This window comes from Glycine max, chromosome 15 (genome assembly GCF_000004515.6).
Source record: "Glycine max cultivar Williams 82 chromosome 15, Glycine_max_v4.0, whole genome shotgun sequence".
Classification (NCBI taxonomy): domain Eukaryota; kingdom Viridiplantae; phylum Streptophyta; class Magnoliopsida; order Fabales; family Fabaceae; genus Glycine; species Glycine max.
In genome coordinates, this window is record NC_038251.2 from 31603921 (window position 1) to 31676009 (window position 72089).

Consider the following 72089-nt stretch of genomic DNA (forward strand, 5'->3'; position numbering starts at 1 on the left):
CGTATATAATTACGTAAATGCCACCGCGTTGACTACTACGTCGGCTACTGAATGACCGACGTAGAATGTGCATCGTAAAATAGGATATTTTTAGTAGTGCTCGTAGGCCAAACCAAACTTTTATGTAACTCAAGCCGAGCCGAGCCTTTTAAAAAAAAGCCTATGACAGGTAATGAGTCAAACTCAAGCCTTACGTATTCAACTCAAGCCGAGCTCAAGCCCTAGTAAAGTTTGGCTTAGCTCGGCTCATTTTCACCCCCTATGGGAACCAAGATTGCATGATTAGATAAAATAAGAGGACAAAATTCGTCAATAATTTTAAAGGGAGACCAAAATCAAAATTGGAAACAAATTGGGGAACCAAATTTATAATTTTACTTATTTTGAATTGGTAATTAATATATAGTGGTGCATGTTTTTAGGTGTCATAAATTAATTTTTATATTTTAGCCACTTGAATTTATATTTTAAAACTATCATAAAGTGTAAAATAAATCATTATAAAGTGTTAAAAATTATCGTGAAGTGTTGGACTAAAAAAACAATGTCAAAATTCAAGAACTAAAAAATATTTTTAAATTTGAGGAATTAAAAAAGAACATGTCTTTCAAATTCAGTAACTAAAACAATATTTAAGTTTTTCTTTTATTATGAACAACTGAAACATTTTTTTTTATTATGGACAACTGGAGCATATTGTAAAGCCCTATTATTTTTGGGAAAAGATCTAGAATTCCTTGTTTCGGTAGGAATTAAGATATATCACTTATTGAAAGAAATGTTTTAAGAAATGAATTGATCATTGACTTCATCATTGGTCGAATTAATGGATTAGTAATTGAACTACAAAAATTTATAAAATAACACAAAATTTAAGAAAACCTATTATGTGTCATAAGTTTATAATAATTAATTATGATAGTCTAATGGTGGTAAGTTGATTCACTAAACAATTTTAAGATGGGTCAAACTAGTAGTTCTTGGTTCAATGGTACAATTTGTCGACCATAATGGATTTGAACTCTAGATTATCAGTCTTTAAAATGTTGAGTTTGAGTTCATTTCTAAATTATTTTCTGCAACATTCTTTTTTTTATATTTTTTGGAAACTTTCACGCATTATTTGATTAATTTAATGGAATTTTTTTATTATCTAATAGTAATATAATTGAAAATTAACTTTTATAATAATCATATTATAAATTAAAGCAATTTTTTTTCAGAATTTAAAGTGATTTTTTTAAAAAATTATATAATTGAATCTCCCAGAGTGTCAACAACATGAGAACTTGTAGCAACATTTGAACTTACAACAATGTTAAGAATCTTTATGACGAAAAAAATGAGCATTAGAAACCTATTAGAAGACAACTGGAGCCTATGTAACAAAGAAACAATATAATATGTATTATATGAACTAAGGAAAGTACAAGTAGCAATGGTTAGCATAAACTATTTTGGGATATTGAGGCAAAATAAAAATATGGGAACTGGAACTCTGAAGCAATGTCACTGACAGCTCACTCGAATCAACCTGGTTCAAGGATAAAAAAAATAATCAAAATTTTAGGAGGGGTCAGAGAAAGGAGATGAGCTCAGGAAAAGATGGGTGCATATGAGAGAGAGAGAGAGAGAGAGAGAAAATCATACCAACAACACACCCTTCCTCAATGAGCATAACCTCTTAAATGCACATTCTCCCTGTGGGCCCTTGTGCTCCTTCTTGTGGCCATGTTTTGCGGATCACCTTCCACGTGTCCATCATTCATAACAAAATTTCCAGCATAATTGTCACCCACGAAATTACTCGCTACAATACCCTTCCCTTTGAAATCAACCTTGTCCTCAAGGTTGAATCGAGGATAAGATTGTTTCATAGCTACCAAATCCTCCCATGAAGCCTCACTAGCATCAAATGACTCCCATTGAATCAAGACCTGCTGAATTTCAATACTATTCCTCTTAATAATTTTTGTATCCAAAACATGATCAGGTTGAATGATTAGGCCAAATTCTATTGTTGTAAGTGGCATTGGTAAGTACTACTGTGACTGACTTTCTTTAAACTTCTTAAGTAATGAAATGTGAAAAACTGGATGTATGTTTGCAACCTCAGGTAATTTTAACTTATAAGCAACCTGTCCTTCTCGTTCCACCACTTCAAAGGGTCCAAAAAAATGCATTCCCAGCTTCTGATTCTTTCTAAGAGCAATAGAGTGTTGCATATATGGTTGTAATTTCACCAAAGCCAAATCTCCCACCTCAAATTGAAAGTCTCGTCTCTTGTGCTTGCATTTTCATGTAATTCTATGCTCTAGCCAAGTTCCCCTTGAGCTTCTGTAAAAGTTTGTCTCTATTAACAAGAGTTTCCTGCAGAGATACATGATCCTTAGGATGGACTTGATATGGAACAACTGCAGGTGGTTCTCTGCCAAATACAACTTTAAATGGACTCATACCCAAATTGTGATGATAAGAAGAGTTGTTCCAATATTTTGCCAAAGCTAGCATAGGGTACCACAACTTAGGTTTATCAAACACAAAGCACCTTAAGTACATTTCAAGAGTCTTATTAAGGATCTCCATCTGGCCATCACTTTGAGGATAGTAAGATGAACTCATAGCCAAAGTGGTTCCTTGAGCTTTAAACAGTTGCTGCCAAAATGAATTGATGGAGACTCTATCACGATCAAACACAATAGACAAAGGAAATCCATGTATCTTTGTCACATTATTGATAAATGCATCAGCCTCCAACTTGCTATTAAACTCAACTTTTAAAGCTATAAAATGGCCAAATTTAGAAAGCCTGTCAACTATGACCATGATAGTCGAATGGCCATGAGAAGATGGTAAATTAGTGATGAAGTACAGAGCAATGTCCTCCCAGATTTGTTGTGGAATAGGTAATGGCTGCAGCAATCCTGCAGGTACTGCTTGATCCACCTTAGCCTATTGACAGATACTGCAACATCTGATATAGGACTTAATATCTTCTTGCATTTTAGGCCAATAAAATTGACTGCAAATTCTAGCAATGGTTTTAGTCCTTCCAGCATGGCCCCCCAATTTAGTGTCATGAAATTCTTGTAAAATCTGGTTTCTCAAAGATGAATTTTCAAGAATCATCAATTTCCCTTTTCTAAATATTAGTCTATCCTTTACATCATACTTAGGATCAATGGTTCCCCTATGAGCATAGCGACTGATTAGTTCACTAAATAACTTATCCTCCTTAGTAACTACTACAACTTTTGCTAACCAATGATTAGTAGGCTTTGACCAAGCTATGAACAAGCTTTTAGACAATGCATCAGCAGGGATATTTTCCTTACCTGGTTTATACTTTATGTTGAAATCATAACCAAGAAATTTTGGTAACCATTGTTGTTGTTTCGGAGTCTACAATGTTTTCTCCAACAAGTCCTTAAGGCTTTTGTGATCAGTTATAATAATGAACTTATGGCGTAACAAATAATGCCTGAATTTGGCCATGGCTTAAGCGATAGTGTCACACCCTTATTTTGTCCGGGGACCATTGTTTGATGGCCTGCAACCTTTGCTTGACCGCTTCGAGGTACTTAACACCCATTGTTAGGTAATTCGTGAAGTTCCGCGGCATGCCAGAAGTCGAAAGGGAGCATTTTCGCGCAATCCATAAAGTTCCGCAACATTCTAGAGGTCAAAAAAGGGATTATTGCGCAATCCATAAGGTTTCGCGACATTCTGGAAAGAAAATAAGTGTCGTTACATAATCCGTAAAGTTCCGTAACGTTACGAAAAAGGAATCAGCAAAAAAGAAAAAGGGGTGTATTTAGTAAAAAAGGAGGTGCAAATAGCAACCAGACCCACTTGGGCCTTCCAGGGGGTTCCAACAAAAGGTGGTGCCTTCTGGTGGAAGCAACCCAGCTCACCTGGGCGAGCTGGGCGGCAACCACCTCCTTCTTTTTCCCTATAAATAGGGGAAAGAGGGCAGAGTAATTTCGTTCAGCCCTTCTGGTATTTAGGATTCTCTTGAAATTAGTGAGAAAAATTGTTTCCGTGAAGAAAATCCACGCCGAAGCGCTTCCGTAACGCTTCTGAGACGTTTTCGTGAGTGATTTCGTGAAGATTCTTCACCGTTCTTCATCGTTCTTCATTCGTTCTTCATCGTTCTTCGGTCTTCAACCGGTAAGGTCCCGAAAATCGAATCTTTCAATTCATTCTATGTACCCTTAGTGGTCCCCACTTGTTTCGCGAGCTTTTATTTTCATTTCGTTTGTTTTCCGTACCCCCCTTTTGACATGCTTTAACCATTTATTTAAGTTGTTTTCTCGCCTAATCAATAATCAGATGAATTTCCACCGATCATTTGAGTTGTAATATCGTTTAATCACTGTTAAAACAAAATCTAACCGATCGTTCATGCCGTAACCACGTTTAAAACCAAAAGAGGCAAAATAATAATAAAATAATCAAAATATCTTTGAATAAAATAATCCAAAAAAATCAATCGGACGCTTTTCTTTGGGATTTTTCTTAATTGAATTGACTAATAACCAAAGTGAAACTAAGGCTAAAATCAACTCACAAATCAAGCTTTATCCATAACAATCACCTAAAACCCGTTTTAAGGTCCAACGTCTTAAATGGTCCTCTTTGCTTTTATTGGTTAACGTGGACTTTCGAAAGCCTAAAGTCAACATGTAACTTTGTCTCTACTTTCAAAAACCAAGAGATCATTAATGGTCCAATGCCTTAAAATGTTTCTCTCCTTTCAAAAGAATCAAAAGATCGTTTAAATGGTCCAACGTCTTAAACAACTTTTTGTTTGGTCACAATATATCTTGCAAAAAAGGATAAAAACAACTTAACCAACGTTCAGTTCTCAAAGAACTACGTAGGTCTGATTTCCTTATCACAATTGAGGAATACGTAGGAGCAAGGGAAGCACCCTTGTCAACCACAAAAAGATAAAAAATACAAAAGGCATAAAAAGGCATAAAAGCATAAAAGGAAAAATAAAACAAATTGAAGTCATATTTGCACACTTGATTAAAGGCTTCCGTCCCTTGTGACGGACGCGTGTGGTGCTAATACCTTCCTCGTGCGTAAATACAACTCCCGACCCTTTCACACTTAAAGTTCGTAGACCACACCTTTTCCGATTTTTCTGATGTTTTCCTCGAATAAACGTTGGTGGCGACTCCGCGCATTTTCCTTTCTTGGAAGACGCACCCGCGAGCCCCGCGTCGCCCTCCCGCCGAAGGGTAGGTTGCGACAGTTGGCGACTCCACTGGGGACTGTTTTTAGAGAGTTAGGCCTTCTAATCTCGTGCAATATCATGACTTCCTCTTTTGTCGGTTTTCTTTTATTTCTCTTACGTTCTTGTATATAACTCTTTGATGCTTTTAGTGTGTTTTTTGAAATGTATGCATGAGATAGATATTTATTCATTTGATGCACATAAACACCAACACTATTTGTACAGATGGTGAGTTGAAAAGGGGCCCTATACCCAGGTCCATGGGAACATAAGAAGTGGAGGTGAATCTGTGGTCATGTTGGGTCTCCGACTTGCTTGATAACAGTGAACCCTCATCTAGAGTTTTTATCTTTGATAACATATTATTGCTGGTAGTCCCCACTGCCGCAATATGTTTGTCGAAGGGGGTGATACCTCTAGAAACCATCAAGAGAGATATGACCACCTTGGGAATTATCACTAAAAGCCTTTTAGTTCCTCCCGTTTAGGTCCCTACAGTAGGGGCACGAAGCAAACATGCTGCGTTCCTTTTTAAACACTGCCATGCGTATAACCTAAATGTCATGGATGCCTTTGCTGTATGATTATTTGAGGATATTTCCATCTTGTGTACATCCCCGTGTTATGCTTTTGTGCGTCTGCATCATGTCATCACACACGCGTTGTATGTTGGTCTTGTCTTTTGTCATGGGAAGCCGAAAGATCCATATCACCTTCTTAACTGCACACATGGGGCACTGCACCCCCAAATGTGCAAGTAAGAAGAGATGATTTTTCGGTCTCTCATGTCCGTAAATGCATTCATATCATGCATCACATAAGCATCTCTTCATGGCATCATAATGAACATATCATTCCTGCATTTGTCCATTATCATATTCTCGCATCACATTTTGCATGAGTCATTGCATCATCATGCATATGCGTTCAACATACTTTTTGTTCTACAAACTGCATACCTTTTGTTTTCATGTTTACTCATGCATGATCCTTGCATTTTCCTCTGTAAAACAAAAACAAAAAAGGAAGTATGAAAATTCACCCTGCATTCTTAGTTGCATATGTTCAGTACCATGAGCCAACCATGTTGGGATCATAAACCATTTCACTTAAAAACAAAATGGTTGAACATGGTACCTAATGCATGGTTAACTAAGAAAAGATGTTTATTCGGGCATCTCAATTTCATAATTACATTTGCCATGCATAGCTTAAGTATGCTCGAGTCATTCATCTCTGTGAAATGTTGTCAAATTATTGCCAATTGAAATTGTCATTCCTTGGGTTATGGGGTTGAACCAAGCTCATGCTTTTACGAAAAGGTTCATCAAGTCAAGTTGAAGCATGGAAGTAACCATCTTGCAAAAATTGGGGCAAAAGATGAATCGAGTTACATTGCTGCTTCGTCTACTGCCAAACACATTCAGAATACGTTTTACGACGTCCTTACTAAACCCGTGCTAGAGCTAGAGTACTGGGTGAAGTAGAGGAGGTGCAAAAGTAGATGAAGGTCGACATGGAGGCCATGAAAGAGCAAATAACCACAATGATGGAGGCCATGATGAGCATGAAGAAGATAATGGAAGCCAATGCGATTGCAATTGCCGCTACCAACGTTGTTGCTAAGGTGAGCCCGATGCCCCCATCTGGCCTCAACCAAATGAATCATCCAACCTCAGTATGGTAGGCAAAGATCTGGGAAGTACGGGCGGCCCCCATTATATGCAAATTCAAAACAAGCATGCCTTCCCGCCATATGAAGTCCCAACTATACACCACCCAATGTGGCGTACACTCCCAGTGAGAATGTTAATAACTCCACTCCCATACTCATTGAGAGCCGACAACCCCAAACTGATCATGCACATGTCTCTCAAATCGTGGGGGAGACACATGAAATTCCCCACCACAATCTAGCCGACTTCAAGCCTTGCCTCGGATATGCCATTAAAGGGCAAGCAGTTGGTGGTATACCCCTACAAAACACTTTGGAGGGCCGTCAGTATCACCCATAACCACACCCCTTGCATTCCACAGCGGGTAAAAACCCTCGTGCCATGGCATAAATGGGAAAGTTGGATCATCTAGAGGAAAGGCTCAGGGCCATTGAAGCAGGCGAAGATTATGCCTCTGCTAACCTAGAAGAGTTGTTCCTAGTACCCAATATCATCACCCCTCCCAAGTTCAAGGTGCCGAACTTTGACAAGTACAAAGGGAATACTTGCCCCAAGAACCATCTAAAGATGTATTGTCGGAAGATGGGGGCATACGCAAAAGATGAGGAACTACTAATACATTTCTTCCAAGAAAGTCTTACTGGGGTAGCTGTTACTTGGTACGCTAACTTAGAACCTTCCCGAGTCCATTCTTGGAAGGACCTAATGGTTGCCTTCGTTAGGCAGTGTCAGTACAATTCTGATATGGCTCCGGATAGGATGCAACTACAAAACATGTGCAAAAAGGGGCATGAATCTTTCAAAGAATACGCCCAAAGGTGGAGAGACCTGGCAGCCCAGGTGGCACCCCCAATGATGAAAAGGGAGATGATAACTGTGATAGTAGACACATTACCAGTGTTCTATTATGAAAAATGGTGGGTTACACACCTTCAAGCTTTGCGGATTTGGTCTTCGCTGGCGAAATGATCGAAGTGGGTCTGAAAAAGAGGCAAATGAAGAGGGTGAGAATGAGGGAGAAACCCATGTTGTGATTGTCATTCCTATACAGCCAAGTTTCCTACCAACCCAACAATGTCATTACTCAGCCAATAACAACCCTTCTCCTTACCCACCACCCAGTTATCCACAAAGGTCATCCCTAAATCAACCACAAAATCCACCTTCCATACAACCAATGCTAAACACCAACTATAGCGCAAACCAAAAAGGAATTTTGCAGCAAAAAACCTGTAGGATTTACCCCAAATTCCGGTTCCATATGCTAACTTGCTCCCATATCTACTTGATAATGCAATGGTAGCCATAACCCCTGCCAGGGTTCCTCAACCTCCATTTTTCTGAGGATACGACTCAAACGCAACGTGTGCTTGTCAAGGAGAAGCCCCAGAGCATTCCATTGAGCACTGTATGACCTCGAAGCGTAAGATGCAAAGTCTAATTGATGCAGACTGGTTGAAATTTGAGGAGAATCGCTTGTGAATCCTAACATTGACAAGTGACACCACACATGGGGCAATTTTGAAAGCTGTTGTTAGATGTCTCTAATGACTCATCAGGATTTTCAAGTTTATGCCATTATTGTAAACCATAGTTACAATGCTAAATAAGATGAATAAATTTGACATCTTTGTCCCTCATCCTCTCGTAATTACATCTTTGCTTCCACTGGAATGTGGGTGCAAGCCTTTGGTTTGATTGTTCAAGCGACCTATGTTCCTGAGTTTTTGACTTCCAAGACCGTTCAATAAGAAATTACTTGTGCTACACATTTGGTGAGGGTGCCGTAAAGCGACAAGTAAAGCAAAAAAGTTCAAAAAGAAAAGGAAAAAGCATTTGATTGACTGTGTTTTCAAGTAAAATATAGACATTCATGTGACCTCATTTTATCATTCTGGAAAGTTTGTCCTTTTTAGAGAGAAGTGAGTTATCAAGAATAGGAGTCATTTGACTTAATCCGTCAACTGAAAAAAATCCTTCAACTATTTCTCATCCTTGGAAAATTCATTTTGCAAGAGTCAACTGCTTCTTTCATTCTTCTTTGCTACGAGGTTGTGAAAACAAAACAACGATGGTTACCTCAGAGCCCTACACTGGGGCAATAAAAGGCACCATGCATAAACCTCAAGCAAACCTAGGGGCAAATTAGAAGTTCTCGCCCAATAGGTTCCATGCTACAAGGTCATGACGAAAGACAACGATTGGTACCTCAAAGCCTTACATTGGGGCAATGAGGGGCATCGTGCATGAGCCTCAAGTGAACATAGGGGCAGATAAAAAGTTCTCACTCGTCGATGTTTTTAAACAAAAAAAAGGGGGGACAAAACCTTGGGATTTCAATGGATTAAACATTAAACGACACCATTGTCGTCACTCCAAAATGGTCAAGGGACTAAATCAAACAGAACATACGCTCTGAGGGAGTTCCCAGAGAGATTTGCAAAAGATAGGATAAGGTTGCATGAATTATCACCTCTTTCAAAAGGACAGTCAATCTGTGTTTTCCAAAAAAATTAAATCAAAATCAAAATCAAAAAATAGGGAAAGAATGTCATGAACATTGTACAACTTTCCATTACATTGCATTGTTTCATATGAAGTCCACATTTACCAAATTTCACGACAAAGGTTGCATGCATCTACATCCCTAAAAATCATGTTAACTGCATAGATTTCCTACATCTAATCTTTTGAATTTGGGATGATCGGCCCTCTCAATGAGTCAATCTCTTGCTTTCTCATAAGGGTGGACCCTTGGGTACTAGTACCCTCACCTTCAGAGGGCTACACGCCCTCGCCTTCAGAGGGCTACACGCTCTCTCCCTCAGAGGACTACACGTCCTCGCCTTTAGAGGGCTACATGTCCTCCCCATCAAAGGGCTACACGCCCTCGCCTTCAAAGGGCTACACGCCCTCCCCTTCAGAGGACTACACGTCCTCACCTTCAGAGGGCTACATGCCCTCCCCTTCAGAGGACTACACGTCCTCGCCTTCAGAGGGCTACATGCCCTCGCCTTCAGAGGACTACACGCCCTCGCCTTCAGAGGGCTACAGGCCCTCGCCTTTAGAGGACTACACGTCCTCGCCATCAGAGGGTTGCACGCCCTCACCTTTAGAGGACTACACGCCCTCTCCATCGGAGGACTACACATCCTCTACTTCAGAGGGCTACATGCCCTCACCTTCAGGGGGTTGCACGCCTTCTCCTTTAGAGGACTACATGTCCTCGCCTTTAAAGGGATAAGCGTCCTCTCCTTCAAAGGGCTACACGCCCTCGCCTTTAGAGGACTACACGTCCTCGCCTTCAGAGGGCTACACGCCCTCCCCTTCAGAGGACTACACATCCTCGCCTTCAGAGGCTACATGCCCTCCCCTTGAAGGGACGAAACGTCCTCTCCTTCAGAGGGCTACATGCCCTCGCCTTTGAAGGACTGCACGTCCTCGCCTTCAGAGGGCTACAAACCCTCCCCTTCAGAGGACTACATGTCCTTGCCTTCAGAGGGCTACACGCCCTCCCCTTCAGAGGACTACACGTCCTCGCCTTCAGAGGGCTACATGCCCTCGCCTTCAGAGGACTGCATGTCCTCGCCTTCAGTGGACTACATGTCCTCGCCTTTAGTGGACTACATGTCCTCACCTTCAAAGGACTGCACGTTCTCACCTTTAGAGGACTACACGTCCTCACCTTCAAAGGGCGAAATGTCCTCGCTTTCAGAGGGCTCCACATCTGCGCCTTAAGAGAATTTAAGGTCTTCTGCCCTTAATGCTTAACCGAGACTTGCGCTGCCAGTTAAGGGGCCAGTAGTTTCCTTTTACCAGTTCCTGGGCCACCCCCTGATCCTGGAAGAGGGCCAACTGTGCGAGCACAACTAGAGGAGGAGGCTATCATGCAGCTACTATGCATACCGGGGCAAGATTTCACTCGTGCCTCTACAAAGAGACGAGTTCGGATCATGCGCACCAACATGACCACTCTTACACATATATGGATGACATTGCTACTTAGCAACATTCTGCCGAGCGACCACAATGCCGATCAGTTGGTCTGTGCCGCATGGCATAGGTAAGTATGCACGTGGCTCAACTGATTTCTGATGTCATCCACTATTTGCAGGGATCGCGCCCACAAGACACCCAGTGGACCCAGAGGAGTCCAAGAGGGCCCTGGGGTTTCCAGTTCTGGTTACGGGCCTCTGTCAGTCCTACCGGGTGCCCGTCCCCCCAGCAAGGTCACGCCATCATGACATAGGTAAGTATGCATGTGGCTAAACTGATTTCTGATGTCATCTATTATTTGCAGGGATCGCACCCACAAGACACCCAGTGGACCCGGAGAAGTCCAACAGGGCCCTGGGGTTTCCAGCTCTAGTTACGGGCCTTTGTCAGTCCTACTGGGTGCCCGTCCCTCCTAGCAAGGTCATGCCATCGTGACATAGGTAAGTATGCACATCGCTCAACTGATTTCTGATGTCATCTATTGTTTGCAGGGATCGCGCCCACAAGATACCCAGTGGACCCGAAGAAGTCCAACAAGGTCCTGGGGTTTCCAGCTCTAATTACAAGCCTTTGTCAGTTCTACGGAGTGCTCGTCACCCCCAGCAAGGTCATCAGGCCCCCTATTAACCGGACTTTCATCGAGAAGTACTGCGCCCCAGGCAGGCGCAGGGTGAGGCATCACGGCAGCGGGCAAGAGACGCACCGCCGCCACCTCCAGAGCCCCTCAGCTCATCTACAAAGGCTGGAGCGTTTCCTACGACCCGTGGTCGACCAGCAGGCGACCAAGTTCAAAGCCAAAGGTAAGAAAAAGTACTAGGTCCGTGACTGACAAGTCATCACGCGTCCAGCTCAAGACGTTAAAGAAGCGCTACTAGGAGGCAACCTAGTAACTTTTAAATCTTTGCTTGTTATTTGATCACCTTTGTTTCTCAAGTCATAGTAGGACACACCTAGTTGCTCATGATCCTAGGAATTTAAATAAAACAAGCACAAGCTCAAAAGGTAGCCATACCTAACAAAATATATGTATGTGGTTTAGGTAGCGAAAATACCTTAGATATGCATGTATGTAATTTAGGTAGCAAACAAATACCTCACAATATATATATATATATATATATATATATATATATATATATATATATATATATATATATATATATATATATATATGTTTAGATAGCAAGATACCTTGGATATGCATGTATATAGCAAAAATACCTCACAAAACATATGTTTAGGTAGCAAAATACCTCATAAAAAAAACAAACAAGAACAAAAAATATATCTTTCGGCTGAAAAAGCCAGCACGCTTTTGAAAAGAATTAACTTCCAGCTTTTCTTTGAAAAAAAATTCACTGATCATAACCAGTTTTTGAAAAAATGTGTATGCACCTGAAGGGTGAATGTTGTGAAAATTTTCCCAAACGCCCAAAATGGACTCGAATGAATGCATGAATTGATAAAATAACATGTTTTGGAAAACACTCGGTTGACTTAAATAGGGAAAATGAATCCTGAGCCCTAGTGTCACATGACCATAAAAACTTGATGCTTGAGTGTCCACATGGGTGCATGCATGACCAGTTTTGCATAAAATTTCCTAATCATTATTGTTGCACGTGTGTCATGGAAATAATGTGGGACATCCCCTTTTATCCCTGAACCGCTGGCCAAACCAACACTCTGACATATATCGTGTCCAGCCATTCTACCAGCCTTGAGACAAAATCCCAACTCACCATAAACCTTGACCCAGGGTGAGAATGCCCATCCTCGCCTTCAGAAGAAAACAAAACAAAAAAGGGAAAGTTCCCGATCAAAGATCGGAAGAAAGCAAAAGAAGAAAATTCCCAATCAAAGATTGAGAGAAAGCAAAAGAAGAAAATTCCCAATCAAAGATTGAGAGAAAGCAAAAAAAGAAAGAAAATTCCCGATCAAACATCGGAAGAAAACAAAAGAAATATGCAGAAAGGTCTTTGGACCAGACAATATCTGAACGATGCAGAATTGTCACCACCAAATAAGGAAAGAAAAGAAACCACGACCTGAAGTGGTCCTCTCCCTTTGATGGCCAACCAAAATCCTGTGCACTAGCAACTTTCTCGCCCTGCACTAAACAAAATCAGAAAAGGAAAAGGCCAAAATACTCAAAGCCAAATTTCCCACCAAAAAAAGCTCATTCCCAAGAAGAAGTCCTATTGATCCATGATCACACATGTAATCTTTGATTTGATAGGAAATTATTTGCAAAATCAAGTCATGACATATCCATGATACACTTTGAGTGATTTTCTTCTATTTTTGTTGGACCCAGTGTTTCCTCTAGATGATCGTTTAAAAACGAAACGCTACCATCCGAAATCTCACTTATGGTTATGAGAAAATTTCATCAGCATACTCTCCTTCCCCAATAGACGCATTGTTTTCCATCAAAAATTATATGTTGCTCTGATCATTTGGGAGTTTTGTTTCTTTACTAAAGCATGTTCATATTTTAGTTAAAGAACATCGAGACTATTTTAGTCTCACACAGTTAGCAAGAACTACGTAGGTCTGAGTTCCTCATCGCAAATTGAGGATACGTAGGAGCAAAAGCACGGATTTTGTCGACCACCCTACCTTTTGCTACCGTGACCCAAGAGTTCGATGGCATGCGGAGACACCCGACGGTAACCCACACACACCCTTTGCTATCCAGTGACCCGAGAGTCCACTAGCATGTGGAGACACCTTACGATTATCCGCACCTAGTCATTCGGAGACCCCAAGTCGGATTGACAAGCAAAGACCAATGTGGCCATCTACACCCTTTTCCGGAGATGTCAGCATCTTCCGGTATAGACTATTTTAGTCTCACACTTCTTTAGCAAGAACTATGTAGGTTTGAGTTCTTCATCACAAATTGAGGATACGTAGGAGCAAGAGCCTCGCTTTTGTCGACCGCCCCACACTTTATGTCATACTGACCTGTGAAGTCAGGTGACGTCCGGAGATACACAAGTAATTTCTCCGCACAGACAATTTCTGCCAATACTAACCCGTGAAGTTAGGGGGCAGGCGGAGATACACAAGTAATTTCTCCGCACAGACAATTTCTGTCAATACTAACCCGTGAAGTTAGGGGGCAGGCGGAGATTCCCAGGTGGTTATCCATATAAACACTCTTTCGCTATCCGTAAGACTCAAAGCACGATAGCATGCAGAGACTAACGTCGTCTTCTCTTCTGCACCCTTTGTCAATCGCGGCCAACGAGCCCGTTAACACGCGGAGATTTACGTCGTCTTCCGCGGTGTCTGTCATACTGACCCGTGAAGCTAGGTGACGTGCGGAGATACACAAGTAATTCTCCGCACAGACAATGTCTGTCATATTGACCCGTGAAGTCAGGTGACGTGCGGAGATACACAAGTAATTTGTTCGCACAGACAGTTTCTGCCAATACTAATCCGTGAAGTTGGAGTGCAGGCGGAGATACACAAGTAATTTCTCCGCACAGACAATTTCTGACAATACTAACCCGTGAAGTTAGGGGGCAGACGGAGATACCCAGGTGGTTATCCGTATAAACACTCTTTCGCTATCCGTAAGACTCAAAGCACGATAGCATGCAGAGACTAATGTCGTCTTCTGCACCCTTTGTCAATCGCAGCCAACGAGCCCGTTGACACGCGGAGATTTACGTTGTCTTCCCTGCTGTCTGTCATACTGACCCGTGAAGACAGGTGACATGCGGAGATACACAAGTAATTTCTCTGCATAGACAATTTCTACCAATACTAACCCGTGTAGTTAGGAGGCAGGCAGAGATACATAGGTAATTCTCCGCACAGACAATTTCTGTCAATACTAACCCGTGAAGTTAGGGGGCAGGCGGAGATACCCAAGTGGTTATCCGCATAAACATTCTTTCGCTATCCATAAGACTCAAGGCACGATAGCGCGCAAAGACTAATATCGTCTTCTGCACTTTCTGTCGTCCTGACCCGTGAAGTCAGGTGACATGCGGGGTTACCTTATGGTTACCCGCACCTTTCGTCAACCAGGGGGCAAACGATCCCGTTGACGCGCAGAGACTAACATCGTCTCCTGCACCTTCTATCGTCCTGACCTGTAAAGTCAGGTGACATGCGGGGTTACCTTATGATTACCCGCACCTTTCGTCAACCAGGGGGAAAACGAGCTCGTTGACGCGCAGAGACTAACATCGTCTCCTGCACCTTCTGTCGTCCTGACCCGTGAAGTCAGGTGACATGCGGGGTTACCTTATGGTTGCCCGCACCTTTCGTCAACTAGGGGGCAAACGAGCCCGTTGACGCGCAGAGACTAGCATCGTCTCCTGCACCTTCTGTCGTCTTGACCCGTGAAGTCAAGTGACATGCGGGGTTACCTTATGATTACCCGCACCTTTCGCCAACCAGGGGCAAACAAGATCGTTGACGCGCAAAGACTAACATCATCTTCTGCACCTTTTGCCATCTAGGGACAGCGAGTCAGGTGGCAGGCGGAGATACCTTATGGTTATCCGCACCTTTCACCAACCGAGGGGGATGAATTCGACGGTATCAAGATGATGTTGGTCGTTCGGTTTTGATTATTTTCAAAATTTTTGCAGGTTTTACTCTCGTCGTCCGGAAACATTCAAGCCCAATAACGCGCAAGATTCTTCTCTGCTGGGCAGGGACGATCGAGTGCAATGGTGTAGGGAAGTGTCGTGGTTGTCCAACTTTGTCGCTTCCAAGAAATTGAAGTTTGTTGACGCTTCTGATGCCCTTTCTTTTCTTTTTGAATGATAGGTTCCCCTGGTGGGGATATTGACCGGCCGAATGATGTTCTACTCGAACGAAATTAGTGTCTTATCTTTACTACGCTTTTATCTCCAATAAAAGATAAGTAAAAAGGGGCAACTGTCATACCTTAATTTTGTCTGGGGACCATTGTTTGATGGCCTGCAACCTTTGCTTGACCGCTTCAAGGTACTTAACACCCATTGTTAGGTAATCCGTGAAGTTTCGTGGCATGCCGGAAGTCGAAAGGGAGCATTATCGTGCAATCCGTAAAGTTCCGCAACATTCCAGAGGTCAAAAAAGGGATTATTGCATAATCCATAAGGTTTTGTGACATTTCGGAAAGAAAATAAGTGTCGTTATGTAATCCGTAAAGTTCTGTAACGTTACGGAAAAGGAATCAGCAAAAAAAGCAAAAGGGGGGTGTATTTAGTAAAAAAGGGCGTGCAAATAGCAACCAGACCCACTTGGACCTTCCAGGGGCAGAGTAATTTCATTCAGCCCTTCTGGTATTTAGGAGTCTCTTGAAATTAGTGAGAAAAATTGTTTCCATGAAGAAAATCCACGACGAAGCGCTTCCGAGACGTTTCCGTGAGCGATTTCGTGAAGATTCTTCACCGTTCTTCATCATTCTTCGTTCGTGCTTCGTCATTCTTCGGTCTTCAACCGGTAAGTTCCCGAAAATCGAATCTTTCAATTCATTCTATGTACCCTTAGTGGTCCCCACTTTTTCGCGAGCTTTTATTTTCATTTTGTTTATTTTCCGTACCCCCTTTTGACGTGCTTTAACCATTTATTTAAGTCATTTTCTCGCCTAATCAATAATAAAATGAATTTCCACCAATCATTTAAGTTGTAATATCGTTTAATCACTGTTAAAACAAAATCTAACCGATCGTTCACGCCGTAACCACGTTTAAAACCAAAAGAGGCAAAATAATAATAAAATAATTAAAATATCTTTGAATAAAATAATCCAAAAAAACTCAATCGGACGCTTTTCTTTGGGATTTTTCTTAATTGAATTGACTAATAACCAAAGTGAAACTAAGGCTAAAATCAACTCACAAATCAAGCTTTGTCCATAAAAATCACCTAAAAACCGTTTTAAGGTCCAACGCCTTAAATGATCCTCTTTGCTTTTATTGGTTAACGTGGACTTTTGAAAGCCTAAAGCCAACATGTAACTTTGTCACTACTTTCAAAAACCAAGAGATCATTAATGGTCCAATGCCTTAAAATGTTTCTCTCCTTTCAAAAAAATGAAAAGATCGTTTAAATGGTCCAACGCCTTAAACGACTTTTTGTTTGATCGCAATATATCTTGCAAAAAAAGATAAAAACAACTTAACCAACGTTCAGTTCTCAAAGAACTACGTAGGTCTGATTTCCTTATCACAATTGAGAAATACGTAGGAGCAAGGGAAACACCTTTGTCTACCACAAAAAGATAAAAAATACAAAAGGTATAAAAAGGCATAAAAACGTAAAAGGGAAAATAGAACAAATTGAAGTCATATTTGCACACTTGATTAAAGGTTGTCGTCCCTTATGACGGACGCGTAGGGGTGGGTAAGCATGCCGGCCCGCCCCGTGTAAGGTCCGCCTGCATATGCCCGCATTGGTAGCGGACTGGGCTAATCCGCCCCGCTCCTTACACGAACCAAATAAATTGGTCCGCCCCTGCCCCGCGGACCCCTCGGGTCAAACAGGCCAGTCCGCGGGCCTAGTTTTAAAAGAATTTTAATTTTAATAAAAATATAATACAATCAAATTAAGTTTAATAAAAATTTAAATAAAATCTCAATAATTAGTCAATTACATCAATAAAATAAATAATGTCTTAACAAAATAAAATCCAAGCAATAAATCTAAAATATGAAATTTAAACATCTCCAACAACAAATAATTCCATATTTGAAGTAGCTTGAGCCTTCTCCATCTCCATATCTTCATCTTCTTTTCCTAAAACTCGAAATAATAATAAATATTAGAATAAAGTCAAGTTAAGTGATTAAAAGACAATAATTATTACATATTATTTACCCTGCATATCAAATACTAGTAACCAATTTTTAGTATATATCAAGGCTAGTACGTTGTCAACAAGAAGCCTAGTTCGATATTTGTTAAGCACATGTGAGGAGAAAAAATGTTCTTAGCCTGCTACAACTGCTAAATATGATATGAGCTATTTTTTATAATAAAAATATATTGAAATATCTTTAAAAATATTTATTCAACAATTATTTTTTACTTAAATGATAAGAATTGATATTTTTATTATTTATGACTTTCGAATATGAAAATGATAGATTTAAAGAGAAAAAGATCGAGAAAATATCAAAAAAGACTATTTTTAGCAGGTTATCACTTATCTTTTTTATCTTAATCTTTTATTTTTGTTATCTTTTATTTTTCTTATCTTATCCTATTTTATCTTTATCATCTTTTAATTTAAACCTTTTATTTTTATCTTTATATCTTTATCTTATCTAATATATTTCTTTATCAGTTATTTTAAAAGAAAAGTTTAAAGTGAAAAAGAGAAAATCAAACCTAATATAATTCGGTCAGGATCACACAAATTAAACCTAATGTAGGCTACGGGCAACCTACGGACCCCGCGGGCCAAACTCGCATAGTCCGCGGGTTAAGCGGGGTGGGCCCAAAAATATGACATAACCATGGACCATTTAAAAAAATTGGTTCGTAACCCGCGTGGACCGCGGGCCCCACAGGTCAGTCCATGGACCTAGGCCCGTTTACCCACCCTTACGGATGCGTGGGGTGCTAATACCTTCCCCGTGTGTAAATACAACTCCCGAACCTTTCACACTTAAAGTTCGTAGACCACACCTTTTCCGGTTTTTCCGACGTTTTCCTCGAATAAACGTTGGTGGTGACTCCGTGTATTTTCCTTTCTTGGAAGACGCACCCGCGAGCCCCGTGTCGCCCTTCCGCCGAAGGGTAGGTTGCGACAGATAGCATAGAATTCCCTGGTATAAGTAGACTGCTTCTACATTCTAGGGGACAACTTCTTAGAAAAATAAGCAATAGGATGCTGAGATTGACTCAGTACTGCTTCAATACCCGAACCAAAAGCATCAGTCTCAAATATAAATGGTTCTCTAAAATTAGGAATTGCTAACACTGGAGCTGAAGTCATAGCTTTCTTGAGCTGCACAAATGCTTGAGAAGCACAATTAGACCACTGAAAGGAGTTCTTCTTCAATAAATCAGTGAGTGGTTGAGCAATAGAAGCATAATTTTTTACAAATCTTCTATAATAACTAGTGAGTCCTAGAAATCCTCTCAATTGTTTTATAATAGTTGGTTGTGACCAATTAGTAATGGCTTCCAGCTTAGTGGTTTCCGTAGTCACTCTTGCACCTGACAAAACATGGCCCAAGTAATCAATTTGTCTAACACCAAAAGAGCACTTAGAAAGTCTAGCATAAAGCTTATGTTGCTATAAGGTTTTTAGCACACATTCCAAATGAGAAAGGTGATCCTTCCATGTAGAACTATATATCAGAATGTCATAAAAAAAATACAAACTTCCTCAAGACTCCCTGAAATATGTCATTCATAAGACTTTGGAATGTAGCAGGCGCATTAGTGAGCTCAAATGGCATAACTAGCCATTCATAATGTCCATGGTGAGTCCTAAAAGTTGTTTTATTCATATCCTCAGGTTTCAACAAAATCTGGTGATAACCAGACCTTAAGTCCAACTTGTAGAAAAATCAACTCCAAACAACTCATCAATCAATTCATCAACTATTGGAATAGGAAATGTATCTTTAACCGTAATAGCATTCAATGCTCTATATAGTCAGTCACCCTCCAAGAACCACCCCTTCTTGACCAAGATAATTGGGGAAGAAAATGGGCTCTTACTCGTCTGGATGATGCCTTCCTCAAGCATTCCTTGCACCAATTTCTCAATTTCATCTTTTTGACTATGTAAATACCGATAAGGCTTGACTTTAACTGGTTTTGATCCCTCCAACAAGGGTGTAGCCTGATCGTGAGACCTTGGAGGTGGTAAGGATGTGGGAGTCTCAAAAACAGATTCATATGTATGAAAGAGAAGTGGCAACTCCGATTCTAAATCAGCAGGTAATTAAGATAAAGGAAACTGAAAATTGGAAGGTTCAATAAGCTGCATACTAAAAACTTCAACAATAGAATCAGTAGAATTCGTTCTCCTAATATGATGTAATTGAGCCTAAGTAGGAGTACCATCATCATCGCCCTGTAGGGTTATAAATTTCCCATCATGTAAGAACTTAAGTTGCAAGGAATCATGATCCGCAATGTGAGAACCAAGTGTTTTCAACCAGTTATCTCCTAATATCAAGTCAGCACCAGAAATTGGCAGCAAGAATACAGGTAATTGAAACTTGTTGCCTTGAGCTTGAATGCTAAGTTCTCTAATCATGCCTACAACAGTCATGTAATTACCATTACCAACCATAAATTTAAACAAGGGTGTTGGTTCTATAGGTAGTTTAAAAAATTTGGCCACTCTTGGCTGGAGAAAATTGTCTGAACTACCACCATCAACAAGTACCCTCACAGGTAAGGTATTGATATGAGCTACAAATCTAATAGTGCCAACACCAAGACTTTCTTTCAAGGCATTCAAGGAAAGATGGTGAGGATTGTCAATCACAGTTTCAGCAGTACTATTATTATCTCCAGACACAACATCAAAACTCATCTCAGCTTCACCTTCACCATCCTCAAGTTGTAACATTAACATATGCTTGTTGGGGGCACTTATGATTAAATGTGAACTTATCATCACAAAAGTAGCACAACCCTTTTTCACGCCTTAATTGCATCTCAACATGAGAAATTTTCTTAACAGAATTATATTTGAGAAGAGGAGTATTAGGAGTAGGCAACAATGGGGGCAAAGATATTTTGGTAGTATTTTTAGCAGCATTAGAAGGAGCAGAATTGAAATTAACAGTGTGAGCAGAAATGGGGGAATATTTATGAGAATAATTGTGGGCCCGATTAGAGTTTACTAGTTGATACTTTTCCTCATATAATTTGGCTAAGGACACAGCTCGAATTAATGTCATAGGCCTCTGAGTAATCACATCTCTACGAATATCAACATTCAACCCACTCAAAAAACAATTTAAAGCAACTTCATTAGACAACCCTTCAGATCTATTAGCTATAGCCATGAATTTCAAATAGTAGTCAGAAATTGTACCAGATTGTTGAAGTTTGAACAATTCACCCATAGGATAATCAAAAGGAGAAGGCCCAAACTGAGACACCAAAGCATGAGTTAACTCGGACTAGGAATTCACTGACTCCATGCGCTGAAGCATTTGAAACCACACCTCCTTCTCAAAATGAATCGCAACAATCTCCACTCTATTAGAGTCAAGAGTATGATGATAATTGAAGAACTTTTCAGCTTTGAAAATCCATTCCAGAACAGGTGTATGGCCATCAAAATGGGGAAATCTCAGAGAAATGTCTTTGATAGGCTCAAATGAAGAAATTGGAGTTACCGGAATACCACCCGTAGAAGAAATGCCTGAGTTTGAACCACCAATGGACAGAGATCGGTGCTGAAGTAACAAATCCATAGATTTTTGTAGCTTCTCAAAACGATCCTGATGTTCTATGTCGCGCTTGCGCTGCTCTTCCATCCACGAATTCAAGGTATTGATCTGAGTCTGCATATGCTAAAGTCTTGTACGATCGTTGTTGTTGTCCACCATTGATGACAATGAAAGCACCAATGTAACAAAGAAACGATATAATATGTATTATATGAACTAAGGAGAGTACAAGTAGCAATGGTTAGCATACACTATTTTGGGATATTGAGGAAGAATAAAAATATGGGAACTGGAACTCTGAAGCAACGTCATTGGCAGCTCACTCGAATCAACCTGGTTCAAGGATAAAAGGAATAATCATAATTTCAGGAGGGGACAGAAAAAGGAGATGAGCTCAGGAAAAGATGGGTGTAGAGGAGAGAGAGAATCATACCAACAACGTGCCCTTCCTCAATGAGCATAACCCCTTAAATGCACGTTCTCCCTGCGAGCCCTTGTGCTCCTTCTCGTGGCCAAGTTTTGCGGATCACCTTCCACGTGTCCATCATTCCTAACAGAATTTCCAGCACAATTGTTACCCACGGACTTACTCATTATAGCCTATTAAAGGACCATCAAAAGAATAGAAGAAGGTATGAGCAAACATAGCAATAAACTTTCCCTTCTTGCAATTATTAATCCATTTTACTATATTTTCAAGAATATATTTTTTTATATCTGCAATAGCTTTTTGTAACTTTTTTGCATTTTAATTTTTTGTATCAACAGCTTTAGAGCATCATCCTACAGTCTTTTCAAGCAATACAACTTTTGTTAATTAATACAAGAAAATATCCCCTTAAACAAAATTCTCTTAAAATTTTAATACGACTTTTGTAGGATTCCATGTTATATGAAATGTGATCAAAATATTTTGATACAAAGAACTTGACGTGGTGAACAAACTAAGATTTGCAAACGAGATATGATAGCGAAAACATGGGTAAATCAATTCCAGCAAACTAACTCTTAGATCTAGAAGGTGATGACTGAATGATTTGGAAAAAGGTACCTGTATCACATGTACTATATTTTGGTCCTAGTTTCAAAGAACACAATATCAAGGCATATTCATAAAATAAATTAAAATACACTGATAAAAATGTAGTCGTATCAACTTACCATTTCGGGCATTGTAGCATATAATTATGGTATGAAAAACAACTCAAATCTTTGATATGTTCCTTGTTGTCCTTTCATTTTATTCTTTTTTATATGGTGATCTGTTTTGGACTGACACTTGTGCATAGATAAGAATGAGAGAGAGTAAAGAAGAGGAATACGATGAGTTAGATTAATGATAATTAAATTTTAAATTCTAGCTGTACTTTCGTTGGAAAGCTATTTTTCTTAATTATTTAAACTAAGATAACCTAAATAAAATAATCGCATTATTGTCTTCAATTAAATTGTCGGGGTTCGGTAAACATTGAAATTTGCACGCACTGCACTTCCATTGACAATAATTACTTTTTATCCGTGTGATGTAAGGCGTAAAGTTTTTTTTAAGTAATAAGATGATTTTGTATTAAATAATATGGTTATATAAAAAAAAAGGTCAAGTTTTTTTATTGAATTATTTGTTTTCACATATAATAAGTAAATCAATTCCAGCGAGATATGATAGCGAAAACATGGGTAAATCAATTCCAGCAAATTAACTCTCAGATCTAGAAGGTGATGACTGAATGATTTGGAAAAAGGTACCTGTATCACATGTACTATATTTTGGTCCTAGTTTCAAAGAACACAATATCAAGGCATATTCATAAAATAAATTAAAATACACTGATAAAAATGTAGTCGTATCAACTTACCATTTCGGGCATTGTAGCATATAATTATGGTATGAAAAACAACTCAAATCTTTGATATGTTCCTTGTTGTCCTTTCATTTTATTCTTTTTTATATGGTGATCTGTTTTGGACTGACACTTGTGCATAGATAAGAATGAGAGAGAGTAAAGAAGAGGAATACGATGAGTTAGATTAATGATAATTAAATTTTAAATTCTAGCTGTACTTTCGTTGGAAAGCTATTTTTCTTAATTATTTAAACTAAGATAACCTAAATAAAATAATCGCATTATTGTCTTCAATTAAATTGTCGGTGTTCGGTAAAAATTGAAATTTGCACGCACTTCACTTCCATTGACAATAATTACTTTTTATCCGTGTGATGTAAGGCGTAAAGTTTTTTTTTTAATAATAAGATGATTTTGTATTAAATAATATAGTTATATAAAAAAATGGTCAAGTTTTCTTATTGAATTATTTGTTTTCACATATAATAAGTAAAACATTAAAAAGTAATTCAATTTTATAAAAATAAGATAACATGTGTTATTGTAAAATAATTATTGTTGTTACAAAGAGTTATAAATGTATGTAAATTATTGGAATAGATACGCAATTCTTAAATGTATGTAAAATAAATTTAGTATTACATTACATATAACTACAAATATTTGTTAGTGTGCAATTTTCTACCTGAATCCTTCCTTCAACCAAAATGATGAGTCCTACTAAATAAGTGATGCTAAAATCTTTGAGAAGACTCTAAGAAGATTGAGTCAGAGATGTAAGAGAAGATCCTAGAGTTCTCATGAGCCTTATAGTAGATTTTGGATCCATGGGTTAGGTATGAACCCGCTTATCTCTCTACATATTAGATTAAGGTTTCATGATTTTTGAGTCTTGTATTTAGGGATCCATATGGTACCCTAGTAATATAGGATTTTTCAGCCCTTGTATTTTAGGGCACCAAGACTAGCTTTTGTATTAGAGGTAGTTTCGTAATTTCACATGCATTAAGTGCACTATTTGATGTGTGTGTTAGGAGATAAATTTAATTGAATTGGGAGAAGCTCAATCCAATTAAATTTTGGACCATCTTAAGGGGGAGGTGAGCATTTGCTTGCTACATCATATAGTCACACTTTGTGCATGTCCTTCATGCTTTACATGTCTCATGACACCTAAGCACACTTAGTGGAGAATCTTGGACTTGATCTGGGATTAGTGGACTAAATCATAACTAAAATTCACTAATCATAATTAGTGAAATTTTGGCTTCAAATTTGGCTACAGCAATTCAAATTTAAATTTAAGTGAAATTTTAATAGAAATTCAAATTTTCCTCCAATTTTGTGTGACACTTAGGATATAAATATAGGCATTGTGTGTGCATTTTTCAACTTTGATCATTTGAGAATTACACTTCATAGTTCAAATTTCATTTGAGGCATAAAATTTCGTGCTCCTTCTCTCCTTCTCTCTCCAGACATCTTTTCCTACCTTCAAGCTCTTATCCGTGGCTTCCTATGGTGGTGAGCTTGTTCTTGACTCACTTTTCCTTGAAGTGGCATCTCCAATCATTTTTATTCCTTCTCCATTTTGCTGCCATTGATATTCAAGAAGCAAAAGACTCTATTGATGAAGAAGATTCAAGGCCTGCACGCTCCACATGGAGCTACATCACCATGGGCACAAAATCTACCGTAAGGCTCATGAGAACCCTAGGGCCTTCTCCTGCATCCCTGGCTTAATCTTCCTGGAGTCTCCTAGCCATGGCTCTGGTGATGGGTCCCCTCCTTGGGAGGATTGCGTTAGAGTTTATGCACTAAAGAAATTTCTAACTTTAACAAGCTTCCAATCTCTACATGTTGATGCATGATGTACATATGGTAGATTAAGACTAAGATGCAACAATCTATACAAATGCCACTCAATGAGCTGGGGATGAAAAAAGAGAAAACTCTTGAAACTTCAAAGCTTAATCTTTATGTTTCTCCCCCTATCTTGAATAATCTCCCCCTTTTTGGCTTTGATTATGCCAAACTTGAATTGCTATTTGAGTTCATTTGGAGAGTCTTGAGAGTAGAGAATTCTCTTGAAATAAACCTGAAAATATCTAAACTAACACTATTGCCAAAAGAAGTGTGTCAAATCATCTCATCATCATCATAAAGTAGAGTTGTCAACTGACATAATATACGAATGTAAGTATGCAATGCACTACTTCTCCCTAATGCAATGTTTCTCCCCCTTTTGGCATAACAAGGCCAAAAAGTCACAAACACTTAGAGTAAAAACATACAAATATATGATGTAAATTAGGAAAATATCACAACATTTCCTTCAAATCAATAACCATTACAACTTAAAAAAACATAACAACTTAATCAAACATCAAAATTGACTAGAGAAATAAAAACAAGATTAATAAAAATCAGAAAGGACAACTGAATACCAGAAACAAGCACTAAAAACACAACTATGCTTCATCCTCATCAGGGTTTAGGAGGTTTCTAAGAGTAAGCCTAGTCTCTATGTTTTCTACCCGGGAAGTTATATTCTCCAAAGAACTATGAACTTCACCTGAGTGCTCTTAATGGAGGTGAAGCATAGCATCCATCTTTTGAATCATAAGAGACTCAAAAGGAATCCATTGAGGAGCAGGCTCATGTTAAGCTTTAGCTTCATCATCTTCTTCCATCTATTAAATGTTTCAAACAACAGGCTCTCTAGCCATTATCCATTAATTCATGATCAACAAACTTCATTCCAAGCTTCTTGAGATGCCTTTTGGTAATTTTACTAGAGGCTTTGGTAAAATCCATAATCTCATTAGAGAAATCAACCTTACCGTAGTCAATGAATCTAGAGGCAAGCATAGCATAAGGAAACTCATAATCCACAAGGCGATAACATTTCAACATAATGTCTTCAATCAGAAATACCCAATTCATCTTGTTACCTGATTTTAGACCATAAATAATTAGTAGATCATCGTCTGTAACATGAGCATGTGATAAGTGTAGAAGCAAAGCTACATGGCGAATCAAAAGTGATTCAAAGATGTTTTGATAATAACAATGATGATAACAAAAGGTGATGACAAAAAGCTCAAAGGTTAATCAAAGGATGAGTTCAAGATGTTCAAGAAGAAATCAAGAACAAATTCAAGACTCAAGAGGAAAAGTTGAAGAACACTTCAAGATTCAAGAAGAAGGATGAATTCAAGAATCAAGATTCAAGGATCAAGCTTCAAGAATCAAGATCAAGATTCAAGATTCAATAATTCAAGAATCAAGAGAAGACTTAATCAAGATAAGTATTAAAAAGTTTTTTCAAAAACTGAGTAGCACATGATTTTTTCTCAAAACCTTTTACCAAAGAGTTTTTACTCTCTGGTAATCGATTACCAGATTGCTGTAATCGATTACCACTAGAAAAGTGTTTTGAAAAAGTTTTCAAAATTGAATTTACAACGTTCCAATTAATTTCAAAAAGTTGTAATCGATTACCAGTGCCTTTGAACGTTGAAATTCAAATTCAAATGTGAAGAGTCACATCCTTTCACATAAAAGATTTGTGTAATCGATTACACTAATTCGGTAATCGATTACCAGTGATTGTTTCTGAATAAAATCAAAAGATGTAACTCTTCAAATGGTTTTTGACATTTTCAAATTGGTTTTTAAGTTTTTCTAAAAGTTATAACTCTTCTAATGGTTGTCTTGACCAGACATGAAGAGTCTATAAAAGCAAGACTTTGTTTTGCATTTCAAGTATCTTGAACACTTATTAAATCAATCTTTTACAAGTCCTAAATATCTTTGAACTTCTTCTTCTTCTTTGTGCCAAAAGCTTTCCAAATTTTTCTTGTTTTCTAAACCTTGAAAACTTGTGCTATTCATTCTTTTCATCTCTTCTCCCTTTGCCAAAAAGAATTCGCCAAGGACTAACCGCCTGAATTCTTTTTGTGTCTCTCTTATCCCTTTTCCAAAAGAACGAAGGACTAACCGCCTGAATTCTTTTGTGTCTCCCTTCTCCCTTGTCAAAGAATTCAAAATGACACAGTCTGAGAATTCTTTTAATTCTTCCCTTTCCCTTATACAAAAGTATTCAAAGGACGAACCGCCTGGGAGTTCTTTTGTATCCCCATTCACAAAGTATCAAAGGTTTAACCGCCTGAGATCTTTGTCTTAACACATTGGAGGGTACATCCTTTGTGGTACAAGTAGAGGATACATCTACTTGGGTTTGACTAAGAACAAGAGAGGGTACATCTCTTGTGGATCAGTTCTAGTGGAGGGTACATCCACTAGGTTCAAAGAGAACAAGGGAGGGTGCATCCCTTGTGGATCTTTGCTTGTAAAAGGATTTTTACAAGGCTTAAAGAAATCTCAAGGACCGCAGGTCGCTTGGGGACTGGATGTAGGCACGGGTTGTTTCCGAACCAGTATAAAAACTCTTGTGTGTTTGTCTCCTTCTTCCCTACTCTTTTACTTTCCGCTGTGCATTTTAATTTCCTCTTTTACTTTCTATTAAGTGTCTCTTCTACTCCTTATTCTCTTAACAACTTAGTAAAAACCTTAGAAGAGTAATTTTAATTAGTAAAGGTTTAAGAACAATTAATTCAACTCCCCTTCTTAATTATTCTGAGGCCACTCGATCCAACAATAAGTGCCATATTTTAGTTATTTTTGGGATTAGAGTGCTAACATATATCTTTTGATTTTGGTAGTTTTCTTATAAACCTCCATTAATTCTATTGGACAAGTGGTCTCAATAACTCAAGGGGGGGGGGGTGAATTAAGTTTCAAAATTTTCCCACTAAGAAATTTTAACCCCCTTTTAAATGATATATGATAGACTCGGAATGCAGAAGAAGAAGAAGCAATCAATTTAATAATGTTCTTTTAACTGCGCAAGACAAAGTAAACTGCAATAAAATAACTGAGATAAGGGAAGAGAGAATTGCAAACTCGTTTTATCTTGTTTCGGTCACTTCCCGTGCCTAGGTCCAATCCTCAAGCAACTCACTTGAGATTCTCCACTATCTTTGTAAACTCTTTACAACTTCTAAACACACCTTGGGATTACTTTCCCTTGTGTTCAGGATTCTCACAAGTCAAGAGACAAGCAATCTCTTGATCACAACAATGATTTTAGAATCTACAGAAGAATTTATCTCTTTCAGAGATGATAATACAAATTAAAGATCTTTAGAAGAATACTCAATTGATTTGCAAGTGTTTGGCCAATACTTGTTTAGAGAGATTTGACAATTAAGTTCTCTTTTTAAAACCTCTCTCTTAGTTTTCGAAGTCAGACACACATATATATAGGCCCATTGTGCCTTTTCAAAATGGTTTGAAGATATGTGTCTTTCTCATTGGTTATCGATTACAGGATTCTGGTAATCGATTACATAATTGTATTTCTAAAGAGTCATGACTTTTAAAAGCTTTTTTTTAATCTCTTTGTTGGACAAGTGACCTCAATAACTTAAGAGAGAAATAAATTTAGTATTACATTACATATAACTACAAATATTTGTTAGTGTGCAATTTTCTACCTGAATTCTTCCTTCAACCAAAATCATGAGTCCTACTAAATAAATGATGCTAACACCTTTGAGAAGACTCTAAGAAGATTGGACCAGAGATGTAGGAGAAGGCCATAGGGTTCTCATGCGCCTTAGGATAGATTCTGGGCCCATGGGCTAAGTATGAACCTATTTATCTTTTTATATATTAGATTAGGGTTTCATTATTTTTGGGACTTGTATTTAGGACTCCATAGTATAGGGAGGATACCCTAGTACTGTAGGATTTTTCAGCCCTTGTATTTTAGGTCACCTAGACTAGTTTTTGTATTAGGGGTAGTTTTATAAATTCATATGCATTAAGTGCACTATTTGATGTGTATGTTGGAAGAGAAATTTAATTGAATTAGGAGAAGCCCAATCCAATTAAATTTTGGACCAGCCTAAGGGGGGAGGTGAGCATTTGTCATGCCTCATGACACCTAAGCACATTTAGTGGAGAATCTTTGTCTAAACCATAGTTGAAATTCACTAATCATAATTAGGGAAATTTTGTTTCCACAAATTCAAATTCAAATTCAAGTGAAATTTGAATAGAAATTCAAATTTCCTCCAATTTTGTGTGACACTTAGGCTATAAATAGAGGCCTTGTGTGTGCATTTTTTCAACTTTGATCATTTGATGAATTACACTTCAAAGTTCAGATCTCATTTGAGGCATAAATTCCGTTCCCCCTTCTCTCCCTCTCCCACCACTCATCTTCTCCTACCTTCAAGCTCTTATCCATGGCTTCCTATGGTAGTGAGCTTGTTCTTGACTCATATTATCCTTGAAGTGGCGTCTCCAATCACCTTTCCTCCTTCCGCTGCCATTGATCTTCAAGAAGCAAAGGACTCTATTGATGAAGAAGATCCAAGGCCTACAAGCTCTACATGTAGTTTTATAATTTCATATGCATTAAGTGCACTACAACTCCATGGTTGAAAATCACCATTGAAGGACCTTATTGAAGCTCAAAGATCTAGCCTCCCTAGAAGCTTATCAAGCAAGCTTCCATCAAGTGGTACAAGAGCACAAGAGCTTCAAGTAGGTGCTCCTTAAACCTCCATTAATTTTCAGTTTTACCTTCTCCACTGTTGTTGTTTCTTCATTTTTTTCCATGTATCTCCTCACATGTCTTGTGTTGAATGTTGTTAACATGATTTTTTAGAATTTCCACCGATTAAACTTGCTATAGGAGATATATTTGATTTTATATGGTTCAAAATTCTTGTTCTTGTTCTTAAACCATGAATTGTGTTGAGTTTAGGTTCGTTTGAGTTTTATATTGCTATTTTTTGTGGCTGAAACCTAAACCATAAAATTCTTACAAAAACATTAAAATAGAAGAAAACATGAAAAATCTAGAGTGACATGTTCACCTACTGTAGTTTTGTCATAAAAGTCATGTCTTGTCATGAAACTTGACACATAAGATTTCTTATGTTGTGCTGAATTTTATTTTTCTTGTTTCTTTATCTAACTCATTTGTTCATGAGTGTATGAAATTTTTTTAGCCTATTATTTGATTTGAGTCAAATCTTGCATGTTAATTAGTCCTTAACATGTTCATGCATAATTCTTCGAGAGTCTTTGATTGTCAACTTTTTCTTGAACTTTTAGGTTTCCTTATGATTGTGTCTATTGTGAATTTGAGTTTTTGGTGATTGAATTGCTAGCTGAAATTTTGATTGTAAGTGAATGTTGAACTCCAAAAAGACTCTGATAGTCTTGGAAATGTAAAGAAGATTGTTATGGTCTTGACAAAAGACTCTGATAGTCTTGGAAATATAAAGAAGACTGTGATAGTCTTGACAAAAGACTCTGATAGTCTTGGAAATGTAAAGAAGACTGTGATAGTCTTGAAAAAAAAACTCTGATAGTTTTGGAAATGTAAAGAAGATTGTGATAGTCTAGAAATGTAAAGAGTAGATGACATTGATAGTCTCTGCAAGACAACAAACTTTGATAGTCTTTGAAATCTTTCACTAAAACGTGAACACGCTTAGCAGAGAAAGAAACCCCTAAACCGATTAGAACAACATATATATTTTTTTTGAAGAAAAACAAATGTGACTACTGGGGAGTGAAAGCATGTGGATAGAATTTCTCATAACTCAAAATGAGTGTTAGGACATTATCATTTCGTTTCTAAAAGAACATTAGAAAAACACTCAGTCCAACCGAATAGGGGAATACCGCTCAAGGTGTATAAAATCTCACACATGCAAGTATTTCATCTGAATTCCAAACCACAGATATGTCGTAGATTGACTTTGCAAGTCATTTCCCATCAAATCAAAGATAATATGTGCAATCATCATGGATCAAAAGGACTTTATGAGGTTGGATTTTGGTAGGAAATTTGGCTTTTGTTGTTTGGGCCTTTCCCTTTCCTGTTTTTTTTCCTTTGGTTCGGTGCGAAACAAGAGAGGACACAAAGATTTGGTTTGTAACTAAAGCAGGTGATCACTTTACACATCCCCCACGTTTTAACCAAGTTATTATTGCTTTCCTCTTATATTTTTCTTTATCGATAATTCTGCACATTGTTCAGACATTGTCTGGTCCGAAGAACTTGTTTTTCTCTTTTCTATTTTCTTTTGCTTTTCTTTAATCTTTGATTGATTGATTCTTTTCTCTTTCTCTTTTTCTTTTCTTTTTTTTTTTCCTTTGCTTTTGACGCACATCTCTAACCCAAGGTAAGAGAAGCTTCTCTTGGAAGATCTTCTTGTTCTCTCTTCCTAGGGTAAGGTTGGAAATTTCCATCCTAGGTCAAGGTTATGGCCAAAAAGTCGACATTTGGCTCAAAGGGCCTACAAATGGCGGGACACGATTTATGTCGGGATATCTCTTTAGCAAATGGATCAGGAATAAGGGAACGCCCCAAATCATTTCCATGAAACGCATATTATGATAATTAGAAATTCATGCAAAATTAATCATAGCGCACATCCATATGGACACTCAAACATAAGGCTTTGTGGCCATACAAACACTAAGGTTTAGGGTTTGTTTCCCCATTCAGATTAAACCAGTGTTTCAAAAATTTCTCTTTTTATCAAGTCATATAAATATCCAAGTCCATTTTGGCATTCGAGAAAATCTTTCGTTGCGTTCACCCTCTAGGTGCACATTTCTTTTTTTTCAAAAACCTTTTGCATTTTGACTCGTGAATTTTCCAAAGAAAACTGGTGATCATTTCTTTTTTTCAAAAGCATGTTGGTTTTTAGTTTTTCTCTTAGATTTCTTTTTTAGTTTTTTATAGAAAAAGTTTGTAACCTAGGCAAAGTTGTTACTCAAGATTTACATTTATCAAAGGAACAAAAGGCGTGTGAACAAAAGGAAACCATACCCAAGACCCCTTTTCTCTTTCTTTCTTTTTTACTTAGTTTTCTTGCTTCAGACAAACCATCCCAATGCAATAGTATGACAACACGCTAGAAGCGATAAATTTTCATCACAATGAGATAACAAGCATCTACGACTGGCTACTGCTGGTCCTCCTCTTGCTGTTGTTCTACTTGCCTTGGCATGCAATATTTTTCTATGAAGGCCCTATTAATGGGAGGCCAGATAAGCTTGGTGGGAGTAATCGATACCCCATAGAACTGGCAGAGGCCCGTGATCAAGGCCGGAAACCCCAGTGCTCTGTTGGACTTCTTTGGGTCCACTGGATGTCTGGGAGGCGTGATCCCTGCAAATTGATATATGACATATGAGATCATCTAGGCCACATGAACACTCACCTGGGTTAAGATGGCATAGACCAGTTGGCACTTTGGCAGGGGGAGGTCAGAATTATGATCATTGGGGAGGATGTTGCTGAGCAGCAATGTCATCCAGATCTATGTCAGGGTGGTCATGCTAGTGTGCATGATCCGCATCCGTCTCCCTGTCACGCTTTAAGCAAAGTCCTACCCCGGAACACACAGTTGTTGTCTAATGGCCTCCTCGTCGAATCCTGAGTCCTTCTCTGACTGAATTTGAAGCGTTGCCCCTCTTCCAGGATTAATGGATGCCCCAAGAACTGATTAATGGCATCTTCATCAAAGGGGATCCATTGGCCCCACACCTAGGAGCGCTTGTCCCTGACTCCTTCCTCCGTGGGCCATGCATTGGCATAGAACTCCCTGACTATTTCTGGATCATACTTAGCCATGGGTGTTGGATCAAGTGGCCTCAGAATAATTAAGAAGGGGGGTTGAATTAATTATTCCTAAACCTTTACTAATTAAAAATTTACTCTTCTAAGGCTTTTACTATGTTGTTAAGTAAATGAAGAACAAAAAAGAAACTTAACCAAAAGTAAAAGCGGAAATTAAAGTGCACAACAGAAATTAAAAGAGTAGGGAAGAAGAGAGACATAAAAAGAATTCAGGTGGTTAGTCCTTGACGAATTCTTTTTGGCAAAGGGAGAAGAGAATGAAAAGGATGAATAACACAAATTTTCAAGGTTTAAAAAACCAGAAAACTTTTGGAAAGCTTTTGGCACAAGGAAGAAGAAGAAGTTCAAAGAGACTTAGAAATCAATGTGGAAAGATTGCTTGTGAAAAGAATGAATTGGAAAAGATAGATGTATAGATTGATTGATTGAATGAATGAATGGAATGCAAAACAAAGCCTTGCTTTTATAGACTCTTCATGTCTGGTCAAGAGAACCATTAGAAGAGTTATGACTTTTAGAAAAACTTAAAACCAATTTGAAAAAGTCAAAAACTATTTGAAGAGTTACATCTTTTGATTTGTTCAGAAACTATCACTGGTAATCGATTACCAACTCAGTGTAATCGATTACACAAAGCTTTTTTGTGAAAGAATGTGACTCTTCACATTTGAATTTGAATTTCAACGTTCAAGCACACTCGTAATCGATTACCAAAACATTGTAATCAATTACAGCTTTTTGAAATCAATTGGAACATTGTAAATTCAGTTTAAAACTTTTTCAAAAACATTTTGCTACTGGTAATCGATTACAACAATCTGGTAATCGATTACCAGAGAGTAAAGATTCTTTGGAAAACAAGTTTTGAGAAAAATCCATGTGCTATTCAGTTTTTGAAAAACTTTTTCATACTTATCTTGATTAAGTCTTCTCTTGATTCTTGAATCTTGAGTCTTGGGTCTTGAATCTAAATCTTAATTCTTGGAAGCTTGAATCTTGAAACTTGATTCTTGATTCTTGAAATCAAATTTCCTCTTGAACCTTGAAGTGTTCTTGATTTAATCTTGAACTCATTCTTGATCTTTGAGCTTTTTGTCATCACCTTTGTCATCATCAAAACTTCTTTGAATCAATCTTGATTCATCATGAAGCTTGCTTCTACAATGGGCGCCGCAAGTTGAGTCCACTGCCTCCTGGCAATTTCCTCCTGGAAGTCAGTATATTCTCCTTCCCTCAATTGGACCCGTCTCTCCTTGAGGAAAGACCAACCCTTGATTGCCTGAAAACGATGCTGGTGTTCCTCGCTTCGAAACTGATGCCCATCAAACTCCATATCCACTTGTGGGGCTGCACTAGATCCTTCTCCAGTGACATCTTTCCTTGACCTCTTAGCTAGAAGCTTCTTGGGAGCCATTTACTGCAAGGACACATTCATAAAATTTATCTTAAACACAACAAAATCCAAACAAACTTGAATGATGCACATTTCTTTTCACCAAATGCAAGTGTCAACGTGCCATTAGAAAACAATCATACATCGGTGCACATGTTATTTTTATGATATATATTCTTTGAAAAGCATTTTAGCTACCTAGATGCAAGGTGCCTATCATAGTGTAGTAAGCTCAAATATTAGTCTAACTCTAAACAACCACTCTCACACACTTATGTAATTCATACATTTTACATCCAAGACAAAGTTTAGATTTCTATGCCTAACTCATGCTTTTGGCAGTTTAATCTAACAACCTAAGTTGTCCATACCTCCCAAATGATGTCTGTACATGCACAAACTCATTCCACAATTCAAATTTCACAATAACACATGCAATGGTCATTGAGGCATTTCATCGAACGGTTGGTGAGTGCATGTTCAAGCATGAAAAAAATTAGGAATGGGGATAATATGGCATGCCAATTCATAATAGAATCCAAGGTAGGCCTAGGGCCATCCCTTGCACCCCCTAAATAAAAAAATCAATGCATGGATTCATACATAAATTGTCTCAAGAAAGTTTCAAGGAATATGACAACTAGAGCACCAAAATACCATAATGGAAAGCCAAAATTTGAAGGGAGATGGTACTTGTAGGAGATGAACAAAAATACAAAAATGAAAGCAAAAACACACAAATGGAGGCTTGGGGTTGTTGGATTCGAGAACTCCCGTAACCTTTTCGTGGATTTTGAGTTTTGGGGAAGTGTCATACCCTAATTTCGTCTGGGGACCTTTGCTTGATGACATGCGACTTTTCTTTGGTCCTTGTGAGGTGCTTGGCACCCATCATTAGGCAATTTGTGAAATTCCAGGACATGCCGGAAAACCAAAAAATATTGATGCACAATCCGTAAGTTTCCGTGACACACCGGAAATCAAATGGAAGCATCGTTGCATAATTAAGTGAGGTTCCGTAACATTCCGTAAGTCAAGAAGGGGATGATTATGTAATCCGCAAGGTTCCGTAACATTACGGAAAGAAAACAAGTATCGTTACGAAATTCGTAAGTTTCCGTAACTTTACGAAAAAAGAATCACCAAAAAAAGCAGAAGGGGATGTACTTAGTAAAAATGGGGGTGCAAATAGCACCCAGGCCCACTTGGGCCCTCCAGAATATTCCTCCAGAAGGCTGTTGCTTCTGGAGGAAGCAACCTGGCTCGCCTGGGCGAGCTGGGCGGCAAGCACCTCCCCTATTTTGCTATAAATAGGGGAGGAAGTGAAGAAGAAAAGGGTTCAGCCCCTTAGGCACTTCTCTCTCTTTCGAATTTCCTTGGAAAAATTGTTTCCGTGAAGAAAATCTAAGCCGAGGCGCTTCCGAAACGTTTCCGTAACGTTTTCCGTGAAGAATTTCGCAAAGGTTTCAACCGTTCTTCGACGTTCTTCATTCGTTCTTCATCGTTCTTCGATCTTCAACGGGTAAGTACCTCGATCCAAGCTTTTTCGATTCATTCTATGTACCCATGGTGGTCCACATTGTGTTTTGTATATTTCTATTCTCGTTTCATTTACTTTTTATACCCCCTCTTGACGTGCTTAAGCCATTTTACTTAAGTCATTTCTCGCTTAACTTAAAAATAAAATAAATTTCCACCGAACGTTTGAATTGTATTATCCGTTAACTTCGGTTAAAATGAATTCCGACCGTTCGGTCGTGCCGTAACCACGTTGGAAATCAAAAAAGAGGTAAAAAATAATATAATAAAAAAAAAAACTTCTTTTAGTAAAATAAAGCGGAAAATCAATCGGACGTTTTCTCTTTGGGATTTATCATTCTTAATTGAATTGACTAATAACTAAAGTGAAATCAAGGCTAAAATCAACTCGCCTAGTCAAGCCCGTCCATAAAAATAGGTTTTTGAAGTTTGTCATTTCAATTTCTTACTAAGTAAAATGGATCGGTTTTAAGGTCCAACGCCTTAAAATGATCACCTCTTAAGTAAAAAAAAGAATCACTTGATAAGAAAGAACTACGTAGGTCTGATTTCCTCATCGCAATTGAGGAATACGTAGGAGCAAAGGGAAACACCCTTGTCGACCACAAAAAGAAAAAATATAAAAAGGGTATAAAGGATATAAAGACATAAAAAGGGAACATAAAAATCAAAGTCATGTTTGCACATTCGATTAAAGGCTGCCGTCCCTTGGGACGGACGTGTGGGGTGCTAATACCTTCCCCGTGCGTAAATACAACTCCTGAACCTTTTCACTTAAAAGTTCGTAGATCGCGTCTTTTCCGGTTTTTCCGACGTTTTCCTCAAATAAACATTGGTGGCGACTCCGCGCGTATTCCTTTCATGGAACAGGCATCCCGCGAGTCACGCGTCGCCCTCCCGCCGAAGGGTAGGTTGCGACAGTTGGCGACTCCACTGGGGACTGTTTTTAGAGAGTTAGGGCATTTAAATCTTGTGCAATGTTTTACCATGACTTACCCCTTTGTTGGTTTCCCTTCATTATGTTCTTGTGTATATAAACTCTTTGTTGCTTTTAGTGCGTTTTAAAATGTATGCATGAAGTAAATATTTATTCATTTGATGCACACAAACACCAACACTATTTGCACACACTGTGAGTGAAAAAGGGCCCTATACCCGGGTTCATGGGAACATAAGGAGTGGAGGTGAATCTGTGATCATGCTAGGTCTCCGACTTGCTTGATTACAGTGAACCCTCATCTAGAGCTTTTCTCTTTGAAAACTTATTGTTGCTAGTAGTCCCTACTGCTGCGATATGTTCTTCGAAGAGAATGATACCTCTAGAAACTATCAAAAGAGATATGACTACCTTGGGGGTTATCACTAAATGCCTAGTTAGTTCTCTCCCTTATAGGTCCCTTAAAGAGGGGCACGGAGCAAACACGCTGCGTGCCATTTTTCACACTGCCATGCATAAGTATCATATACCCTTTTGCTTGTGTTCAGTGAATATTGTCATACTATGTACATTCCCGCATTGTGTCTTTTGCATAGGCATCGCATATGGGTTCTGTCTTGATCCCTTCTGTAAACAAACCAATGGAGGGTCCGTGTCGCCTTCTTAAAAACGTATGTTGGGGCACTTTGCTACCCCTAGACATTGTATCTAAGAAGGAGACAATTCCTCGGGCCCCCGCATTCCTAGATTGCATCTGTGTCATATGCATTCCATCATGCATTCATCCATCCCACCCATGAGATATTGGAGTTTTGATTTGCACCAGCTTTTGTCTCACTTTAGTAAGCATGGGAACAAATCAAACCGGCAAGAGGTCTACCAAGTCAAGGTTAAAAGCCTAGATACCACCAGCATCAAGGAATTAGGGCGGTTGATGGAACCTCTCCAAATGCAAGCCTTCCGCAAGACTTACGGAAAGATCTTAGAGTTGACCATAGCAGAGGTGTCCATAGAAGCCATTGCATCACTCACCCAATACTACGACCAGCCTTTGAGGTGCTTCACATTCGGAGACTTCCAATTAGTACCAACCATTGAAGAATTTGAGGAAATTCTAGGATGTCCTCTCGGGGGAAGAAAACCATATCTTTCCTCCGGGTGTCTCCCCTCTTTGAGAAGAATTGCAACTGTGGTCAAGGATTCAGCAAGAGGTTTGGACCGCATAAAACAGACTCGGAACAGCATAGCGGGCCTACCACGGGGGTACCTAGAAGACAAGGCGAGGGGTATGGCCAATCAAGGAGATTGGGTCCCGTTTATGGATGTGTTAGCTTTGCTAATTTTTGGGGTCGTCCTCTTTCCAAACGTGGATGGTTTGGTGGACCTAGCAGCAATCGATGCTTTCCTTGCATACCACCATAGCAAGGAAAGTCCGGTGGTAGCTGTCTTGGCAGATCTATTTGACACATTTGACCGAAGGTGCGAAAAGAGTAGCGAACGGATCATCTGTTGCTTGCCCGCCCTCTGTGTTTGGTTGGTTTCGCACCTGTTCCAGCAAGACACGAGGCATCCATGTCCGCTCCAGAGCCATCACTCGTGTACTGAAAAAAGGAGAATAGATTGGGACCAACTTTTGGCTGGGATAGGAGGTAGAACAATCAATTGGTTCCCCCGATGGAGGAAGGAAAAGAGGGAGTCTTTTTCTCATGTGGAGGGTACCCAAACATTCCGCTAATAGGAACGAGGGGTTGTATTAACTACAATCCCGCGCTCGCTATAAGACAACTAGGGTACCCCATGAGGGGAGCACCGACGGAAGAAAGCATGTCTCCTTTCCTTGTAAGGGATTTCGGCGCGCAAAATTTCAAGGCTATACAAAGAATCCATAAGGCATGGGAAACCCCGTTAAGAAAAGATCAAGAACTTAGGGGCATTCGTAATGGCATCATTGGTGGCTACCATGAATGGCTGAAAGTTCATATACGAGGTTTAGATTGGCTCGCCAAGTTAAAAGTCGTTAGCGAAGAGAGTTCTGAGGCACCGGAGGAGGATGAAGAAATCCGAGCTCTCAAAAGTGAGTTAGGAAAGGCAAAACTTGCCAAGGAGAAGTTCAAGTTGGCCGCTACACACATCCGGAAGGAGTGTGTCGGATTACGGGAAGAGAATGCAACTACCGCGAGGGCCCTTGAACAAGAGACCAAGAGGGCTCGCAAGGAAGAGTATGGCCGTAACAAGTTTCGCGGAGCTCTGTGGGGTAGCAACAATGAACTCAAGCTGCGAAGGGAAGAGAGGGACCAGTCGCGAGCACATAGCATGGTCTTGAAAGAGGAGTTAGTTGCCTGTTCAAGGTCCAAAAGGAGCTTGTCTCAGCATTTATGCGAGACAGAGACCAACATGCTAGCTATCATCGCCAAGTACCAAGAAGAGTTAGGTCTAGCCACGGCCCACGAACATAGGGTCGCGGACGAGTATGCCCAAGTATACGCGGAAAAAGAGGCTAGAGGAAGGGTGATCGACTCTTTACACCAAGAGGCAACCGTGTGGATGGATCGTTTTGCTCTTACCTTGAACGGGAGTCAAGAACTTCCCCGATTGTTAGCCAAGGCCAAGGCAATGGCAGACACCTACTCCGCCCCCGAAGAAATTCATGGGCTTCTCGGCTATTGTCAGCATATGATAGACTTAATGGCCCACATAATTAGAAATCGCTAGGAAACTTGTATGGTCTCTCAGACCTTGACTAGATACGACTTTCTTTTTGAAATAAAATGAGTTGGTCCCATGTTTCTACTCCAAAAAACTCGTGCAAATCAAATCACTCCTACATTTCATCTCTAGCATGCATTTTCTTTCTTTCTTTACCCACTCCTCACGTTTGGTTTTTTAGGGAAAAACACCATAACTAAACGCGCCACAAGGCATCCCTATCGCACCAGATCCAAATCTAGAACGATGGGTGATCAAGAGGAGACACAGGAACAGATGAAAGCCGACATGTCGGCTCTGAAAGAACAAATGGCCTCCATGATGGAGGCCATGTTAAGTATGAGGCAGCTCATGGAGAAGAACGCGGCCACCGCTGCCGCTGTCAGTTCGGCTGCCGAAGCAGACCCAACTCTCTTGGCAACTGCGCACCATCCTCCCTCAAACATAGTAGGACGGGGAAGGGACACGTTGGGGCACGATGGCAGCCCTCACCTGGGATACAACCGAGCGGCTTACCCTTATGGATTGCCGCCCAACTACTCATCACCCGTCTTACAAGACGATGCGGGCCATATTGCTTCTCCCGTCCTTGAAAGAGAGCCCCCTCAATAGCCCGAAGAAGTCCACAAAGACCCTCAAGACTATGCTCGAAAGGATGTCGAGTTCTATCCCCCGATCCCCGAAGGGCCGGCACCCAGCACGTTGCCTCAGCCCAACATCGCAACACAACCAATAGTTTTGTCCACGGAAGGATCGTCCCCGGCAACTGAAGAAAAGAGGAAGCTTGATCTCCTCGAGGAAAGATTGAGAGCCGTGGAAGGATTTGGGGATTATCCGTTCGCAGACATGATGGATATTTGCTTAGTACCCGATGTTGTTATTCCCCCGAAGTTCAAAGTGCCGGACTTCGACAAGTATAAAGGGACGACTTGTCCCAAAAACCATCTCAAAATGTACTGCCGCAAGATGGGCGTACACTCTAAGGATGAGAAGCTATTAATACACTTCTTTCAAGATAGCTTGGCCGGAGCCGCGGTAGTGTGGTACACCAATTTGGAAGCTTCCCGTATCCGTAATTGGAAGGATCTGATTACTGCCTTCCTAAGGCAATATCAGTACAATTCTGATATGGCTCCCGACCGCACTCAACTGCAGAATATGTTCAAGAAAGAGGGTGAAACCTTTAAAGAATATGCGCAGCGGTGGAGAGATTTGGCGGCACAAGTAGCTCCTCCCATGGTTGAGAGAGAGATGATCACCATGATGGTAGACACTCTACCGGTGTTCTACTATGAGAAGCTAGTAGGTTACATGCCGTCCAGCTTTGCGGATCTAGTATTCGCCGGGGAAAGAATCGAGGTAGGATTGAAAAGAGGAAAGTTTGATTACGTTTCCTCCACGAGTGCGAATGCCAAAAGAATCGGGGCAGCAGGGGCAAAAAGGAAGGAAGGAGATGCCCATGCCGTCTCTTCAACACCCGCGTGGGTCAAACCCCAGCAAACGCCTCATGGTACTCATCAGTACGCGCAACATCACCCGAGCTTCTCGGCTCATACCGGGAATGCCTCTAGCTCAACACCTGTGCAGCCTAAGGCACCCGCCCAGAGGGAAGCTCCCCAAGTTCCAACTCCGAACACAACTCGCCCGGTCGGTAATTCCAACACGACAAGGAACTTCCCTCCGAGGCCATTTCAAGAATTCACCCCACTCCCAATGACGTACGAAGACCTCTTGCCATCCCTCATCGCCAATCATTTGGCCGTGGTAACTCCCGGAAGGGTCCTCCAACCCCCTTTCCCAAAGTGGTATGACCCTAATGCAACTTGCAAGTACCATGGGGGTGTCCCGGGACATTCCGTTGAAAAATGCTTGGCCCTTAAATACAAGGTCCAACATTTGATGGATGCTGGATGGCTGACCTTCCAAGAGGATCAGCCCAATGTGAGAACCAACCCGCTCGCCAATCATGGAGGGGGAGCAATTAACGCCGTTGAGTCCGATAGACCGCGCAAGTCTAAACCTTTAAGGGATGTGGCAACCCCTAGGAGGTTTATCTTCGAGGCCCTACAAAAGGGAGGTGTGATTCCCCATAGTGGGTGTAAGGAGGATTCCTGTTTGCTACATTCCAGTGAGCTGCATGACATGGAGACGTGTTTGGGAGTAGAGGAGTTGTTACAGCGGATGATAGATCAAGGTCGACTGGAAGTCGGCAGTGAAGGAAAAGAAGAGCAGCATATATGCATGCATTCCACGGATGGGAGCAGTGTTGCGAAGCCCAAACCCTTGGTGATATACTTCACTAAAAGCGCAGCTTCGCAAAAGCCCGGACACCCCTTAGTAGCCAAACCTGTTCCTTTCCCGTACCAAAATAGCCACGCAGTCCCATGGAGATATACACCTCCGAGGGAGAAGGAAGAAGAAGCCACCGACGTCAGCTCGTTGTCAGCTAAAGTAACAAATATCACGGGACTGTGTGGTGTGACCCGTAGTGGTCGTGTGTTCGCGCCTCCGGCCCTACCAGTCCAACCCGCGGACGTCAAGGGAAAAGGAAAAGTGGTGGAGGAACAAGATGGCGAAGCACCCCACGCTTCGAATAAAGATATTCCGGCAAAGGGCCTCCCAGAGAAAAAGGATGGTAAAAAGGAGGTGTCGCTAGAGGAAGCCAGCGAGTTCCTCCATATAATTCAGCAGAGCGAATTCAAGGTTATCGAACAACTCAACAAAACCCCGGCCAGGGTCTCGCTGTTGGAGTTACTTATGAGCTCCGAGCCTCATCGGGCTCTGCTAGTAAAAGTTCTGAACGAGGCCCATGTGGCCCAAGATATCTCGGTAGAAGGTTTCGGAGGGCTGGTCAACAATATCACTGCCAACAACTATCTTGCCTTCGCCGAAGAAGAAATCCCCGCCGAGGGGAGAGGGCATAATAAGGCTTTACACGTATCAGTCAAGTGTATGGACCATATCGTAGCCAAGGTGCTCATCGATAATGGTTCCAGTTTAAACGTGATGCCTAAGAGCACTTTGGAGAAATTACCATTCAATGCTTCCCACTTAAAGCCGAGTTCAATGGTGGTTCGTGCCTTCAACGACACTCGCCGAGAGGTTAGGGGAGAGATCGATCTCCCAGTACAAATAGGCCCTCACACCTGTCAAGTCACCTTCCAAATAATGGATATTAACCCCCCCTACAGCTGTCTGTTGGGGTGCCCGTGGATCCACTCAGTGGGAGTTGTGCCCTCTACACTCCACCAAAAGTTGAAATTCGTAGTGGAGGGGCACTTGGTCATCGTGTCAGGCGAGGAAGACATCTTGGTGAGCTGCCCATCCTCTATGCCTTATGTGGAAGCCGCAGAAGAATCGTTAGAAACCGCTTACCAGTCTTTTGAGGTGGTCAGCATTTCCTCCGTGGACTCCTTCTCTGGGCAGCCTTGCCTGTCCGATGCAGCAGTAATGATGGCCCGAGTTATGTTAGGGAACGGTTACGAACCCAGAATGGGTTTAGGCAAGGACAACGGCGGCATAACTAGCTTGATAAATGCCAAAGGAAATCGTGGGAAGTATGGTTTAGGCTATAAGCCCACTCAGGAGGATATGAAAAGAAGCATCGCGGGAAGGAAGAGCAGTGGTCAAAGCTCGCGTTGGAGACAAGAAAGGGAAGGAAGCCCGCCCTGTCACATAAGTAGAAGCTTTATAAGCGCGGGTCTGGGAGACAAAGGTCAAGTGGTCACGATATGCGAAGATGATGTTCCGAGTGCATTGGATTTGGTACGACCATGCCCTCCTGATTTCCAGCTGGGAAATTGGCGAGTGGAGGAACGCCCCGGCATTTATGCAACGAGCATAATGTAAACCTTTACGGTTTTAAAAGCTCTATAGTTGGGCCTAGGCTTTAGAGTTTTTCCTTTTGTTAAGGCTTTGTGTCTTTTGTTTTTGAATTTATAATACAAGGATCTTTCTTCATCTGTTCCTACGTCTCTACCCATTCTCATTCATTTGCATGTTTACTTCTTTATTTCTGAAACGGCAGATCCGATGACGAGTCCCCCGAAGGTACTAATACCTGGGACCCGCTTATCAACTTCGAGCAAGAAACGAATCAAACGGAAGATGAAGGGAACGAGGATGTGGGACTTCCCCCAGAATTAGAAAGAATGGTCGCCCATGAGGACCAAGAAATGGGGCCTTATCAAGAAGAAACAGAACTAGTAGACTTGGGAATTGGCAGTGGAAAAAGGGAAGTAAAGATAGGCACGGGTATTACCGCACCTATCCGTGAAGAATTAATAATCCTGCTAAGAGACTACCAAGACATCTTTGCTTGGTCATACCAAGATATGCCCGGTTTGAGTTCTGACATTGTACAACACCGGTTACCTCTAAATCCCGAGTGTTCCCCGGTAAAGCAGAAACTGAGAAGGATGAAGCCCGAAACATCCTTGAAGATAAAAGAAGAAGTGAAGAAGCAATTTGACGCTGGATTTCTGGCCGTCGCTCGGTATCCAGAATGGGTTGCCAACATTGTACCAGTCCCTAAGAAAGATGGGAAAGTACGAATGTGTGTGGACTATCGGGATCTGAATCGGGCCAGTCCCAAGGACAATTTTCCTTTACCACACATCGATATCCTCGTAGATAACACGGCCAATTTCGCTTTATTTTCCTTCATGGACGGTTTCTCCGGTTACAATCAGATAAAAATGGCGCCTGAGGATATGGAAAAGACTACTTTCGTCACCCTGTGGGGGACGTTCTGTTACAAGGTGATGTCCTTTGGACTCAAGAATGCCGGGGCAACTTATCAACGGGCCATGGTAGCTTTGTTCCATGATATGATGCATCAAGAGATCGAGGTCTACGTGGACGACATAATTGCTAAATCTAAATCCAAGGAAGAACACCTTGTCAACCTGCGGAAGTTGTTCGAAAGGCTTAAGAAATATCAATTAAGGTTGAACCCCGCTAAGTGTACCTTTGGGGTCAAATCAGGGAAATTGCTTGGTTTCATTGTAAGCCAGAAAGGGATAGAGGTAGACCCCGAAAAGGTGAAGGCTATCCTTGAGATGCCAGAACTCCGTACAGAGAGGCAAGTCCGAGGTTTCCTGGGACGCTTGAATTATATTGCCAGATTCATATCACAGCTCACTGCCATTTGTGAGCCGTTGTTCAAGCTCTTACGCAAAAACCAAACTGATCGCTGGAATGAGGATTGCCAAGAAGCTTTTGGAAGGATCAAGAAGTGCCTTATGAATCCTCCCGTGCTTATGCCACCAGTACCTGGAAGGCCTCTCATTTTGTACATGACAATCTTGGACGAGTCAATGGGGTGTATGCTGGGGCAACATGACGAATCCGGGAAGAAAGAGCGCGCTGTTTACTACCTAAGTAAGAAGTTCACGACCTGTGAGATGAATTACTCCTTGCTCGAAAGAACGTGTTGTGCTCTAGTATGGGCATCCCATCGCCTAAGGCAGTACATGTTGAGCCATACTACCTGGTTGATATCCAAGATGGACCCGGTTAAGTACATCTTTGAAAAGCCAGCTCTCACGGGATGAATCGCCCGGTGGCAAGTCCTGCTATCCGAATTTGATATAGTCTACGTCACCCAAAAGGCGATAAAAGGAAGCGCCTTAGCAGATTATTTGGCTCAACAGCCTCTTAACGACTATCAGCCCATGCATCCTGAATTCCCGGATGAGGACATCATGGCCTTATTTGAGGAAAAATTGGACGAAGATCGGGACAAATGGACCGTATGGTTTGACGGAGCGTCAAACATTCTAGGTCATGGCGTTGGGGCAGTATTGGTCTCTCCGGACAATCAATGTGTACCCTTCACAGCCAGGCTAGGATTCGACTGCACCAACAACATGGCCGAATATGAAGCATGTGCCCTAGCCGTCCAGGCAGCGATTGACTCCAATGTCAAACTACTCAAGGTGTACGGCGACTCGGCATTGGTAATCCATCAGCTGAGAGGGGAATGGGAAACTAGAGATCCTAAGCTGATACCCTACAAAGCCTATATCAAGGAATTGGCTAAGACCTTTGATGAGATCTCCTTCCATCATGTTCCCCGCGAGGAAAATCAAATGGCGGATGCACTTGCTACTTTGGCGTCTATGTTCCAACTAACACCGCACGGGGATCTACCCTACATTGAATTTTGGTGTCGTGGCAAACCTGCGCATTGTTGCCAAGTAGAAGAGGAACGGGACGGAAAGCCTTGGTATTTCGACATCAAGCGATATGTCGTAAGCAAAGAATACCCGCCAGAGATTGCCGACAATGATAAGAGGACATTGAGAAGGTTGGCAGCCGGTTTCTTCATGAGCGGAAGCATACTGTATAAGAGAAATCACGACATGACACTCCTGCGGTGTGTGGATGCCAGGGAGGCAAATCACATGATCAAGGAAGTCCACGAGGGCTCGTTTGGAACGCACGCCAACGGGCATGCTATGGCCAGGAAGATCCTAAGAGCAGGTTATTACTGGCTTACCATGGAAAGTGATTGTTGTGTCCATGTGAGGAAATGCCACAAATGTCAAGCATTCGCAGATAATGTCAATGCCCCACCACATCCTTTGAATGTCATGTCCGCCCCTTGGCCTTTCTCCATGTGGGGAATAGATGTCATCGGGGCCATTGAGCCCAAGGCCTCGAATGGTCATCGCTTCATCCTCGTAGCGATAGATTATTTTACCAAGTGGGTCGAGGCAGCTTCCTATACCAACGTCACGAGGGGTGTGGTAGTCAGGTTCATTAAGAAAGAGATCATCTGCCGATATGGTTTGCCAAGGAAGATTGTCACAGACAACGGCACCAACCTGAATAACAAGATGATGGGGGAAATGTGCGAGGAGTTTAAAATCCAGCATCACAATTCCACACCCTACCGGCCAAAGATGAATGGAGCCGTGGAAGCGGCCAATAAGAATATCAAAAAGATTATCCAAAAGATGACCGTGTCATACAAGGATTGGCACGAAATGCTCCCATTCGCATTACACGGTTACCCAACTTCAGTACGAACGTCAACTGGGGCAACGCCGTTCTCATTGGTATATGGGATGGAAGCTGTGTTACCGTTTGAGGTAGAAGTCCCGTCATTAAGGATCTTGGCAGAATCCGGATTAAAGGAATCAGAGTGGGCTCAAACGCGCTATGACCAGCTCAACCTCATCGAGGGTAAGCGCTTAACGGCCATGAGTCATGGGCGCGTGTACCAGCAAAGAATGAAGAGTGCATTCGACAAGAAAGTACGCTTGCGCAAGTTCCATGAGGGAGACCTTGTGCTAAAGAAAATGTCCCATGCTGTCAAGGACAATCGAGGGAAATGGGCCCCGAACTACGAAGGGCCTTTTGTTGTGAAGAGGGCTTTTTGCGGAGGAGCCCTGGTGCTTACCAACATGGATGGCGAAGAGCTACCTTCACCCGTGAATTCTGATGTCGTCAAGCGATATTATGCTTAGAATCTGGGGCAATTAAGGATGTCGCTGCATGTTCTTTATCTTTATGCGTTTTCTGGATTTCCCCCAGGGATTTCCTGTCTGCTGTATCTCTCGTTACAATCTTTCAAAGAAATGAACGTGGATTCGAGGCTTTAGTCCTCACCTTGGTTTCAAACCTTGCATTGATTTGTGATCACCTAAGCCCTTCCGCTCGGTTCATGGGATGCCCCAAGCGCTTAAATAAAATTGAACCTAAACCAACTTTCGCTCAAATTTGTTGCATTTGAAAACATTCATGCATACGCATACGCATGCATATTGTTGTGGTAAAACAGGGGCAGGATCATCTTGAGCTACCTTCTGGGGGGGACCAAACATGAACAGCAGAAACCAACCCAAGGTAAGACAACGATGCGGTCAGGATTGGCCATACCTGGTTGTTTCTTACTTGCAGGTACACAGGGACGGATGCAAATGGGGACGGGGTCATGACCGACTGATCGTCGCCCCTTCCCCGCGCTAAACAAGCAGAGAACATCGCTGCAAGGCGGCCCCGTATCCTTTGTATTTGCAGTTTTCTTTTACCATTTGTTTGTTTTAAAAAAGGTAATCAACGCCTAACTCTAACTTAAGTAAGTTCAAGTTAAGCAAGACGCTAAACCATAAGGAAGGAGGGGACATGGTTAATGTTCCTCTCAAAAAAAAAAATGCAGGTTAGCTCGCCTGGGCGAGCTGAGCTCGCTTGGGCGAGCCATCCCTGCATCAAATTATAAGAATGACGAAAGGGGGGACATTTTTGCATTCAAAAACCTTTTTTCCCCCCTTTCAAAAGCCATACCCACGGGGTTTACGAGTTTGCAGCCCTAGGGTCATCATTTTTCGCATTTTTTGATTCCGTTTCGCGCTTTTGTTCATCACCAACAAGTAAGTATTCTATCCCTAAGCTTTCTAGCTTTTCATTGGTGTATTTTGATCTCCTTTTGGTACTCTAAAATGTGGGAATGTGCTCAAATATGTGGGGCAATTTTGGTTTGTTTTCTTGCTTGATTGGGTTGGATTGGGGGTTTGTATGGGATGGCCCTAGGCCTATAATGCATTTTGAAGCAATGGGGCATGCTACATTGTCCCCGTTCCCTTGCTATTGATGTCTAAGCGCGCGCCCACCAAGTGTTCGGTGAAATGCCTCAATGGCATTAGCGCGTGATTTTTATAAGGAAACAACCCGTGGGGCATTTTGGTTTGCACATATTTTCTTTTGGGACATGCATTCATTCCCGAAAAGGCTAGAGTAATTGCCCCACATATATCCTAGGCCTGGGAACCAAAGTTTTATGCAAGAGAACACAAAAGGAGGTGCATATTGGGTAAAGTTACCCTTTTTTTGGCCAGCAATCAGCTATGGGCCACGCTACCATAATTTCCCTACGCCTAGATGGTTAGGAATTTTACTCATCATAAATGTGTAGGTTTAGAATAGGTAGCAAAATACCTTTGGCAATTTACACTTTGGGTGTGGTAGCAAAATACTAGGGTGTATGTACATGAAATTTTTTGTAGTCAAAATGTCTCACAAAAAAATACATATATGTTGCATGTTATGTAAAGAAAATACATTACAAAAATACCTTTTAATTTGAATGCAATTTTAGTCAGCAAAAGGAAATATACTTGAATTTGCATGCGGTTTTAGGTAGCAAAAACACTTGAATAAAGCATGAGATGTAGCACCTTATTGTGTAGATAGCCAAGATTCATCATAAAGTTTGCATATGTGCAACTTTTGGTAGCCAAGAGGCTTTGAGCATGCATGTATTTAATTTTTAGCCAAGGAAGTGCATGTGATGTAGGTAGCAAATACACCTTGGAAGTACATATAAATAATCTAGGTAACGAAGGTGCCTTGATTGCGCATGGGTGCATTTTTCTTAGTTAGAAGAATGTCTTGTGCGAGTGAATGTTCGCAAAGAAGTATGTGCATAAGTTTGCGCTAAATTTACATTGATGTTTGTGGAGGAGTTTGTATGCCATTTTTGTTTTAAGAGTAACATCTCTTGGTAAAGCTAACTTTCCAAAATGTTTGCCTTCGCAGGAATGGCCCTGAGGAAGCTTGCCTCAAAGAGGTCCAGGAAGGACAAGGCGGCCGAAGGAACTAGTTCCGCTCCGGAGTATGACAGTCACCGCTTTAGGAGCGCTGTACACCAGCAGTGCTTCGAGGCCATCAAGGGATGGTCGTTTCTCCGGGAGCGACGCGTCCAGCTCAGGGACGACGAGTATACTGATATCCAGGAGGAAATAGGGCGCCGGCGGTGGACATCACTGGTTACTCCCATGGCCATGTTCGATCTAGAAATAGTCCTTGAGTTTTATGCCAATGCTTGGCACACAGAGGAGGGCGTGCGTGACATGAGATCCTGGGTAAGGGGTCAGTGGATCCCGTTTGATGCCGACGCTATCGGCCAGCTCCTGGGATATCCGTTGGTGTTGGAAGAGGGCCAGGAATGCGAGTATGGCCAGAGGAGGAACCGGTCTGACGGGTTCGATGAGGAGGCCATCGCCCAGCTGCTATGTATACCGGGGCAGGATTTTGCCCGGACTGTTGCAGGGAGGCGAGTGCGAATCATGCACACCAACATGACCACCCTGACCCATATATGTATGACGTTGCTGCTCAGCAACATCCTACCCACCGATCATAATTCCGACCTCCCCATGCCGAAGTGTCAGCTGGTGTATGTCATCCTGACACGGATGAGCATCCATGTGGCTCAGTTGATCGCTGATGCCATCTATATTTTTGCAGGTATGGCGCCTACTAGGAACCCTTTGGACCCAGATAAGTCCAACAGGGCCCTGGGATTTCCCTCGCTGATCACAGGACTCTGCCAGTCATTCGGAGTTCCCGTTGCACCTACCAAGGTAATTCGGCCGCCCATCACCCGGGCTTTTATTGAGAAGTACTGTACCCAGAGACAGGCTCAGGGTGATGCTCCACAGGCCGCAGGCGCGCCACCACCACCACCTCATCAGGCTGGCCAGGCTGGGACATTTGACATGGAGCAGTATTTACGGCATTTGGTTCGCCAGCAGGCAGCCAACCACCGGGCACATGTGCAGACCCATGATTGTCTGTACCAGATGAGCCTCAGCATGCAGAGCCAGGGCTTCGCTTCTTTTTCATGCCCTACTCCAGACCAGTTCAGGGCAGAGGTCGCATGGCCCGGAGATTGGCCCGAGGCCAAAGCAGGAGGGGCACCCCCAGAAGCTCCCGGCGATGGAGAAGAGGCCCACGAAGACGAGGAGATGGTCGATTTGCTTGACTTCTTGGGAGGGAGTGGAGATACATGACTGGGAGATCCCCAGATTCATGTTTTTTTTTCTTTCGTATTTCTTTTATCATTTATATGTTATGTTTTGACTTGAGAGACTAATGTTTGTTTTTGTTGTTTCGATTGTCATTTGTACAACGCATACATTTTTGTTTGGATTGTTGCGTTAGTGTTTATATATCATTACTATCAATGATGTTTGAAATTTTGGAACCGTGTAGAGTCCTTCGTTTAGGAACATCGTACAAAAAAAATATATATAATAAAACAAACAAAAATCATGATAAAAATAAAAATAAAAATTAAAAAAGGGAAAAAGAGAGAAAATAAGAAAAAGAGAGCAAGTAAGAAAAAAGAGAGGAAAAAGAGAAGAAAAATAAGTTGTCTAGCTGAAAAACCGACATGCTTTTGAAAAGAGATGACTTCCAACTTTTCGTTGAGAAAAATTCCCCGATCATAACTGGTTTTTGGAAAAAATGTGTATACACCTGAAGGGTGAATGCTGTGAAGTTTTCCCGGACGCCCGAAATGGACTCGGATGAATGCACAAATTGATAAAAGGACATATTTTGGAAACATTGGGTTGATTTAAAATAGAGGAAATAAATCCTGAGCCCTAGCATCACATGACCATAAAAATTTGACACTTGAGTGTCCGCATAGGTGCATGCATGACCAGTTTTGCATGAAGTTTCCAAATCATCATTTTTGCATTTGTGTCATGGAAATAATGTGGGGCATCCCTTTCATCCTTGAACCAAACCAAACCCTGACATGTATCATGTCTAGCCATTCTACAAGTCTTGAGCCAAAATCCTGACTCACCATAAACCTTGACCCAGGATGAGAATGTCAATCCTTACCCTCGGAAGCAAAAAGAAGAGAAGGAAAATTTCCAATCAAAGAAAAAGAGAAAGAAGATTTCCAATCAAAGGAAAAAAAGGAAGCAAGGAAATTCCCAATCAAAGAGTGGGAGAAAGAAAAAAGGAAAGAAAGAAAATCCCCAACCAAAGAATGGGAGAAAGTAAAAAAGGAAGAAAGAAAAGGAAAGAAAGCTCCTGATCAAGGATCGAAAGAAAACAGAAGAAATGTGCAGAGAGGTCTTTGGACCAGACAATATCTGAACAATACAGAATTGTCACCAAATGAGCAAAAGAAAGAAAAGGAAACCATGACCTAAAAGTGGTCTTCTCCCTTTGATTACCAACCAAAATCCTGTGCGCTAGCGACTTTTTCGCTGCGCACTAAACAAAAACAGAAAAGGAAAAAGCCAACCAAAAATCAAAAGCCAAAAACACACAAAAGCCGAACAACCCACCAAAAGAACTCATTCCCAAGGGAAGTCCTATTGATCCATGATCACGCATGTAATTTTTTGATTTGATAGGAAATAAATTGCAAAATCAAGTCATGACATATCTATGGTTCGGAATTAGGATGAAACACTTACCTGTGCGAGATTGATACACTTTGAGTGATTTTCTTCTATTTTGTCGAACCCAGTGTTTCCTCTAAATGGTCATTTAGAAACGAAATGCTAACATCCAAAATCTCATTTATGGTTATGGGGGGGGTTTCATCAGCGGACTCTCCTTCCCTGGTAGACGCATTGTTTTTCACTCAAAAAAAAAAGCATGTGCTGCTCTAATCGGTTGGAATATTGGTCTCTTTGCTAAAGCATGTTTGCATTTTAGTGGAGAAAACACCGAGACTTTTTCAAGTCTCACAAGTTGTCAAGAACTACGTAGGTCTGAGTTCCTCATTGGAGGATACGTAGGAGCAAAAGCCTCGCTTTTGTCGACCGCACCGCTTTCTGTTACCATGACCTAAGAGCTCGTAGCCCGCGGAGACACCTTACGGTTATCCGCACCTCGAGTGTGATTGATAAGCAGAGGCCAATATGGTCATTCTGCACCCTTTGTCATCCAGAGGCGGCGGGCCCGATGACATGCGGAGACAAAATTTGGTCATTCCGCACCCCTTTGCCATTCAGACACAGCCGTGTACGATGGCGCGCAGAGACAAAAATTGGTCATTCTGCACCCTTTGTCATCCAGAGGCGGCGGGCCCGATGACATGCGGAGACAAAATTTGGTCATTCCGCACCCCTTTGCCATTCAGACACAACCGTGTCCGATGGCGCGCAGAGACAAAAATTGGTCATTCTGCACCCTTTGTCATCCAGAGGCGGCGGGCTCGATGACATGCGGAGACAAAATTTGGTCATTCCGCACCCCTTTGCCATTCAGACACAGTCGTGTCTGATGGCACGCAGAGACAAAAATTGGTCATTCTGCACCCTTTGTCATCCAGAGGCGACGGGCCCGATGACATGCGGAGACAAAATTTGGTCATTCCGCACCCCTTTGCCATTCAGACACAACCGTGTCCGATGGCGCGCAGAGACAAAAATTGGTCATTCTGCACCCTTTGTCATCCAGAGGCGGCGGGCCCGATGACATGCGGAGACAAAATTTGGTCATTCCGCACCCCTTTGCCATTCAGACACAGCTGTGTCCGATGGCGCGCAGAGACAAAAATTGGTCATTCTGCACCCTTTGTCATCCAGAGGCGGCGGGCCCGATGACATGCGGAGACAAAATTTGGTCATTCCGCACCCCTTTGCCATTCAGACACAGTCGTGTCTAATGGCACGCAGAGACAAAAATTGGTCATTCTGCACCCTTTGTCATCCAGAGGCAGCGGGCCCGATGACATGCAGAGACAAAATTTGGTCATTCCGCACCCCTTTGCCATTCAGACACAGTCGTGTCCGATGGCACGCAGAGACAAAAATTGGTCATTCTGCACCCTTTGTCATCCAGAGGCGGCGGGCCCGATGACACGCGGAGACACCTTACGGTTATCCGCACCCTTTTGTCATCCAGAGGCGGCGGGCCCGATGACAAGCAGAGGCCAATGTGGTCATTCTGCACCCTTCGTCAATCGCGGCCGACAAGCCCGTTGACACGCGGAGATTTACATCATCTTCCGCACTCACAAGATCTGTCATACTGACTTTTGAGTCATGCTGACGGGCGGAAATACCCGAGTGGTTATCCGTATAAACATTCTTTTGCTATCTGTAAGACAGAACGCTTGATAGCATGCAGAGACTGACATAGTCTTCTGCACCTTTTGTTCCTCCGGGAACAACAAGTCATTTGCATGCGGAAATTTTATGGTCACCCACGACTCTCGTCAACCGAGAGGAACGAAATTAGTGTCATACCCTAATTTCGTCCGGGGACCTTTGCTTGATGACATGCAACCTTTCTTTGGTCCTTGTGAGGTGCTTGGCACCCATCATTAGGCAATTTGTGAAATTCCGGGAACAACAAGTCGTTTGCATGTGGAGATTTTATGGTCACCCGCGACTCTCGTCAAATCGAGAGGAACGAAATTAATGTCTTATCTTTACTTTCCTTTTATCTCCAATAAAAGACAAGTAAAGAGGGGCAACTGTCATACCCTAATTTCGTCCGGGGACCTTTGCTTGATGACATGCGACTTTTCTTTGGTCCTTGTGAGGTGCTTGGCACCCATCATTAGGTAATTTGTGAAATTCCAGGACATGCCGGAAAACCAAAAAATATTGATGCACAATCCGTAAGTTTCCGTGACACACCGGAAATCAAATGGAAGCATCGTTGCATAATTAAGTGAGGTTCCGTAACATTCCGTAAGTCAAGAAGGGGATGATTATGTAATCCGCAAGGTTCCGTAACATTACGGAAAGAAAATAAGTATCGTTACGAAATTCGTAAGTTTCCGTAACTTTACGAAAAAAGATTCACCAAAAAAAGCAGAGGGGGGTGTACTTAGTAAAAATGGGGGTGCAAATAGCACCCAGGCCCACTTGGGCCCTCCAGAATATTCCTCCAGAAGGCTGTTGCTTCTGGAGGAAGCAACCTGGCTCGCCTGGGCGAGCTGGGCGGCAAGCACCTCCCTTATTTTGCTATAAATAGGGGAGGAAGTGAAGAAGAAAAGGGTTCAGCCCCTTAGGCACTTCTCTCTCTTTCGAATTTGCTTGGAAAAATTGTTTCCGTGAAGAAAATCTAAGCCGAGGCGCTTCCGAAACGTTTCCGTAACGTTTTCCGTGAAGAATTTCGCAAAGGTTTCAACCGTTCTTCGACGTTCTTCATTCGTTCTTCATCGTTCTTCGATCTTCAACGGGTAAGTACCTCGAACCAAGCTTTTTCGATTCATTCTATGTACCCATGGTGATCCACATTGTGTTTTGTATATTTATATTCTCGTTTCATTTACTTTTTATACCCCCTCTTGACGTGCTTAAGCCATTTTACTTAAGTCATTTCTCGCTTAACTTAAAAATAAAATAAATTTCCACCAAACGTTTGAATTGTATTATCCGTTAACTTCGGTTAAAATGAATTCCGACCGTTCGGTCGTGCCGTAACCACGTTGGAAATCAAAAAAGAGGTAAAAAATAATATAATAATAAAAAAAAACTTCTTTTAGTAAAATAAAGCGGAAAATCAATCGGACGTTTTCTCTTTGGGATTTCTCATTCTTAATTGAATTGACTAATAACTAAAGTGAAATCAAGGCTAAAATCAACTCGCCTAGTCAAGCCCATCCATAAAAATAGGTTTTTGAAGTTTGTCATTTCAATTTTTTTACTAAGTAAAATGGATCGTTTTTAAGGTCCAACGCCTTAAAATGATCACCTCTTAAGTAAAAAAAAGAATCACTTGATAAGAAAGAACTACGTAGGTCTGATTTCCTCATCGCAATTGAGGAATACGTAGGAGCAAAGGGAAACACCCTTGTCGACCACAAAAAGAAAAAATATAAAAAGGGTATAAAGGATATAAAGACATAAAAAGGGAACATAAAAATCAAAGTCATGTTTGCACATTCGATTAAAGGCTGTCGTCCCTTGGGACGGACGTGTGGGGTGCTAATACCTTCCCCGTGCGTAAATACAACTCCCGAACCATTTCACTTAAAAGTTCGTAGATCGCGTCTTTTCCGGTTTTTCCGACATTTTCCTCAAATAAACGTTGGTGGCGACTCCGCGCGTATTCCTTTCATGGAACACGCATCCCGCGAGTCACGCGTCGTCCTCCCGCCGAAGGGTAGGTTGCGACAGGAAGAAATGGGGTAAAGAATGGCTTCACCCCCCTCTTTTAAAACTCTCATCAGACATGCTTGCCCAGGCAAGCTCGGCTCGCCCAGGCGAGCTAATTAATAGTTTGTTTTTTGCAAAAAAAAAAAAACCTTTGCAAAATTGTATTATTCCTTGTTATGTATATATTTCCTAAAATCCTATAGTTGCATATACACTTAGGTGAATTCAAGAAAACAAACAAGCAAAAAGCAGGAATTTTGAAGAGCAAAATTAGAGATACTAGGCTGCCTCCTTGGAGCGCCTCTTTAACGTCTTTAGCCGAACGCGAGATAATGATTGATCGATCATGGGCCTAGCACTTGTGCGTAGCTGCCCCTAAGCTTAGACAAAGGAAGTGGCATCATGCGACAAATGTGCAACAACACTATGAGATGCCTGCATTACCTTTCACTTGCCCTTATCTCAAATTGGTGTGGTATTGACCATCACCCAAAATGACTCTTCATTCATCCTCTGATTCGCAGGATCCCAAATGACAAGATGCGAATGCATGCATGTTTATGATTAAACGTTAAGTGCAATAATTAAACAGGTGTTATCGTGCTCAATTTTACTTAAACGCTTACAACACCCTTTTGATCGAGCCAAATGGCTCCGGATTCAGTGGGCAAGATCGAGAGTGTATGTTCTTAAGAAGTAAAAGACACAACAAAGGAGGTTTAAGACGCAAATCATTAATCCACATTTATTAATGTTGCAATCATGGTTTACAAAAGATTTTAAGACTTGGAGATCCCAATGAGTCCTTGGGGAACAATCATGTGTTGAACCTTCTAGCTGCCCTAGGCATTATGCATAATATTGCTTGATGATATCGGAGTTCACAGGCGAAGGCAATTCTTCATCTTCCATGCTTGCAAGCAACAATACTCCTCTCGAAAACACCTTCTTCACAACAAAGGGTCCTTCACAATTTAGAGCCCATTTCCCTCTGTGGTCTTTTTGAGCCTGTGATACTTTCTTTAAGACAAGATCTCCCTCGCTGAACTTGTGCGGGCACACCTTCTTGTCAAAAGCATTCTTCACTCGGCTTTGATACAGTCGTCCATGGCTCATGGAGGCTAACCTCTTACCTTCTATAAGATTCAACTGATCAAAGCGATTTTAGGCCCATTCTGATTCTTCCAACCCCGATTCGGCTAGAATTCTCAAAGAAGAAACCTCTACCTCAAACGGGAGCACAACCTCCATCCCGTACACCAAAGAGAAAGGGGTTGCCCCAGTCTATGTGCACATAAAAGTTCAATAACCATGCAATGCAAAGGGGAGCATCTCGTGCCAATCATTGTATGACATGGTAATCTTCTGAACTATTTTCTTGATATTCTTATTAGCAGCCTCAACTGCCTCATTCATCTTGGGCCTATAAGGCGTAGAATTGTGGTGTTGGATCTTGAAATTCTCACATATTTCCTTCATCATCTTGTTGTTCAGATTGGTGGCATTATCGGTGATAATCTTCCTGGGCAACCCATACCGGCAAATTATCTCTCTTTTGATGAACCTAACCACCACACTCCTAGTCACACTAGCGTACAAAGCTGCTTCGACCCACATGGTGAAGTAGTCAATGGAGACTAAGATGAAGCGATGTCCATTCGAAGCTTTGGCTCAATAGCTCCGATCACGTCTATACCCCACATAGAGAACGACCAAGGTGCTGCCAAGACGTTCAAAGGTATGGGTGGAGCATTGGCATTATCGACGAAGGCCTGGCACTTGTGGCATTTCCTCACATGGATGCAACAATCGTTCTCCATAGTGAGCCAGTAATACCCTGCTCTTAGAATCTTTCAGGCCATGGCATGCCTATTGGCATGTGTTCCAAAGGATCCCTCATGCACCTCTACCAACATCTGCTCAGCTCTCTGACATCCACACATCAAAGCAAAACCATATCATGGTTCTTCTTGTACAGGATATTCCCACTTAGGAAAAAGTCGGCCGCCAACCTTAGCAACGTTCTCTTGTCGTTGTCGGAGGCCTCCTGTGGGTATTCCTTGTCTTTGATGTATCATTTGATATCGAAGTACCAAGGTTTACCATCCTGGTCCTTTTCTATCAAGCAGCAATGTGCAGGCTTGCCATGACATCTAAATTCGATGTATGGCAAATCCTCGTGCGGGGTTAGTTGGAACATGGACGCTAGAGTGGCAAGGGCATCGACCATCTAATTCTCCTCTCTAGGAATGTGATGAAAGGATATGTTGTCGAAGAATTCTATTAACTTCCTGATGTAGGCCTGCTAGGACACCAACTTATGATCCCTGGTCTCCCATTCCCCTCTCAACTAGTGGATTACCAAGGCTGAGTCCCCATATACCTTGAGCAACTTGACCTTGAAGTCAATTTCCGCTTGGATCCTAAGGGCGCACGCCTCATACTCAGTTATGTTGTTTGTGCAGTCAAAACCCAACCTAGCCATGAAAGGTATATATTGTTCATCAAGGGAAACCAAAACCGCCCCAACTCCATGGCCTAGTACGTTAGATGCACCGTCAAACCACACAATCCAATTGTCCCTATCTTCATCCTCTACTTCCTCCTCAAACAAGGTCATGATGTCCTCATCAGGGAATTCCGGATGCATAGGCTAGTAGTCGTTGATAGGCTGTTGAGCCAGGTAATCCACCAAGGCACTCCCCTTTATCGCCTTTTGAGTGACATAAACGATATCAAACTTGGACAATAGAACTTGCCACCGAGCGATCCATCCAGTGAGAGCGGGTTTTTCAAAGATGTACTTGACTGGATCCATTTTGGACACCAACCAAGTGGTGTAGTTCAGCATGTACTGCCTTACACTGTGGGTTGCCCACACCAGGGCACAACATTTCCTTTTAAGCAAAGAGTAGTTCATTTCACACGCTGTGAACTTCTTGTTTGAGTAATAGACGACCTGTTCCCTTTTTCTGGATTCGTCATGCTGCCCCAACACACACCTCATTGGCTCATCCAACACAGTCATATATAGGATGAGGGGTCTTCCGGGCACCGATGGCACAAGCACAGGGGGATTCATGAGGCACCACTTAATCCTTTCAAACACCATTTGGCAGTCATCGTCCCATTGGATAGACTAGTTCTTACTCAATAGCTTCAAGAGAGGCACACAAGTGGCGGTCAGCTGTAATATGAACCTCGCTATGTTCCTAAGAAACCTCAGACCTGCTTCTCGGTGCGCAACTCAGGCATTTTGAGGATGGCCTTCACTTTGTCTGGGTCTATTTCTATCCCTTTATGGCTCACAATAAAATCAAACAACTTTCCCGACTTGACCCCGAAAGTGCACTTTGCGAGATTTAACTTTAATCAGTACTTACGCAGCCTCTTAGACAACTTTCATAAGTTGACAAGGTGTTTCTCCTTGGTCTTTGACTTGGCAATCATATCATCCATGTAGACCTCAATCTCTTTGTGCATCATGTTGTGGAATAATGCTACCATAGCCCGCTAGTAAGATGCCCCTGCATTCTTAAGCCCAAAGGACATCACTTTGTAGCAAAAAGTTCCGCACATGGTGACGAAGGTCATCTTTTCCATGTCCTCTGGTGCCATCTTTATTTGGTTATAGCTCGAGAACCCATCCATGAAAGAAAATAGGGCAAAATTGGTCATGTTATCTACAAGGATATCAATGTGCGGCAAAGGAAAGTTATCCTTAGGACTGGCTCGGTTTAGATCCCGATAGTCCACGCACATTCGGATCTTCCCATCCTTTTTAGGGACTGGAACGATGTTGGCAACCCATTCCGGGTACCCAGAGACAGCCAAGAAGCCAGCGTCGAATTACTTATTCACTTCTTCTTTTATCTTTAGGGACATCTCAAGCTTCATCCTCCTTAGCTTCTACTTTATCGGGGAACACTTGGGATTTAGAGGTAACCTATGTTGTACGATGTCAGAACTTAAACCCGACATATCTTGGTAGGACCAAGCAAAGATGTCTTGGTAGTCTCATAATAGAGCTACCAATTCATTTGGGACGTTCGTGGACATGCCCGTGCCAAATTTGTCCTCCTTTCTCTCTCCGCCAACACCCAAGTTCACAACTTTTGTTTCTTCTTGGTGTGGCTTCACTTCCCTCTCTTCTTTCTCGACCATTCTTTTCAACTCTGGAGGAAGCCTCCAATCCTCATCTTCCCCATCCCCAGCTTGATTTATCAGTTGCTCAAAATCAACATTCGGGTCCTCGGTATCACTACTTTCACAATACTCATTGTTGGATCTATACCATTTAATCACAACAAAAATAAATATGCAGAGGAATGAAAATAGATGAAAGTGCAAGATCAAATGAAGAAGGATTGTGTATTTATAACTTCATGGTAACAAAAGACATGCCCAAACAGGGAGCAAACCTTAAGGCCTAGGTCCAGCAATACGGTTGGGACTAACGAATTGCATTGAGTTTGCCTTAGAAATCTTGGGTTGTTTGACAATTTGCCAGTTCCCCAATTCGAACTCTCGAGGACACGGTTGCACCCAAGTTGATTGGTCTTGAGGGGTTTCTTCATTTATCACAATGACCCGCCCTTCGCACATCCACCCTATGCTGACAAAGCTTTCATCGATGTGACACAAGGGGACTCCTTTCAATTGCAGCCCTTAAGGCTGGCCCGTGCTTCTCTCCCTCCTTTCTAGGGCGATCCTCCTCATGTTAGTGCAAGTAGGCTCGTATCCCAGCCCGAACCTTCCATGATTCTATGTGAACTCTACCAAACTTGCTATCCCATACTTGTTCCAGCCCAAACCCATTCCAGGCTCATATCCATTCCCCAGCATCACCCGAGCTACCATCAATGCGGCACCAAATGAGCGCGGCTGTACCGGGGGAGACTCCACGTAAGCATTGCATGGGAAAAATATAATGCATGAGTGACAACACGACATGAGTATGCATGCATGAGAGCACATGGTTGGTAGCACAAAGAGAAACATGACAACGTAATAAATTAATACCAAACTGACATAACAACATGGAAAACATAGAAATGATGCACACAAATCATGACATCATAAACATATGCATGGCTTCATCAAGGAAAAAAAACATAGTGTTTTTGTTTCGTGCCCCTATTTTGGGAACCTAATGGGAGGGACTAAAGGTTTTCTATTTGGTGACAACTCTCGAAGGTGGTCGCACATAACTTGCAAGGGTTTCTAGAGATATCATCCTCTTTGATATCAAGCATTGGGGTGGTAGGGACTACCAGCGACAACATATCATCAAAGAGAAAAACTCTAGATGAGACTTCACTATCATCAAGCGAGTTGGAGACCCAGCATGACCATAAATTAACCTTTACTTCCTATGTTTCCATGGACCCGGCTATAGGGCCCAATAACTCCCTGTGTGTGCAAAGGTGTAAGTGCCATGTGCGCATAGAATAGACAAATATTTATAAATATACGCGTATTAAGTAATCAGCCACACCAAATACAAAAGCACAAAAAGAGTTATATGAACACAAGAACATAAAAGAAAGAAAGTGAAACAAAACAAGGAGAAAGTTATGATAAATATTGCACATAGATTAAATGGCTTAACTCTCTTAAAAAAAGTCCCCAGTGGAGTCACCAACTATCGCAACCTACCCTTCAGTGGGAGGGTGAGGCGAGACTCGAAGGTGCGTCTTCCAAGAAAGGAAAATGCACAGGAGTCGCCACCAACCTTTATTCGAGGAAAACGTTAGAAAAACAAAAAAAAAGGTCTGCGAATTTTAAGAATAAGGGTTCGGGAGTTGTTTATGTGCGGGGAAGGTATTAGCACCCCACGCGTCCGTCACAGGGGACGGAAACCTTTAATCGAGTGTGCAAAATCATGACTTCAATATTCATTTGTTTTCCCTTTTTTATGTTCTTTTATTTTTTGGGGTCGACAAGAGCGTGACTCTTGCTCCTACGTATCCTCAAGTGCAATGAGGAACTCAGACCTATATAGTTCTTTTAAAGCAAGAAATTTGTGGCGTCGAGTTGCTTTTAAACTTTTGAACGATTTATTTTAACCAACAAAAATAAAAGAGACCGTTAAGCCATTGGACCTTGAACGGATTCAAGTGACTTTTGTGGAGAAAAGCTCATTTATCCATTGATTTTAACTTTTGTTTCACTTATTAAACTCCAAACTCATTAAAAGATGATTGGTGAAGTAAATAATCGGTTGAAACTTATTTTACAAGGATATAGTGAGATTATGGCATAACGATTGGTTAAAACTTTATTTTACAATGATAAAGTGAGATTACGGCACAAACGATCGGTTGAAACTTGCTTTATATAAAGAAATGAGATTGCTAATGGTAGAAGAATGAGATGAAGATGCGCAAAGCAAACAATGAGGGACCCCTAAGGGTGCATAGAGTGAATTCAGGGCCTTAAAATAAATACTAATCAGTTGACGAATGAAGAATGAATGAAGAACGATGTAGGAATTGATCACGGTTGCGATTCGAAAGCACCTCGTCCTCGTTTTTCTTCTTTCTCCTTCTTCTCCTTAATTTCGCTAAATGCTTTCAATATATGAAGGTTGAACCTCTTCCTGCAGCCCCCTCACACCTATTTATAGGAAATAAGGGGACTTGGCTGATTAGCAACTCGCCCAGGGAGCTGTTGCTTCAACCTAAAGTAACCTTACTCGTGTAGGTGAGTTGGTTACTTCACCCCTAAGTCTTCTAGGGCCAGGCGAGCCAGAGGCTAGCCTGAGCGAGCCAAGGATCAAAAAAACTCCCAAATGACCCTTTTGCCCTCCCTTTTGGGTATTTTTCGTGTTCTTTTCTGAAACGTCAAAAAACCTAGCATTTAGTGAAATTAAGGAGAAGGAGAAAGAAGAAGAAAAAACGAGGCAGAGATGCTTCCAAATCGCAACCGCGATCGATTCCTACATCATTCTTCACCATTCTTTGTTCGTCAATCGGTTAGTATTTATTTTAAGGTTTTGAATTCGCTCCATGCACCCTTAGGGGTCCCCCATCATTTGCTTTGCACTTCTTCATCTCATTCTTCTACCATCCATAATCTCATTTCTTCATGTAAAGTGAATTTCAACTGATCAATTGTGCCGTAATCTCACTTTATCCTTGTAAAATAAAGTTTCAACCGATCATTTACTTCACAAGTTGTCTTTTGATGAGATTGAAAGTAAATAAGTGAAACCAAGATAAAACCAACACGTAATCAAGCTTTTTATCCACAAAAGCCGCTTGAATTCATTCAAGGTCCAATGCCTTAACGATTCTCTCTATTTTTCAAAGTTTAAGACATCGTTTCAAGGTCCAATGCCATAAACGAATTTTTTTCACAATTAAAATCAATCTTTAAAAAAAACATAAAATCAATGTAACACAAAAACTTTCAGACTTAAAAAACTACGTAGGTCTGAATTCCTTATCGCACCTGAGGATACGTAGGAGCAAGGGCAACACCCTTGTCGACCCTAAAAAAATAAAAAACATAAAATGGGAAAATACACAATTTTGAAGTCATATTTTGCACACTTGATTAAAGGTTGTTGTCCCTTGTGACGGGCGCATGGGGTGCTAATACCTTCCCCGCACATAAACAACTCCCGAACCCTTATTTTCAAAATCCACAAACCCTCATCTTTGTTTTTGGTTTTTCTAATGTTTTCCTCGAATAAACGTTGGTGGAGAATCCGCTCGTTTTCTCCCTTGGGGACAAACACTTTGGCCTATCTATTTTGGCCTTTTCTCACCCCCCTTAAAGGGTAGGTTGCGACATACTGGTTATCTTCCAACCATGTCTTGTTAAACTATTTTGATAAAACTATGGTGTTTGATGGTTCTGGAGTGAGTAAGGATATGATGTTTATCTCTGCCAACCAAGTTGTGACATCTTTAAAAGAAGATGCTCAAGTGTACATGATCTTGTCTAACCTGGAAAGAGAGACAAAGGTTTCCATGTGTGACCTCCCTATTGTTAGAGAGTTTCTAGAAGTGTTCCCTAAGGATATATCCAATCTACCACCTGAGAGAGAGATAGAGTTTTCCATAGACCTGGTACCTGGTGTTGGACCCATATCCATAGCCTGTTATAGGATGTCTCCTATAGAGTTAGCCGAGCTTAAGAAACAGTTAGAGGAGTTGTTGGAGAAGCGGTTTGTGAGACCCAGTGTATCTCCATGGGGAGCACCAATGTTTTTAGTAAAGAAGAAAGATGGGACCATGAGGTTGTGTGTAGACTACCGCCAGTTGAATAAGCTGACGATTAAGAATAAGTACCATTTTCCTAGAATAGACGACCTTATGGACCACCTGGTAGGAGCTTGTGTGTTTAAAAAGATACACCTTAGGTCAAGTTACCATCAGATCCGAGTGAAGTCTGAGGATATATGGAAGACTGCTTTTAGGCCCCGTTATGGTCACTATGAGTATCTAGTCATGCCCTTTGGTGTGACTAATGCTCCAAGTGTGTTTATGGACTACATGAATAGAGTCTTTCACCCTTACCTTGATAGTTTTGTGGTAGTATTCAGAAATGATATTTTGGTATACTCCAACACTAGAGAGGAACATGAAGAACACTTGAGGATTATGCTACATACCCTTAGGGGCCGACAACTTTATGCTAAGTTGTCCATGTGTGAGTTTTGGTTAGAGAAAGTTAGTTTCCTAGGGCATGTGATATCTCAAAGGGCTATAGTTGTAGATCCCTCTAAGATAGAAGTCATTCTTGAGTGGGAGTGTCCTAAATCTATTTTTGAGATTAGGAGTTTTCTGGGCTTAGCAGGATATTACCGGAGATTCATAGAAGGTTTCTCCAAGTTAGCTTTACCTTTGACTAAACTGACTCATAAGGGTCAAGCTTTTGTGTGGGATACCCAATGTAAGCATAGTTTCTAAACCCTTAAGGAAAAATTGACGACCGCTCTAGTTCTAGTTTTGTCTTACCCGAGAGAACCCTTTGAGGTGTATTGTGATGCATCAAAGATGGGTTTAGGAGGAGTGTTGATGCAAAATGGCCAAGTAGTGGCCTATGCTTCTAGACAACTCAAGACTCATGAGAGGAATTATCCCACCCATGATTTGGAGTTGGCTGCTATAGTTTTTTCCCTTAAGATGTGGAGGCATTCCCTGTTTGGCTCCAAGATTGGGGTGTTTAGTGATCATAAGAGCCTTAAGTACTTGTTTAGTCAGAAAGAGCTGAACATGCGTCAAATGAGATGGTTAGAGTTTCTTAAAGATTATGATTTTGAGCTTAGCTACCATTCCGGCAAAGCCAACATGGTGGCTGACGCCTTGAGTAGAAAGTCCCTACATATATCTGCCTTAATGGTTAGAGAGATGGATCTCCTAGAACAATTTAGAGACCTTAGCCTTGCATGTGAGGTTACCCCTAATAGTGTGAGATTGGGAGTTTTGAGGATCACTAGTGAGTTACTAGGAGATATCAGGGAGGGCCAGAAGACTGACCTTTTTCTAAGGACACAGTTAGAAGCTATAGAGTCGGGAAGAGATAATAGTTTCAATGTAGGATCGGATGGAGTCTTGAGACTTCAAGATAGAATTTGTGTTTCCAATGTGCCTGAACTTAGGAAGATGATCTTGGAGGAAGGGCATATGAGTAACCTGAGCATCCATCCTAGCGCTACCAAGATGTATCAAGATTTGAAGATGATGTTTTGGTGGCCCAACATGAAGAGAGAGGTTAGTGAGTTTGTGTATGCATGCTTAGTCTATCGGAAGGCTAAGATAGATCATCAGAGACCTTCAGGGAAGTTACAACCCTTGGAGATACCCCAATGGAAGTGGGACAATATTTCCATGGATTTTGTTTTAGGACTACCTAGAACCCCTAGAGGTTTAGATTCTATCTGGGTTATTGTTGACAGACTGACCAAGTCTGCTCACTTTATTCCCATTAATATCAGATTTTCCTTGGAGAAGTTGACCTCCCTGTATATTAGTGAGATTGTCATATTACATGGTGTGCCATCTAGCATAGTGTCTGATAGAGATCCTAGGTTTACCTCTATATTTTGGGAGAGCCTGAACAGAGCATTGGGAACCAAGCTTAGACTAAGTTCAGCCTACCACCCTCAAACTGATGGCCAAACTGAACAGACCATTCAGTCGTTGGAGGACCTTTTAAGGGCGTGTGTCTTAGAGAAAAATGGGAGTTGGGAGAGTTTTCTGCCGTTGATAGAGTTCACTTATAACAATAGTTTTCACTCTAACATTGGCATGGCTCCCTATAAAGCTCTGTATGGTAGAAGGTGTAGGACACCCTTATGTTGGTTAGAGCCCGGAGAAGACCTCACCTTAGGACTTGAAGTGGTACAACAAACCACCAAGAAGGTCAAGTTGATCCAAGAAAGGATGAGAACTGCTCAAAGTAGGCAGAAAAGTTATCAGGACAAGAGGAGGAAAGACTAGGAATTCGAGGTTGGTGATCATGTATTCTTGAGAGTCACTCCGTGGATTGGGGTTGGTTGAGCATTGAAATCCTAAAAACTTACACCTCGCTTTATCGGTCCTTTCCAAATTCTTAAAAGAGTCAGTCCCATGGCATAAAATTGCATTACCCCTATTTTTTTCTAATCTCCATAATGTCTTTCATGTGTCTCAACTTCGTAAGTATATCCATGATCCCTCTCATGTGATCGAATTGGATGACGTACAAGTGAAGGAGAACTTGACATATGAGACATTGTCTTTGAGGATCGAGGATAGACTAACAAAGCACCTAAGACGGAAGGTGATTCCATTGGTCAAGGTAATCCAGGGGAAGTGCATCAGGAGAAGATGCCACGTGGGAATTAGAGAGTCTAATGTGAGCAGCCTATCCATCCTTGTTTGAGTCGGATAAATTTCGGGAACAAAATTTCTAAAAGGGTAGGAGAGTTGTAACACCCTGAAATATTACTAATTATAAATCGATGTTTAATTGTATTTATCGTGTTATTTGACTATATGGTTGACTTGAATGAGTTGAGGTATGGGTTGAATTAGTCATGTGTGAATTTCATGATGCGGATGTTGAGTTATGTGGAGTTTTGTTGAACTAAGTTGAAATTATGAGATTTCAAATTTTACCTAAACCTATTTTAGTAAAATCGCGATCTCGGATTCGTTAACCGTTGGATCGACTTCAGATTTATTTGGAGCTTCCTAAGACATGTTTCCACAGTCTAACCGTTGGGATTTTGAAAATAACAACTTTTGATGTCTCGCTAAGCACAAAGGGCGCGCAAAGTGCAATTCCAACCAGAGAGGGAATTGCATTGAGCGAGAAAGGGTGTGCTAAGCGCAATTCCAAGACGAGAGGGAATTGTGTTGAGCGAGAATTAGCGTGTTGAGTGATACTTAGTGCAGAGGGAGTTGCACTAAGCGCAAATTATCACGCTAAGCGCGAAAAGTGGACTCCCGCTTAGCAAGACGAGCTTGTTAAGCAAGATCTGCAGATTATAAATACGTCATTCAATGTGTAAAACATGATTTTCCCCCTCTCCTCTCCAAACGCCACCCAAACCCTAACACCTCCTTCTCCACCACCCACAACCACCGTTGGCCACCACGAGCCGCCGTTGCTTGCCGCCGAACCTCCATACCAAGAAGAACGTTGTAATCAAAGTGGAATCCTTAGAATCTTCCTCAAGCATTCGGTGGAGAAAACTCCCTCAATCCTTCCTTTTGTAACTTCTTTAAGGTAATCTTGACTTTTAAGCCTTTCTCCTAGTTAGTTTGAGTTTCTCTTAGTGTCTCTTGTGTTTTGGGTACTGTAATAGGGTATTTTTACACTTCCTTTAAAATACCCTTGAGAATGAGACATTTTAAAAGTTATCTTTTATAACATTGATGTTATTTTCATGACCTTCACTGAACCCTAGTCACATTGGCGTGATCGGAATTTTAAAATGACATTTCCTTTTAGTAGAATCTAAAACAACCCTCGGCCCTTTTATGTTTTGACAGGGGTATTTGACTCTGAATATTGTTATTAACCTTGTTTTTGAAATCTATACTAAATTTCCTTCAATTTGGTATATAGAACCTTGCGTTTGGACTGACGAGCGTGAACGAGAGAGACCTCTGAGCGACGCAAAGAGGAACTGACGGAGAGTTCACAATAGGTGGGGGAGTTTATTATCATTTACAGTTTTTAATACCATAGTTGGGGGTTAGGGAACCTAACTATAGGGATGTATGCATGTTCCTGTTGCATGTTGGTTTTCAAGAAAATAATGCTTTTGACTAATGGGATGCGAATTATTGATGAATAACATTATTGTTTCTATTAGACTTGTATGGTCTGAAGACCTGGGGAGTGTGAATCTCAGGCATAAACTATACATGTATGTATATGCGAAATGCGACTTACTAATGATACTATTATTGAGGATATTAATTGATGTGAGATGATGTTGTCATTGATGATTATGTTGATATAAGTTGATGTTGTTATCGATGATTATGTTAATATGGTATGATGTTGTTGTTGTTGATAATGTCATTGAAATGATATGAGGCAATGTTTATGTATATAATGATATTGAGGTGAGATGTTGATGATTTTGAAAATGTCATTTTGATGATGTATGTTGTGTATGTAAATGAGGGGTGCAGTGACCTTGTTGGATATCCTTGGTGGGGGAAATGGAGCAATTAAAGAATTTTAAGCATCTCCGAAGGGGGATGGCTTAGAATCTTTAATTATCCATGGTCAATGCATTGATGGTGCCCATGTTTCATACGTTGTATGTTGTGTATGTACATGGGGGGTGAAGTGACCTTGTTGGATACCCCTGGTGGGGGAAAAAGAGGGGTTAAAGAGTTTTAAGCATCTCTGGAGGGGGATGGCTTAGAATCTTTACTTGTCCACGGTTAGTGCATTGATGGTGCCCATGTTTCATACGTTGTATGTTATGTATGTATATGGGAGGTGCAGTGACCTTGCTGGATATCCCTAGTGGGGGGAAATAGAGTGGTTAAAGAGTTTTAAGCATCTCTGGAGGGGGATGGCTTAGAACCTTTAATTATCCACGGTCAATGCAGAATGATAGCAGACTTTGTGGTTAAAGAATTTTAAGCATCTCTGGAGGGGGTTGGTACCTGTGATGATCACAAACCTTTGCTCGTGGGAGCAGAATGACAGCAATAGAGTACGAGAAGTCAGATTCTTTTGTGGAGTCGTCGAGCCGACGTGATGACGTTAGGATTATTTTGGGAGAGAGTTTTGTTTTGTTAATAAACTCTTCCATAGCTGGTTCCATAATTCTTTTTGTTGAATTGAGGATGTAAATCACAAATTTAATTATCTGTATGAACAAATTTACTTTCCATTATGTGAATGATATGTATTGAGTTACTATACCTATATATATGTATTCACTAAAGTAATGGTGCGTTGTTTGGTGAATATATATCGAGAAAAAAAATTACTTTCATTTTTCATAAGCAAATTAACGGAGTTTTCATTTAAAAATTGAAATCTTGCGGTTTAGAGTGCTGATATTGTAGCGACGAGGTGGGTCGTTACAAGGGCAACCAAAACCAATTTCCTACAAAGTCCGACCTTAGAAAGTCCTATTGATTCATGATGGTTATGCATATTATTCTTGATTTGATGGGAAATGACCTGCAAAATCAATTTATGACATCTATGATTTGGAATTAAGGTGAAAACACTTGCCTATGTGAAGCTTTATACACCTTGTGTGGTTTTCCTCTGTTCGGTTGGACTTGATGTTTCTTCTAATGTTTTTTTAGAAACGAAATGAAAATGTCTTGAATCTCATCTTTGGTTATGAGAAATTCTATTTGTATGCTTTCATTCCCCATTAGTCGCATTGTTTTTTTTTTTTAAATGTGTGTTGTTCTGATCGGTTTTGAGGTTTTTTTTTTACCAAGCGTGTTCGCGTTTTAGTGAAAGATTTCCAAGACTTCAACGTCTTATGTCTTTACTTTTCAAGACTTCAATGTCTTCTATCTCTACATTTCAAAGACTTCAAACGTCTTTTGTCTTTACATTTCAAGACTTCAATGCCTTCTGTCTCTACATTTCAAAGACTTCAAACGTCTTTTGTCTTTACATTTCAAGATTTCAATGTCTTGTGTCTTTACATTTCAAGACTTCATTGTCTTTTGTCTTTACATTTCAAGACTCCAATGTCTTCTATCTTTACATTTCAAGACTTCAATGTCTTCTATTTTGTTTTGCAAGACTACAACGTCTTTTGTTTAGTACTTTTGATACTTCATTCATTTATTCCTTTTTAAAGGTTTCACTTCCATGGTTTTCACTAGTTGCCAATCGCACAACAAGATCACTTGAATGAAATTAGTGTCCTTATCTTTACTTACCTTTTCATTTTCAATAAAAGATAAGTAAAGAGAGGCAACTTTCAGACCCTAATTTCATCCGGAAACTATCATTTGTTGATGTTTTGATTATCGCTAACCAAAAGGTGTTGTTCGACACCGATTTCTGCATAAGGCGTGTGATTGTTCAACGTTTTGGTCAAGGATGCAAAAAAAATACCAAAGGGGAGGGGTAAAAGGGTCATTTCAGGAAATTTTCTGGACCCTGGCTCGCCTCTGGCTCGCCCGGGCCCCCAAATTGCTTAGGGCTGAAGGAAACAGCTCGCCTAGGCGAGTCGTTTTCTTCTAGACTAAGCATCAACTCACCTGGCCAAGCTACCATAGTCCCAAATGCCCTCATTTCCTATAAATAGGCATAAGGGAGGATGAGGAAGTGGTTGGACATACAGCATTGAGAGGTTTTTGAGAGAAATCAGAGAGAAGAAGCAGAAAGAAGAGAAAAACGAGGTCGAGGCGCTACCGAATCACGACTGTAATCAACTTCTACATCCTCTTTGTTGTTTTGTGCATCTTCATATCCTTCTTCTATCATCAGTAATCTATTTTCTTCTTGTAAAGTAAATTTCAACCGATCATTAGTGCAGTAAATCATCTTTTTAAAGAGATTGAAAGTTAATGAATAAAACCAAGATGAAATCAACATGTAACTGAATTTCTCTTCATTAAAGTCACTTGAGATCGTTCAAGGTCCAATGCCTTAACGACCTCTTTTGTTCTTGTTAGTTAAAAATGAATCTTTCAAAAGCCTAAAATCAACTCAACACACAACTTTCTCGCTTTAAAGAACTACGTAGGTCTGAATTCCTCATCGCACCTGAGGATATGTAGGAGCAAGGGCAGCATCCTTGTCGACCCCCAAAAAAGGTAAAAAAATATAAAAAGGGAAAATAAATAATTTTGAAGTCACGTTGCGCACACCCGATTAAAGGCTACCGTCTCTTGTGATGGGCGTGTAGGGTGCTAATACTTTTCCTGCGCGTAAACAACTCCCGAACCCTTATTTTTGAAATTCACAGACCCCGTTTTTGGTTTTTCTAACGTTTTTCTTGAATAAACATTGGTGGCGACTCTGCGCGTTCTTCTTTTTTAGAAGACGTACATTTCTATTTCGCCTCGCCTTCCCACTGAAGGGTAGGTTGCGACAGCAACCAACCACATCAATCCTTTTTTTACACAAATTATTTTCACACCATTTTCCACCAATTTGTTAGCCTCACAATCATTTGATCTTACTGAGGATCAACCTCATGCACATTGAAGTACTCCTAAAATAAAGTCTATCCTATCGGCTCAACCAAATGAGCCTGAATTTGCAAACTTCGGGTTACTTAATGAAGAACTCAATCCCTTTAGTGACTATGAATATGAAATTTTTTTGGGTTTTATTATTTGAGATTTTTTTTATTGGGGTAAAATTCTCTATACTTCAATGGTAAAACCTTATAATTAAAGTATAAAAGATATTTCTATTATTACTCTTTTATCCTTTATATAAAATGAAAAAAAAATTAAAATTACACTTTTAACCTTAAAATTATGAGAGAGAAAACGACTAATATAACTACTATTTTAGCCTTAAAAAGAGCAAAAAAAATTAAAAACTACAAAATTATTCTCACTTCTACTTTTTATATATAAAGACTTTTATGACATAAATCCATTAAAGTTTAAATTATAAAATCTTAATCATATAAATCTTTTAAAAAAATATTCTAAATCATAACATTCTTATCTAATCTTTTAAAATTTATATGACATTTTTACACTAATTAAAGTAGTCTTTCATGATCTTAATCCAATTAATACACAATAAAAAAGATTACGTCTATTAAAAAGGCCATAAGGTTCTCACAAGTCTTATGATAAATTTTTGGCTCATGGGCTAAGTATGAACCCACTTATCTTTGTACATTATAGATTAGGATTTTATTATTTTTTTAGCCTTGTATTTAGAGCTCCATAGTGTAGGGAGGGTACCCTAGTAATATAGGATTTTTCAACCCTTGTATTTTAGAACACCTAAACTAGTTTTTGTATTAGAGGTAGTTTTATAATTTCACATGCATTAAGTGAACTATTTGATGTGTGTGTTGGGAGAGAAATTTAATTGAATTGAGAAAAGCCCAATCCAATTAAATTTTGGATCTTCCTAAGGGGGAGGTGAACATCTTCTTAATACACCCCATTGTCACATCATATAGTCACACTTGTCCTCTATGCTTTACGTGCCTCGTGATACCTAAGCATACTTAGTAGAGCATCTTGGACTTGATCTTGGATTAGTGGGCCGAATCATAGCTAAAATTTCAATACTCAATTGGGTTGAAGTCAATACTCAATTTAAGAAATTTATTT